Source organism: Silene latifolia, chromosome 2, assembly GCF_048544455.1.
Source record: "Silene latifolia isolate original U9 population chromosome 2, ASM4854445v1, whole genome shotgun sequence".
In the NCBI taxonomy this organism is placed as follows: domain Eukaryota; kingdom Viridiplantae; phylum Streptophyta; class Magnoliopsida; order Caryophyllales; family Caryophyllaceae; genus Silene; species Silene latifolia.
This window is the reverse complement of record NC_133527.1, coordinates 163,307,051-163,379,139: the sequence shown is the minus strand read 5'-3', so window position 1 is coordinate 163,379,139 and position 72,089 is coordinate 163,307,051. Positions and strand designations below refer to the sequence as shown.

The following is a 72,089-nucleotide window of genomic DNA, read 5'->3' as shown; positions in this document are numbered from 1 at the left end:
ATAATAAAAACTCACAACACTAATACAACATAATAATAAAGTGGGTAATGGAGGCCTTCATTCTTCCATTCTACCCTTGCCTTTTCCCTCGGGGTACATCTTCCCCTTGTTCTTCTTGTTGGCCCGCCTAGCTTGAGACTCTTCTTCGGAACGGATTCTCAACGGATCTACAACGGCAACGGCCTCCGGTCTCATGCAATACCCCATATTCGGCCCGAAATGAGCCCATACACGGCCCACTACATTTTTGGGACCCGAGCTTCTCCTCTTTGGTGGTCTCATCACATCCGGGCTAACCCCATCAACATAATCTTCAAAGAAGGCACGGTTGGCCTTGCCAAGCTCTCGATACTTCAAGTCGACAACCTCGTCCTTACGGTATTTGGACCTCTCTTCCAAGGATGAAGCTCTTGACCACTTGACATAAGCGGGAGTCACCCATGTCGTGGCAACGGGGTTTGGTACCTCCCATAGCGGCCGAGTGGCCCACCATCTTTCGAAGACCTCCACAAGCTCGGAGTTCCGGAAGATATTTTCTTGGACAAGGGTATCTTGAGCGGGCACCTTTTGTTGACGCCCCATTTGCCTCATGATCCTTTCGAGATAGATGAAGGAAGCAACTTTCAAACCTACCACCATCAAAGAACGAGGACTAGCACCCGAAGCGGGCAACCCCGTGAAGGACCTCAAGTGCCACCATGGCACCACCCAACGGATGTGAGGACCACCCTCCTCCGCCAATCTTGCGGCCCAATAAGCCTCGGTGGAAGCAAAGCTATCCGAGTACAACTTCTTCCTCATAGTAAGGTGACGGAAGGAATAAGAAGAAGAATCAACCGGAGGCTCTACATACCTTAGCCTCTCCAATAGCCACACTTGGAGGATCCTTAGGGACCCAAATGAAGGAACTTCTCCGCAAGGGCCTTCCTTGTCCAAAGCTTGGATGATCTCTCCAAGCACCAACCATGATGGATCTCTACCATGCTCCATTTGCTCAACCACATGTACAAGGGTCATGCTACCATAGCATTTTGGCCCCTCCTTCTTCAAAGCATCAACAAAGAGGTATACACGGACAAGGCAAAAGGCAAGAGCCCTTCTCCTAGCCACCTCTAAAACATTGGCATCTAATCGGTTTGAAAAAAATGTTGATAAAAGCCAACATATCCACACCATGTGGAGCAAGAAGGTAGTTGACTTGACTTGTCGACAAGCCCAACATTGAACGGAATTTCTCCTTGTAGCACAACCGAGTCGGAGGAAGCACCAGAACACAACCCGGCTACCCACCAATGGCTCCAACTTCTTCGGCTAGTGGACAAATTTCACCTTTCGGGAAAACGAAAACATGGTGTTTCGAATCCCAAAACCGAGAACATGCTTCGAGAAATGAGGATTGCACCTTGACTTGACGGAGCATCAACAATTGACCAACTCCCATGCAAATGAGTTGATACTTCTCGGGAGGCGACAAATCCCAGCACCATTGTCGCAACGCATTCTCAAAGGCATCCATGAAATATTTTTTGTGGAAGAAGAAGAGGTTTTGTAGAGATGTTTTTGTGTTTCGGATGATGAAACAATGAAGCGCAAACATCACTATTTATACAAAACAATCAGCGTATTTTTCAGAAAAAATGGAGAGCTGGCTTCTATCGACAAATAGCTCGCGCCTCTTTAGGCCTGTTCTCAGGATTCCCACCTTGAATTGTCCCTTTCAAGTTGTGTTTTCTCCTGACACCTCAAACCTCCCGCCGGAATGCTCGCGCCTCTTCGGGATGGTCCAGGACATTTTGTGTTTCCTCAAACTAACATTTCCTTGTTTTCGCGTTTCACGAAATCCGACACGGTTTCCATGACGCAGCTTTAAACATGGAGATTTTTCTTTCTTTTTTTAAAGGGGGAAGGGCTAGTCGCCCCGATCTGCGACGGATCGTTTCCATGTCAGTCGAAATTCCGAAAATTTTTCGCTTTTTCGCAATTTCCCAGCAAAAATAAAATCGAAAATTGATAACACGACATCAATTTTCCTGAAAAATTCAAGCACTCACAAATTCGAGTCTTGATCTCACAAAAAAAAATCAAATCAAATATACTCGTAAAAATCTTTTCTAAAAATTCATCCCTGACGGTTTGAGTTTGATTTTTCTTCGAGTCACAAATCAATTTCAATAATTCCGATGCAATTTGATTCAAGACACGAGTTAATTGCTCAATTTTCAAATCATTTCCTTTTGGAATCCAAACGTGACGACTTGTCGCGAATTTTTAAAAAATGTCATTTCAAATTTCAAATTTCAATTTTAACTTCGTGTCATCGCGGTTAAATTTTGTTTTCGATCAAATGCTTTTACGTGTTTACGTTTATGCATATGTGCTACCTGTTGCCTGTTTTTCTACACTAACGATGCAGGAACTAGTGCAAAGCAAAAAGGGGAATTAACAGCCGACATCACTTCTCCAAAACACAACACAAAAAAAAGCCCAAAATCACAAAATGAACCACAATCCAAAAACACATATATACAAACCGCCTCACGCAAAATACACCGACACACGTTTAATACAAACAACTGACCGTACAAACGGGATCCAGTACAAACATTTATCATACAGACGCTGGCCTAAGACAACAAACTGGGGGCTACCCGCCACCTACCGAACTAAGCACTCCATATCCTTCCAATCGGAAAAGAAAAGGAGCAACAAAGGAAACAAAGGAGTAACAGCGGAAGCAGAGGTGGTTACCATGACGGTAACACCGCGTTCCTACTTCATAACAAAAGGAAAAATGATGCCTGGCAGACTTCAGACGACACGACAACCGAGGATCGTAACTCAGCATACTACCCCGATGTTGACCCCCAATCACTAGAACTCGACAGCGATCAAAAGTGGCAACATGGGATAACACGCCTGTATTAAACCCCACTCATCGGACATCCGAACCTCTGCAGACAACGACCAACGATCGATACCCGATCATTGGCCAGGAAAAGGCCGCCAGGCAGAAACACAACCAAGCCTGTAACAAAAAACAGTCGTCTCTCCTCCTCCGGGATCTTCCTCCTCCTCCTCCAAGGCCTCCACAACAGACCCCATAGGTCCCAAATGATCCCCTGCAACCAAAGACAATCAAAGAACGTCAACCGAAATTTCGGCACTACGACGGCGTAAAATGGACAAATTCAAAAAACCTGCAAAGCAAAACAAGGGCAATCCCGCCCAAATCCAACCCAAATAAAACAATTTACAAAAAAAAAACGGACAAAAAAACGACTCGCCCTTCTTTTCAAGCAAAAGACGAGTCAAAACAACCACAACAAAGAAAACGGCACCTCAAGACCCTCACAAGGTCCGCCAACAAACCAAAATACATTCCCGATACAATGGGGTATTTTTCTACGACTCAAAAAGGCAATTTCTACGCCAATTGAGCACAAACCGGTCAAAATTTCAAAATACGATCACAAAAAGGCAACGTGATTTTATCACGCCTCAAAGCGACCTAAACTACCAATGGGGTCCATTTCAAGGCAAACTGACTCAATTCAAGCACAAGCAGGCGCTTATTCTGTCAGACATAAGACCGTCACAAAAGGCAAAAATTCCAATTTTGCCCACAATACCCAACAAAGGTCCACAATGGCAAATGCGGTCTTTCCCGACTACAATGCAACCTAGCGGAACCCACTACCCAAGCAAATAAACTTGACATTGTGAAATGAGACGGTTTCTTCGCCTCACTCACGTTTTTCAAGCATAGGGAGCGGGAACGGGGACCAAAATGCAACCTAAAAGCACCCCTATACTCTTAAACAAGTTTCTAACCTAATGCAATCATCAATTTCACTCAAAATGGGCTCAATCAAAAACGCCCAAATCGATTTTCAAGGGTAAACATTTCGTCCTAATTCAATCTATCAAAAAGACCAACCAATTCAAATAGATTCAAGAGGAAATACATACCTTGAGATGACATTGTTGATAATGGCGCGAATGGAAGCAAGCAAGAATCCAACAATGGCGGTTTTTGTTTGATATGTCGAGAGTTTGAAGAAGTTGATACGAGAATGGTATGCGAACCATTCTCGCGTCTTTTACAGAAAATAGGGAAGCTCCCTTATCTCGCCAGGTTGCTCGCGCCTCAATAGGGTGCTCCTTGCTCTTTCAGCGAAATTTTGGGCTTTGGCCTAATTTTCCATAACCAACTTCAAATTTTCAATGACATTAAGGACCGTCATTTTTCAAATAAAAAAACAAATAGGTGAAATCAAAATTCACTATTTTCCTTCAAAATTCCAAACAAACGGCGATTAAAACCGCCATTTTCACTTCAAAAATAATAGTGAAAATTCAAATTCACTATTTCTGCAAATTTTCAACGACGGTAATTAAAACCGCCATTTTCAAAAATAATAGTGAAAATTCAAATTCACTATTTCCTCAAATTTCAAACGACGGCAGTTAAAACCGTCATTTTAAAAAAATAATAGTGAAAATTCAAATTCACTATTTCTTCAAATTTCAAACGACAGCAATTAAAACCGTCATTTTCAAAATAATAGTTGAAAATCAAATTTCACTATTTTCACCACACATGTCAACGGCGGCAACATAAACCGTCACTTCAAAAATAATAGTGAGGATTCAAAATTCACTATTTCCTTCACATGTCAACGGCGACAACATAAACCGTCACCTCAAACGTAATAGCAAAAATTTAAAATTCGCTATTTCCTTCAAAATTCAGACAAACGGTTATTAAAACCGCCACTTCAAGTTCAAAAAACGGGTAGTGAAGATTCAAAATTCGCTATTCCTTCAAATGTCAACAGGGGGATCCCTCGCGGAACCCGTTTATTTCAAAAACAATAGTAGTGAAATTCAAAATTCACTATTTCAACGGCGGCATCCTGAGTCCGCTACTTTCAAAACAAGCCCGTCCGACGCGGCTATTCTCACGGTCAATTAACCGACCCCCACCATTGGCTGGCGAGCCTTACTACGCATCGCGGCTGGCGAGCCCTCCTCATATATGCACCATGGCTGGCGAGCTTTACTACGCATCGCGGCTGGCGAGCCCTCCTCAGGTACGCACCATGGCTGGCAAGCCTTACAACGCATCGCGGCTGGAGAGCCCTCCTCATATACGCACCATGGCTGGCGAGCCTTACTACGCATCGTGGCTGGCAAGCCCTCCTCAGGTGCGCACCATGGCTGGCGAGCCATACAACGCATCGCGGCTGGCGAGCCCTCCTCATATACGCACCATGGCTGGCGAGCCTTACTACGCATCGCGGATGGCGAGCCCTCCTCATATACGCACCATGACTGGCGAGCCTTACTACGCATCGCGGCTGGCGAGCCCTCCTCATATACGCACCATGGCTGGCGAGCCTTACTACGCATCGCGGCTGGCAAACCCTCTTCAGATACGCACCATGTTTGGCGAGCCTTACTACGCATCGCGGCAGGCAAGCCCTCCTCAGGTACGCACCACAGCTGGCGAGCCTTTGTCCGCAAACGCGCAAGGACATATCCGAAGATGCCTCTGGTATGACTCCTTCTTATGGCTGGCGAGCCTTAGTACGTAGTCTAACGGACTTTAAACGACCCGCAAGGGATAGTTGACAGACTCTAAACTGTTCCCGATGACAGGTACTTGGCTCGTACCCTCGAGTCGCCTTGGCGTCGCTCTTCCCGACGGCAGGTCCTTGGCCGAATCCTTTCGAGCCGCCTCGACGTCGCTTGGGTCTCCGGGTTATAATCTTCGAGTGACCTGGGGGCTCTACTTTGACTTTCGCCCTGTCCAAGCCTCAGTCAAAGTGGGGGCTCTGTAGATACTCGGTATCTGCTGAGACTCCAACAAACACCCGATAATTATCGGACTATAACGTGCTTTGGAATCGCGGCGTTTGATCGACAGTTCGTGTAGAACTTTACGTCGGAAAACTTAAAACGATTTCGAAAATAAAACATTTCAAAACTTTTCAAAAGTACCTGGAGTATTTAATGCACGACGACGGGGTCGCAATGACACTAACTAGAGACAAAACCGACACCGGACCAAAAACCGACTCAAAATTCAAATCCTGACTCCAACAACGAGTCAAACCGAGTCAACCACAAAAAACAAACCATTCAAAACCTTCTATACTAAATTTCCCGGATTCATGAATGGTCAAGTACCAAATATGTGACTACAAATCCTAGGATAGAATAAATCATGATTGCATTTGTGTGAAAGTGACAGGACAACTCGAAGACCCGCGACGTGGCTCGCGCCTCTTTGAGCAGCCCAGGTGGCCACGTCGCTCAAAACTCACACAACCACTCATTTTCCTATAAATACCCCTCAAATGCCCCCATTTGAGAACTTACGCAAGTGTCCGCCCCCTCTTTTCTCCCTTAAAATTCTAGACTCGACTTCCTAAGTCACAATCCGACACGTATTTACGACCTACCGATCGTAAATACAAGCCTTACACATTGTTTGGTACCGTTATCGTGCATTAAATCACTTGACCGACCACTTCGACCACTACACCATCACTAATATTAATAAAACACACTTTTTACTTACTAAAACGGTTTTAAACCGATTCTTTTCCGACCAAACGAGTTGTTACACTTACGTCGGTTTCTCGCCATAAACCAAGCATGTAAGTATGAGGGTGTAAAAATCCTTCTTTTATCATGTCTTTACTTATTTTGGGACCATAACATGCTAAATCATGCATAACACGATCCAAATATAGGTTAACAGAAGCCTCTTGTTATGCACAGAGGCTCGCGCCTCAATGGGGTGTCCAGGTCAGACTCAACCGTGTTTGTTCTCGTCTTTCCTCTTTAATCTATTTTCATATTTGTAATCGGTTTTTACCATTTCAAATATTTTCAAACCCTTTCATTTATTTTAACAAGTTTTAACCATAAAACATTTTTCACCCTTGGTTCCTAATACCATGACGGTTTAATCCGTGTTTCGGTGATAATATTTGGTTAATTACATTTAAAATGTATTTTCAAGCCTTTCATTTCATTTCTTTATATTTTTGGAGGTATTTTAAAGCCTTTCATCATTTCTTTACAAATTCAAAATAAATGTATTAGTCACCAACACAAAGTCATCCTTGGTTCTACATACCATGTAGGATTTTAACCCGAGTACGATGATGAGTATCGACTAATTATATTCAAATGAACTTAAAACAATTAGTTCATAATTATTTTCAAAACTATTCATGTCAAGTTTACAAAGTCGAACCCGACACCGAATATCATCAAAATAATGATGATTATTCGAGTCTCGTTCCTCAAATCAACAAACACAGTCTAAATGACCTTTTCAAACCAAAACGGGTTCAAATACCCATTTTCAATACGTTTTACAAACGTATTTTAATGGTCAGAACACGTCATATAACCGTTGACTGACCCGCGCCTAAATAGGCCACTTCTTTCCCTGTTTTCAAACCAGGGGAGACCCTCTTACACCGCAAACAGGCTCGCGCCTCATGTGGCTGCCTGGTGCAGGGTCTGTTCCTTTTCCAGCATTAGTCTAGGACGATCCCGACTCCGGTTAACCCGGATATAGGACGGGTCAGATGACTAATTTGCTCATTCAAAAATCATATTTGTAAAATGCCTTACTAAGACAAATGGATCACGTTATGCATCATAAACCTAATACGGTAAATGGATGTTTAATTTCCGTCTTGCATGAAAATCAACCATAAATCCAACTCGACATCTTATACTTGATACTTGGATTAAATCAACCGACTTAGAAAGCTCTCACATGTTAGGTTTAAATTATTGGATGTGCATTCATGCATTTAAACCGTTTTATCAACTTTTGCATTCAACCAACCAAGATCGATCAGTATAGGCCGCTACCGCGGGCGGGATTGGGTGTCTGATTAAAGGGTTTCCCAATACGTACCTTCACCTCTTACTCAGAAACTTTGGATAGTGGACGGCCTTATCCAGGGCGTACGAGAGTCATTCTAGAGATAGGATGCTAAAGAGGGACGATTCCTTATCTTTAGTACCTATGTCAAACACCGTTTTTTGCCTTGGTTGACCTAGGTATAAAGTGGATTCGAACGGGTTCCAAGCATCCCACAAATGCTTGGTGGCGACTCCGAACATCTCTAATCGTTTCGAAACCCTTACCGAGACGAAACCGACCGATCTAAAACGATCCGGTCGAAAGCATTTTTACGCCGCCGAGCGTGTCTTTCAAAAAACCGTTGTATGTCCACAGATCGACTGGGCTTGCAGGTCGGCCATGTCCACAGAAGCTAACAAGGTTGCTGACTTCATGGCTTATATTGGACATTCATGTCCAACTCCTTCGAGGTGGTTTGATAGCCGGTGGCTTCAACTTACCTCCCTCATTCGAAAGGATGAGATAGGTTGGTCCTACCATAAAGGATCAACCTAGTTTTCTTACCTAATAAAAAAAAGTTTGATTTTATAGTGAGGAGTAGACCTGTACTCGGACCGGGTTCTTCTAGTCAGACCCGGGCCAGGCCAGGGGGAGGGCCGGGCTGGCGGGGCTTACCAATTTATTTTATTATTATTACTAGTTTAGAACCCGTGCGAAATTGCACGGGAATATACAAATTTTATAAGTAGCTATCTTTGTAAATTTTATATTTATATCATACATAATTGTTTAATTGTACAAATCTTATCCATATACTTTCTCTGTTCAAATCAATTCGATACGTTTGCTTTTTGAGTACTATTCATAAATGGGAGTATCTTCAATACAACTTGAATATTACCCTGTAATATTTAGGAAATATTACCCTAAATGTTCAAATAAATAATATGTATCTTCGAAAGCATTGTCTGGATTGGGAGCAGGAGGGTAAGGGCGAGATGGGAGGTGGGAGTGGCAGAAGCTCAAGCCGCTATATTCGGGTTAGAAATGGCTTAGGCGAGGGGTGTGGCTGCCATTACGCTCGAATCTGATGCACTGTCGTTGGTCAATGCGGTGAATAATGGTGCGTCTACCCGAACTGCTGTGGGACTTTGTGTCGATGACATTAATCATCTTCGTCATCTTTTTCCTAGTAATAGTGTTTATCATGTTAAGAGGGGAAGGAAATACAGTAGCTCATTTGGTTGTGAGATTATGTGAGACGGTGGGTGATACTATTGTAATGGCCTCGGATTTTCCGCATGAGATTTCTGCTATTGCAGAACTTGACTTAATATAAACCCAGTTTTCTCTTCAAAAAAAAAAGCTATCTTGGGTATTGACAGTTCGAAAATACAACTATTAACCTTTATCCTGACCTTTCTTTTTCATAGATATTGGCCCCAAAAGATACATTTGATTGTTCTGTGTATGAAAATGTCTAATTGTTATTATCTCTGTCCTATTCAATTGTTTACATTTCCATTGTGCACAAATAAAAAAGTAAGAAGAGAGGTGATACGGAGGATATTTCTAAGTCAACTCTGCTCTCTTTTCTCATCAATCCCTACTTTTTATTTTGGTTATGCTTTTGTTAGACAGTTTGTATTTTCCCTTAATATGATCCACTTGTCATCAAAGAATTGGTGTTCTCCTTGCCTTCTAGATGACAGTTCGAAACTACTCCGGCCAAACGTCGTAAGGGAAAACAACTGAGTTGATGACATTTGTCTTGCCTTCTTGAAGACCCGAGCTTCTAGCCATTCGGTAATGCCCATAATTCGGGACTTGGCTCCTAAACGTGTCCCGTATACAATAAGCATTACGGGACCCAGTGTTGTCGTACCCACTCAGGACGACTGCGTGGTCATCACTAGTTTCCATGTTCTCTCGAATTGAGAGTATATTTTTGTTTGGTCCTGCAAAATAATAACATGAAATTGATTGTGGCGTTAATAATTTAATTAGAGTTGCATATAAATTATATAGTGTGGAGTAATACATGCATTAATGGAGCCAATTGGTCTTTATCTAATCCTTTATTTACTATAAGAATAGGTGATTCTTCGTTTTTTCCCGCTTAACTATATTAACCTCTAATTGGGCATTTAATTTTGCATCCTACTAAACACATTGTGGGCCAAATGAGCAAGCTCATAAAAAAAAATATAATGTAAAGTGGATCAAGCAATAATCATTGCTAAAATTAAGTTATCTCATTGATGAATATTAAATATTAATAAGGAATCCTTCCTCAATTAACTTTTGCGTAATAAACATGTAAATTTATAATATATAAACATTTATACCATATTAATAAGGATTCCTTCGTCGAAGAATTCAATTACTTATTATACATTATACCTTTTAAAAAAGTTGGTGATTGGTTATAACGAAAAAAAATACATAAGGCCCAATTATGAAAAGTTTCGATATTGATAAGATATTATGATGTATATTGATTATATATTATATATTGATTATATATTAAGCCCAATATAAGTTTAGAATATCCATCAAAAGTAGACCCAATTTTTAACTAAGAGTGTTTAGGCGGAAAAATTTTTAGTTTTCCTATTCTTTTAGTATATATAGAAGAATAGAAGATGGTCACATCAACGAATTGGTTTTTAGGATAAAAAAAATTTGATGCCAAACATTAAATTGGTAAAGAAAAAGAAATTTAAAAGTTTAACACTACAACTCTCTACACTATTTATCTACAGTTAATGTATTACATTTGTTTCGGTTCTGCGTCATATTCGTCGACGCCTGATAATCGAAGAACACGACAACCTGGAGTTCTTTCTTTCGGTTCTTGGACATATGCGTCGAAGCAACCAAACCCATAATCCTCTATTAAACTCAAGCCATTATCGACTACCCACTTAAAGGCATGCTCCGTATAAGCTGGATAGGCGTTCGTTTCTTCGACAAGATACTCCCGGATATTTCATACAAATTGTCCAGTAATTCTTGTTTTGACAATTTTATTTGCCTTCTATATTTAATCGCATAGTGTATATGTAAGCTATGCATATGGTCATGATACGCTCAAATTTTGCAACTTTATAGACACAAACTAGTTTAAATTTTTTTTTTGCAACTACAATTACTATATGTAACCAAAGAATAACTTTATATCTACATATGTACAATTAAACAATTATTAAATCTTGCAACTTTTTTTTTAAAAAAAAATGTATGTGTAAGCTATGCATATGGTCATGATACGCTCAAATTTATAGACACAAACTAGTTTAAAACCCGTGTAAAATTACATGGGCACATACAAATTTTATAAGTAGATATCTTTGTAAATTTTATATTTATATCATACATAATTGTTTAATTGTACAAATCTTATCCATATACTTTCTCTGTTAAATCAATTCTACTAGCTTATACAAAGTTGCACGGGTATATATAGATAAAATATAAAAATAAGTTTTTAAATTTGAGATACTTAAAACATTTTATATTAATGATTAATAATTACCATCGTATCGTGAATACATGCTCAAAATTTGGTCACATATCATGATATACTCATGTTTCATAATTTTAATTTGAGCTCCAAAAAACATAATCTTTATCCTATGTGTCATAGCATATTAATAATTTTAAATGCAAGTAAATTCTACTTATAAATAATACGTATTGAAATGTTTATACTTAATCAAAGATGAAAATAAGCAAATTTTACAAATCATAATCCTTACTTGCCTATGTGTCATACGTATTTAAATGTTGCATTCCAAAATGATAGCCATGATTATATTAAAAGGCAAATTCTCATTTTAGAAGGGTATATACCCACGTGGGAGGAATAAGACAAAAGGATAATACATTGAGAAAATAAAAGATTTGTCTTATATGACCATGTGGGACGATATTTGACCTGTTTTATTATTAAGACAGATATCTCCGTCATAGGGAAGGCTAGCTGCATTTCAAGGCAATGAGACGGGGCAAAAACCAAATAAATCTTTGTTTAGTAGCTTATCTTGTCAACGGGAAAAATAGATCTTAAGAGTAAGAATAAGAAGATAAATTAAATGGGTACACATATTTTGAGAGTCGCAGCATAAAGATGTCATCAAAACTCATTCATTTGATAATGTATTTACGAATAAAAATTTATTAATAGAGTTGATAATAAAATACCTTGAGCATATGAAATTAAAGAAGGAGAAAATTGAGAAGAAAATTATTTATTAATAGATATGGACTATGAAGCAATATAGGTAACAATGAAAAATATATACGCAATGTAATGCATTGTTGAGTCATATCTTTAAAATATATATTCCCTCCATTCAACTTGTTTGACTAAAATTGCAGTAACAATGAAAAAGGAAAAGAGATATCTGATTCGTAGTGACGTGGTATGAGAGCCACTGCCTTGAAAACTGTATTTCCGGTACGACCGTGGTGGCGATCAGCAAATGACCGGTAGTTCCCCAAGGATTTACACTACTTCACTCAGGCACGCCCACTCGAGACTGAGAGCATTGGAACGATTGAGATTGCTTTACCCAGAAATTATAGAGAAGAGAAGAGAAGGAGAAAGATATGTGAGATGTGTGTTTTGGAATGAGGATAGCTGGTCTATTTATACAAGAAATAGGTCAGCTGGGGAGCCAAAACTGTAATACTACGGTTTTATGAGTCTCTGGGTACTCTATCGAGTGGGACTTACTCTGTCGAGTAAGGGTGTTTTGATTTTTAGAAAAAGTATTCTGCCTGTAGGGCACTCGATTGAGTAGCATGGGTACTAGATCGAGTAAGTGGCACTCGATCGAGTACGTTAGTTACTCGATTGAGTAGGTCGGTTAACGGGTATTATGTTGACGGGTTTTGTTAATAACATGGATTAGTATATAATTCATATCGTCTTCTTCCCTAAACACTTTTACAAACCTAATAATCTTAAAAAGGAGATTGAAACTACGTTGTTCGCATCATCCGTGTTATTGGCAAATCCCGGAGCTTGAGAGGTCGGATTTCATCGTTCTTTGTGTCCTTGTGATCCTTGCGTCAAGGGTAAGATCTACATACCAATTTTATAGCATTTAATTAACTTTGTTTACACCCTAATTTGGGGGATTGGGGGGTTTTTATAGTTAGTTGTGCTAGTAGTAATTATGTGATCATGTGATAGGAGGAGGATTCGTAGAGGAGAGGTTTTGATACAGCTGCTGAGATCGTCTGCTTGTGTTTGCATTCCAGGTTGAGTTTCCCTACTCAATATTAGTCACATAATGTGGTTTGTTGTTGATTGTGATTGTTGTAAAGTATCATATTCATATTGTGACGGTTGTTGGATTTGGTTGTTGTTGATTGTTGTGATTGTATCTGTCTGTGTTCTTCGGGGTGCGTCCCTGGCTGAGTGGAGTCACTTGCGGGAGTGGCTTCACGCCCATTATTCGCCTTCTGTGGAACCCGCCACAAAAGGGATGTGCACAGTAATGGATTTGGGTTTATCGCTCGACGGAGATGAGCGGGGCTTAGGTGGGAACGGCTGCGGCCCCTCACTGGCGGCGAGGAGTATCCTGTTGCGATGGGTACTCTGGCAGGGCTACACACTTTAGTGTGTAGTCAGTTTTGAGGAGTTGGTGATGGAGTTCGGGTTGATGTGACGATTGAGCTGTGTTGGTTTATGTCTTATTGTGATTATATAATTATGTGATTAGTATTGACCCCGTATTTGTTTTGTAAAATTGTGGTGATCCATTCGGGGATGGTGAGCAGTTGTTAAGCAGGTATGATTAGAGGCATATGGGCTAGCTGGGATGTGTCACCATGAGCTGATTAGAGTCTTCCACTGTCGTACTTGAGTAGTTTTAGACATTTGGTTTTGAGGACATGTATTATACTTTTATCAGTTTGGATTTGGATTGTAATCGCTTTAAACTTACTACTATTTAAATTATGTTTCGTTATTGTCATTTGATTATCATTGCCTCGGAAAACCGAGATGGTGACATTTCTATACCTGAGTGGTCCTGGTAAGGTACTTGGAGTATGGGGGTGTCACAAAGTGGTATCAGAGCGACGATCTTGAAACCTGTAACTAATGAATCTAATGAACATAGGGAGTCAATTAAAAAGAACCCGGGGTAAAAGTTGTAAGAGCTAATGCAAAGGCTTGGGAGACGTCCTAAAGTCGCCGACTCGCCCTGCAATTTTGAACCGGTCACATGGAGGGTATGTGTCAGGGTCGTGTGCGTTGTGTTTTGGTTTGTATGTGTGCATAACGGCATGTGTTGTGAATTGTTGGAAGTTGGATGTGGAGAATTGAAGGTATGGTTAAAAAGTTGAAGGATGTGTTTCATATGTTGAATTGAGTGAAAGGTATGTTGGGTGTTTATAATGTGGCATTTTGATAACATGAATAAATTGTTTGTTGATTGCATAAAGAGTTACAAGAAATGCATGAGTATTTATTATATTTTTTTTGAAAGTATAGTAATGTATATAAGATGGGAGAGTGAGATAACATGCGGGTAGTGTATAAGAGTCAGCATGACTCGATCGAGTGGGGGGCACTCGATCGAGTAGGTGAGGTGCTCGATCGAGTGGGTCTGACTCGATCGAGTGGATAGATTGATGTTTTTATGGTCAGAACTGTGTTTTGAGTACTCGATCGAGTATATAGGGGCACTCGATCGAGTAGGGGTCACTCGATCGAGTGGCATGTCAGCTCGGTCGAGTATTTTTATGATCATGAGGTCTGATTAGGTTCTGGAGTCGAGGCACTCGATCGAGTATGTTGGGCACTCGATCGAGTGGCCTCAACTCGATCGAGTGGGTTCTGGCACTCGATTGAGTGGGGTCTGTGCAGGCTATATACGTGTTTTGGGTTATAGTATGTATGTTTATATCTACCTTTTCTTATATAGTTTCAAGATGCCGCCTAAGAGAAACGCCATGTACGCTAGAGGTGAGAGCATGACCACCGATGACATAGTTAAGATATTGGAGCAACAAGATGCTCTTACGGAAGCTTTAAAGAGAGTGGGGAAAGATAAGGAGGTTGGTCACTCAAAGATCAGTCTCTACATAGTGAGGTTTAACCCGAAAGAGTACAAGGGGACCGGGGAGCCAATTCTTCTAGATAATTGGCACAGGGAGATGGAGAACATCCTATATTTGGTACATTGTCCTGATGAGTTGAAGGTAGAACAAGCTGCGTTCTACTGGAGAGAAACGGCATGTGAGTGGTGGGACAAGGTAAAGGTGAATGTTAGGACATGTATGCGAAGCAGGGACTGTCTGCTATTCCTTGGGAAGAGTTTAGAAAGTCTATGAAGAGAGAGTTCGTACCGGAGCATGTGAGGTGTGGACAAGGCCCTCGGGAACTGCGTCCGCGGGATCCACACTAGGCATAATCGACTCGAGGTTCTTTCGAATCGAATTAAGACATATTAGAGTCGCCACCAAGTTTTTTGGGAACTTGGAACCGTTCAAGTCAACTTTACACCTTTCATCGAAAAGCATAAAGCCAATCGACTACGAGTGATTAAAGATAAAGACTTGTACCCTATATCACTCGATTTGAATGACTCTCGTAATCCAATGGTATTTAGACGGATCCACAAACCATAGATCTTGAGTAAGGGGTGAGGGTACGTGTTAGGAAGCCCATAAGGACACCTAACCCCGCCCGTCGATAACGGCCTCTACTAAGTCAAGTGTCTACTACGATATATGATATGCAAACATCGTTTTAAAACCCTAACATGTGACAACAATTTCTATGTCGTTTTAGATGCAACTAAACTAACTTTGTCAAAGTTGTAATTTAGCATGTGGGTTGATTGATCTAACAACATACAAAACAAAGCAAACAAGGCTTAAGGGGGAATGGGGGAGCCGTTGGGATCTACCTATTACAAACCAGGCATTTCATGCCGACACAACAATAAATTAAAGATACAACTCGATCTAAATACAACAACTATCGTAATTACTTTGACTCAGATTACATTACAAACTAACAAAATACAACTTAAACTATTAAGTCTTAATAAACGAAACAAATGTAAACAAAAAAAGCTAAAGCTAAGTAAGACTAATTAAAGATGTTAGCCGAATTATTAGTTAATAAACAAATTAGATTAGAATTAAACTAATTAAATTAAAATAAATAAGTACAAAGGCTTGAAATAAATTAGGTACAACTTATTAATTAAATTGAACCCAACTTATTAAAATTATTCACCAATCCATATTTATTAAAATAGGATTAGTAAACAATTAAAGAAACAAAAGAAGAAAAGAAACTAAAACTGCCAGACCCGTGCAGTACACGGATCAGAAGTCAGACAGACCCGTGCAAGGCACGGTTTTTGTAGAAAAGCAAAGTTAATTATGTTTTAATTACGAAATCAGTAAAATAAATTACGAAAAAATTCATTAAATTAAATTTACAGATTTTGAACCATAAAAGATAATTAAACGACTTTTAAAAAATTAGAAATAAATAAAACAAATTAAAGGTTAATTAATTACAAATTGAATTAAATAAATACGAACTAGGTTAGGTACAATTCTAAATCGTCAACGAGTGCAAATGGAAAGGTGTTAAGCACGCACTTCCATGCTAGCGAGAAAATTAGTGAAAGGGAAGATGAATTCAATTAAGTTACAGAATTGTTAATCGGTTTTTAAAGCTATGTCGATGTACCCTAATGTGTCTAATTAGGTTATCAAATCGATCTAATGTCATCGAAATAAGTCATATGTTAACAATCAGAGGTCATACTAACATGCAACGGGTCCTAAGGTGGGTCGAATTGGCCGAGACAACAAAGGGTCAAAAGCGAGGAACGGAAGTTAGAAATTCGTTTTATATATGCCCTACCTTGAACACGAGGATATGTAAATGAGACGGGGGTGTACGACCGACTGATGTAGCGGTTTCTTTTCCCATCTCAAGTCAACGCGGGTGTTCATGGTGGTACTTTAACTCATACTCGGACTAAACTAGTTTCATAGTTAATTTAAACGATAAATAAAAGCGATAAACAAACAAAAACAAACTATAAAAGAACAAACATAAAAACGAAATAAAAAAAGGAGAAAGAGGAAGATTTGATGCACCCTCAACCTACATGTATTGTTGACACCGTCTTGGGTCGTAATCGATGGTAGATTTTATCTCGAGAGGCCGTCGTCGACGAAGAAACAAAGCAAACACGCGTTTTTGGCAAATCTGGACAGCAACTTTCAAACAATGATTTCTCCCTCGTTTCACGATGAAAATTCGATTTAAAAGATGTTTTGAAAACTAGAAAGAGAGGAGAACAGATATCTTAAAGCAACCCCCGCTCGTTTTGAGTTATTGGGCACGAAAAACGAGCACAAACAGAATTGGACAGACAGAACAAACACAAAAACAGAGTGTATAACACTCTGTTTTTCGAGGGATTTCGTGTACTCTCAAGGGCAATTTGGCTCGTAAATCTTTGTCTAATGTGTAGATGCATGTTATGTGGTTAATTAGGAACAATAAAATCGAGTTTTGATGGAGGTTTGAGGGAGGAACAAATTGTTTTTCGAGGAGGACACACAAACAGTTTCAGTTTGTATGTCGGTTTTGTGGAGGGTTTTTGAGAGGCAATTAGGGTTTGTTTCTGAGGTTTAAAGCTTGTGAGTGATGGTAGGAAGTATATAGAACTTAGAGGAATGAATGTATGATGAAGGGGTGGTATTTATAAGGAGTTAAAGTAGGGTAAAAGAGAGGGAGAGGCAGTCGGGCCTGCTCACGAATAGCTGCTGTCCAGCAGCTTTTGTGAGGGTTTGAGAGGGGTTTTCTTGGTGATTAAGCTAGGGTAATATGGGTAGGATACTAGGGTATGGGTTAGGGTTAATGGGTACGGGTTTTGGTGGTATTTGGAGCGGGTTTTGGGCTCGGGATTTGAGCTGCAAAACAGGGGGGGCTGCTGTTTGTTGCGGGCTGTTTGTGGGGGATTTGGGACGAGAATTTGGGCCATGGTATGGGGTTCGAACTGGGGTTGTATGGGTAGTGGTCTAGGTTGGTTAGTGTACTCGATATTCGTGCCAACTCGCAAAGAAAACGGGCTCAAAAACCGAGCTAAAATCGCGCTCCAAAACGCGTGGTTGAAACGAGTTTTTCTCGATTTTTAAATCGATTTTTCAAATCAATTAACACATTAAAATAAATGATTTTTCAAATCAAATATACTCATAAAATGATTTTTCAAATCGAATATTTATTTTATTTTCAATAAAATAAACTTGAAAAAATAAATTCAAAATAAAATAAAATAAATTGAAATCACCTTAAAAAAGACTTTAATTTAAATATCATTTAAATTAAAATACTCCGTCGACAGCGCTCATTCTACATCGTAAAATGAACCCAAATAATGACAATGACAACTAAATAAATACATGTGTCCTATCATCATCGGGTGTTTGTCGGGTTCTCTATAAATTCCAATATCGACGGATACGGGTATCTACATGAGGAGTAAGCTGAGAGAGGAGTTTGATGGGTTTAAGATGACATCTGATATGACGGTAGCTGAGTACTGCCGACAGTTTAATGAGAAAGCTAAGTATGGTGAGGATATGAGATTGAGTGATGAGAACCTAGCTCTGAGGTTTGAGAAGGGGTTGACCCCCAAGATAATGAAGAAGCTACCCGTGGGAATCCTTACTGATGTTAAGGAAGCTTATGAGAGAGCTGGGAGAGCTGACAGGCTGGTAGAGATGACCCGAGAGAGAGGAGCTGAGAAAAGAAAGGCTGAGAGCGAGGGTGGTGGCCAATCCAATTACAAGAAGGGCAACCACACTCAGGCTAGAGCATATTCATTTGGTTCGGGGTTTAGTGTTGGGGCTTCCTATGGGCGTGGCAATGGGAATAGTAGCAGCAGCTGGGGAATGACCTGTTTTAACTATGGCGGTGTAGGCCACAAGAGACATGAGTGCACTAGTGCGGTGAGCGGGGGTTACCAGAGGCTGGGACAAGGAAGTTTTTCTCAGGGGCCGGCACAGAGTTATACGAGCAACAAACCGGCTGGGTCATGGAGCAACCGGGGAGGTTAGAGCAACAACGGTGGAGGTAACCGCAATGGCGGTAATTCTTATCAGAAGCCAGCTACGAACACCAACAACAATCAAGGGTCAGGTGTTAAGCCGACTACCTCTGTCAGTACTGTCTAGGGAGGTGGGCAGAAGACCAGTGGAAAGCTATTTATAATGGAGAAGAAAGCAGCTGAGGACGACACACATGTTATCACTGGTACTTTTCTTGTTAATGGTGTTCATACCTTTGTTTTATTTGATTCGGGGGCGTCACAGTCGTTTGTATCTTCGAGTCATGTTAAATAGTTGGGTCTGAGGGAATATGAGTCTATAAGTGAGAAAGTCTTTATACCTTCGGGTGAGTCTGTATCATGTGAGAGGTTGTAAAGGGATGTATCTATGATAGTTGGGCAAGTTGATCTACCTGTAGACTTGCTAGAGTTTCCTTTAGACGGTTTTGAGATGATAGTCGGGATGGATTGGTTAGGAAAGTACAAAGCTAAGATAGACTGTCATCAAAAGAAAGTGTCTCTAAGAGGTCCTAAGGGCATTAGTGTGTCTTATCGTGGGTTTGTTGTCAAACCCAAAGTTAAGTTGATTGCAGCTGTGACCTTGAAGTCCTATCTGAGGAAGGGGTGCCCGATGATCTTGTGCCATGTGAGAGATGACAGGATAGAGAGTCCGATAGTTGATCAGATACTAGTTGTGGGGGAGTTTCCAAATGTCTTTCCAGAGGAAATTCTGGGGTTGCCACCGAAGAGGGAGATAGATTTCAGTGTTGAGCTGAAACCGGGGACGGGGCCAATCTCTAAGGCACCGTACCGGATGGGTCCTAAGGAGTTGGAGGAGCTCAGGATGCAGCTAGATGATATGATATATAGGGGATACATTAGACCTAGTGTATCACCGTGGGGAGCACCAGTTCTTTTTGTGAAGAAGAAAGATGGGAGTCTGAGGTTGTGCATAGATTACAGAGAGCTGAACCGAGTGACGGTGAAGAACAAGTATCCTTTGCCAAGGATAGATGACCTGTTTGATCAGTTAAGTGGTGCATTAGTCTTTTCCAAGATTGATTTGAGGTCGGGGTACCATCAGGTGAAGATTAGAGAGGAGGACATACCAAAGACAGCTTTCATGTCGAGGTATGGCCATTATGAGTATGTGGTGATGCCTTTTGGGTCATCTAATGCGCCGGCTGTGTTTATGGATTTGATGAACAGAGTCTTCAGTCAGTTTTTGGACAAGTTTGTGGTAGTTTTCATTGATGACATCTTAGTCTATTCCAAGACTAAGGAGGAAATCTGAGGATTGTGTTGCAGACCTTGAGGGAGCATGAGTTGTATGCAAAGTTGTCCAAGTGTGAGTTCTGGTTGGAGAAAGTTGCTTTTCTGAGGAATGTGATTTCTAAGGATGGGGTAGCTATGGACCCGGCAAAGATTGAGGCAGTTACCAAGTGGGAAGCACCAAAGAATGTAGCTTTGATCAGAAGTTTCTTGGGTTTAGCTGGATATTACAGACGGTTCGTGAAAGATTTCTCCAAGATTGCTAGACCTATGACAGCTTTGATGAGGAAAAAGAACAAGTTTTGTTGGGATGAGAGTTGTGAGACGGCGTTCCAAACATTAAAAGAGCGTTTGACCACAGCTCCAATCTTAGCATTGCCTGAAGGGAGTGAGAACTTTGAGGTTTATACAGATGCCTCAAAGAATGGGTTGGGATGTGTGTTGATGCAGAATGGTAAAGTGATTGTCTATGCTTCTAGGCAATTAAAACCTTATGAGGAGAATTATCCAACACACGATCTGGAGTTGGGTGCAGTTGTGTTTGGTTTTAAGATTTGGAGACATTACCTTTATGGGGCGACCTTTAAGGTATTTTCAGATCACAAGAGTCTCAAGTACATCTTCACTCAAAAGGAGTTGAACATGAGACAGAGAAGGTGGATGGAGTTGATTGGCGATTATGATATGGATATTATCTACCATAAAGGGAAAGCCAATGTAGTTGCCGATGCTTTGAGCAGGAAGAGTGTACATTCTTTGTGCACAGCTATATCTTTGATAAGGTTGAGAGATGAGGTTGGGAAGTTTGGGATACATATGATGCAGAAAGGGGATGCCATGGGGGATTTGATAGTGCAGCCTGATCTATATGATGATATTCGAGGAAAACAGGTGTTGGATCCTAATATGGTGGAGTGGAGAGCTGGAGTAGAGAAAGGGACAGTGTCTAGATTCTCTATTCATACAGACGATAGTTTGAGGTTTGATGGGAGGTGGTGTGTCCCTAATGATGAGGAGCTGAAATAGACAATCATAACAAAAGCACATTGTACACCATATTCGGTACATCCAGGTGGTGACAAGCTGTACAAGGATTTAAAGAAGACTTTCTGGTGGCCTGGGATGAAGAAAGAAACAGCTGAGTTTGTGGCCCGTTGTTTGACATGTCAGAGAGTTAAAGGGGAACAGCGACGACCACAAGGTAAGATTCAGTCTTTAGAGGTACCTGAGTGGAAGTGGGAATCCATTTCTATGGATTTTATCGTGGGTTTGCCAAAGAGTCAGCAGGGTAACAACATGATATGGGTTATAGTGGATCGACTGACCAAGTCAGCTCATTTTGTGCCAATGAAAGATACATGGACTAAAGCACAATTAGCTATGGCTTATCGGAAGAATGTGCTAAGGTTACATGGGGTGCCTAAAGATATAATATCTGACAGAGATTCGAGGTTTATCTCAAGGTTTTGGAAAGAGTTGCAGGAGTCTTTGGGAATGACATTGAAGATGAGTACAACATTTCATCCTGCGATAGATGGTCAGACAGAGAGAACAATCAAGACTCTTGAGGATATGTTGCGAGCTTGTGTGATGGATTTTGGTGGTAGCTGGGAACATAGGTTAGATTTGATTGAGTTTTCCTACAACAACAGCTATCACACTAGTATTGGCATGGCGCCATTTGAGGCCTTATATAGGAGGAGATGTAGGAGTCTGATTTGTTGGGACGACAATGCTGAGGAAGTGGTTTTAGGACCAGAGATGGTACATGAGATGGTTGAGCAGATTAAGATGATCAGGGAAAGGATGAGAGCGGCTCAGGATAGGAAAAAGAGTTATGCAGATCTACATCGCCGGGATATAGAGTTTCAGGTTGGGGACAAGGTTCTTCTGAAAGTGTCTCCTATGCGTGGGGTCATGATATTTGGGAAGAAAGGCAAGCTAAGTCAGAAGTTCATAGGCCCGTATGAGATCTTAGATCGGGTTGGAGAGGTTGCTTATCGTTTGGCCTTACCGTCTGCTTTGGAGAGAGTGCACAATGTGTTTCATGTATCTCAGCTGCAGAAGTATGTGAGTGATCCGTCACATGTGTTAGAGGCAGAGAACATAGAGCTAGATGAGTCCTTGTCTTACCTTGAGGTGCCTAAGAAGATCCTTGACCGGAAGGTTAGGAAGACTAGAAATGCTGAGACAGTCTTGCTTAAGATTCTTTGGTCTAATCATGAGGTTGAGGAAGCTACATGGGAGGCAGAGGAGTCCATGAGAGAGCGCTACCCGTTCCTTTTTAATCAGGTATGTATGGTTACGGGGACGTAACCTTGTTTCTTTTAGGGGGTAGGAGATGATCGCGAAGAGTTTTTGCATCTTTTTATGTTGTTTTTGGTATAGTTAGTAGTGGTTTGATTCGGGTTGAGTTTGGTTGGTAGTATGTGTCGGAGTTTTGTGTCGATTTTTGTGTTGTTTGTTGTGTCGGGAGTGTGGTAGTATGTTTTTATTTTGTTGTGGTTTGAACTTCGGGGACGAAGTCCTTTTTAAGGAGGGAAGACTGTAATACTACGGTTTTATGAGTCTCTGGGTACTCTATCGAGTGTGCGTTACTCTGTCGAGTAAGGGTGTTTTGATTTTTAGAAAAAGTATTCTGCCTGTAGGGCACTCGATCGAGTAGCGTGGGTACTCGATCGAGTAAGTGGCACTCGATCGAGTACGTTAGTTACTAGATCGAGTAGGTCGGTTAACGGGTATTATTTTGACGGGTTTTGTTAATAACACGGATTAGTATATAATTCATATCGTCTTCTTCCCTAAACACTTTTACAAACCTATTTTTTTTTTTGATAAAATGTAAGCTTTCATTAAATCAAAAGAGAACGGAACCATATCCCGATCGAACGAGAAATCAATCTCATTCGTCGAACAAATTCAGAAACCAGCCCAAGCCCAAGAGCAATACAAGACGGACCTCAAAACCAAATTACAACACAATGACGGACAACAAAACCAAATTTCAACAAAACCTTATCTAGAAGAAAACCAAAAAAATCAATCAGAGAATCCCCAAATCCATCGTCTTCCTCCTCCTTCATTGTGGATGTCTACCGTGCCTTCATCATCTCCTACACAATAACCTCATCCAATCATCCTCTTTTTCTTCGATCTCTCCTGATTATTAACAATCCAAACTTTGAGTTCCTTGATTAAGTTATCAGCGACTTTTTGAGGTCTAAGTAGCTGCATCTCAAACTTGCATATGTTCCTTTGCCTCCAAATGGAATAGATGAGAGCATTAAGGACGCCATTGACGACATCTCCCTTAGACCTGGATCCATGAAAATGGATTCTCCAATCAAGCAGATTTTGTCGAGGTAATTTAATGCCCAACCAATTCTCAACAATACTAATTATATTGTTACTGTAGATGCAGGAAAAGAAGAGATGATCCAGCTGTTCCGCTCCTAATCCACGCATGTAACAGGTATCGTCTGAGGTAATACCTATATCTTTAAGCTTAGCATTAGTATTTAGAGCTTTATGGTGATAAAGCCAAGCTACCCTGCTATGCTTGGCTATCGTCAATTGATTCCAAACCATCCTTAAAAAGGAGATTGAAACTACGTTGTTCGCATCATCCGTGTTATTGGCAAATCCCGGAGCTTGAGAGGTCGGATTTCATCGTTCTTTGTGTCCTTGTGATCCTTGCGTCAAGGGTAAGATCTACATACCAATTTTATAGCATTTAATTAACTTTTTTTAAACCCTAATTTGGGGGATTGGTGGTTTTTATGGTTAGTTGTGCTAGTAGTAATTATGTGATCATGTTGATACGTGCCTAATGTATAGTCTTTTTAGCCTATTTCAGCACGTATTTCTATGCACTTCTATACTATTTTTATGGTATTTTGCCCCGAATTGGCTACTTTGGTGCATTTTGTCCTTTTTGTAGGAATGATCGCGAAAGTGGTGGAACCATACTTCTTTTCGCTCTTTTTGCATGCATTTAGAGGAGACGGAGTTGTCCCAGAGTAGGGTGCTGCACTTGGAAGCGTCATGGCACGCATTACGAGACACCTGGGTGAAGACGTGAGCTGGAATAAAGACGAATTCACTCAATCGAGTTGTTTGCTGGTCGATCGAGTGGTTTCTAGACCCCCTGATGCTCGATCGAGCTGTCCCTCAGTCGATCGAGTAAGCTGCACAAGACCAAGTCCTCGATCGAGTAACCTGTTGGTCGATCGAGTAACTTCTGCTGAGATGTTGGTCGATCGAGTGGTTTAATCTACTCGATCGAGAGGTTTTCACGGGCATGGGCTTTTAATTAGTCCGTGTGTTGTTTATTTCCGTAAACCTTAGTTCCTTTTCTATTTAAACCTAAGTTAATTAGGTTATTAGCATCTCTCTTTTTACTATCTTTGATACTAGAAAACTACTGTACCTTGCTACGTTACTTGGTCTTCTCCACTGTTACTTTTATTTTCGGATCATTATTGCTCGGATTCAGTGTTCTTTACGCCGGATTTGCTCAGATTGTAATCCTTCCTTTCTCTTTATCAATAAAAATCATTAGTTGCTTTAAATTTCTTGTTGTGTTATCATTCTCCTTTGCCCTAATTTCCTTTATTGCATTTTATTATTATTTCATTATGTCTTCTGCTGGGAATTTAATTGCTGTTAGTTTAATTACGAACATGAGTAGCTAAACCCCTTCGTGTTGGGATTAGGGAATCTGCGGTAGGAAAATGACGATGTAGTGAATGAATTAGATGAACTGATTAAGAGACTCTGTCACTATAGCAATTTAACTGTAATTCCCGACCTAGTTGAGTGCACGCTTCTATGTCACCCATTAAACTGGCTAAAATTAATCCTGGATCGAAAGATTGGACTAAATAGGCCTGCTATAAACAGTAGACTACCCTAATGAGGACGAAAGTTAAGTTAGTGGTATTTTAGGATAGAAAGTGGACCGAAAGGACCTTTTAACATCCGTCTCACATTAGTTCGTCTGAGTCATTTGCTGCTGAGTTATTGGACTACCGTAGTGAACCGAAATCCCGACATGTCCCTCTCTTCTTGATAGTTTAATTATACTTTATTGCTTTATTTACTTTTTACTTTATTTCTCTTTCCTTCAGACTTCGTAGTTTAGAACCACTTTCAAACAAACCCCCAATTGTTACCATAGGATTAGAAATAGACAGCTATATTTGCGTTACCTCCCTGTGGATTCGATACTCGACTGCCTCTGCTACATTTTAGTTGAGACCGTTAGGTTTTATCTTTGATAGGGTTGCGATAGCCGTGTCACATGTGATAGGAGGAGGATTTGTAGAGGAGAGGTTTTGATACAGCTGTTGAGATCGTCTTCTTGTGTTTGCATTCCAGGTAGGGTTTTCCTACTCAGTATTAGTCACATAATGTGGTTTGTTGTTGATTGTGATTGTTGTAAAGTATCATATTCATATTGTGACGGTTGTGGGATTTGGTTGTTGTTAATTGTTGTGATTGTATCTGTCTGTATTCTTCGGGGTGCGTCCCTGGCTGAGTGGAGTCACTTGCGGGAGTGGCTTCACGCCCATTATTTGCCTTCTGTGGAACCTGCCACAGAAGGGATGTGCACATTAATGGATTTGGGTTTATCGCTCGACGGAGATGAGCGGGGCTTAGGTGGGAACGGTTGCGGTCCCCCACTGGCGGCGAGGAGTAACCTGTTGCGATGGGTACTCTGGCAGGGCTAAACACTTTAGTATGTAGTCAGTTTTGAGGAGTTGGTGATGGAATTCGGGTTGATGTGACGATTGAGCTGTGTTGGTTTCTGTCTTATTGTGATTATATAATTTTGTGATTAGTACTGACCCCGTCTTTGTTTTGTAAAACTGTGGTGATCCATTCGGGGATGGTGAACAGTTGTTGAGCAGGTATAATTAGAGGCATATGGGCTAGCTGGGATGTGTCACCACGAGCTGATTAGAGTCTTCTGCTGTCGTACTTGAGTAGTTTTAGACATTTGGTTTTGAGGACATGTATTATACTTTTATCCGTTTGGATTTGGATTGTAATCGCTTTAAACTTACTACTATTTAAATTATGTTTCGTTATTGTCATTTGATTATCATTGCCTCGGAAAACCGAGATGGTGACATTTCTATACCTAAGTGGTCCTGGTAAGGCACTTGGAGTATGGGGGTGTCACAAAAACGGTTCCAGAAATGCAGCAGTCAAAGATCGCAATTAAGGGAGAATTAATCAGCGCATTAATCACCCTTTAATTGCATTTGACTATGAACCAGGACATTTCGCACCTGGACACTCCAAAACACGCAGCTCTGGCCCAAAAAGATAGACACAGTCCACCGCAGGCGATTGCCAAATCCCGAATCCAGATTCGGGCCGGGCTTTGGCTCGGGCACAGGCACGGGGCACGCGCGCGCTTGTGCGAGCTGAATTAAGCACCTCGCAAGACTTCCACAAAAGCCTCCCTTGACCCACTAGTGATATGGTAAAGTGTAGTTTGTTATATAAACACCAAAATGCAACTACATTCTACCAATGTGGGATAAATTGGAAAAACAACACAAGGCAAAACTAAGCCCCTATTTCCAACAATCCCCCACTAGAAGCGACAGAGTCAGAGAAAGAAATTCCTAGGTAAAGGAAGGATTGGATACTTAGGTATCAATATCTTTCGATTTTATTGACACTTTAGTGAGATGAGGAAACAACTTACTTACAGCAAGAGAATATCTTGCGATTTGAATTCCTAACTGAGCTTCGGTTGATACCCCCCACAACACATATCATACCTTCAGAATTGTAATCGTTCCGCGATTTCAAAGTGCAACACGCTCTTTTAGAGCATTGCGTTTACCTTGGTACTAATAGATGTGTTCAAAAGACTTCTCATAGTCTTTATGATCAACACACCTACGTAGGTGGCTTAAGTGCTTCTCAATAGCACTTTTTGCATGAGTCATTAAGGACATAAGTCCAACCTTATGTATGATTCATCAAGTGCGTCTCAAAAGCACCACCATTTAAGGCTATGAATCATATAACGCCATAGGAATAAAAACTTAAGGCCTAGTCACTCTTGACTTAAGGACTTAAGTCCCATTCCTCTCGACGTTTCAATGACTAGTCTCCTAGTCAATCCCTTAGTAAAGGGATCAGCCAGATTGCTTTCGGACTTCACATAGTCCAAAGCGATTACTCCATTATCAAGGAGTTGTCTAACTGCAGCGTACCTGATTCGAATGTGTCGTTTCTTCGCATTATAGACACTATTCTTAGCAACACCAATAGCTGCTTGTGAGTCACAATGTAAGGAGACCGGTGTTTGCCGACCTCCCCCACACTGGTACATCTGCCAACAGATTTTTCAGTCAATCAGCCTCTTGTCCTGCCAACTCAAGAGCTATGAACTCTGACTCTATGGTAGAGCGTGCAATACAAGTCTGTTTAGTACACTTCCACGATATAGCACCTCCACCCATGGTGAAGACATAACCACTAATAGAACATATCTCATCGTTACCTGAAACCCAATTTGCATCACAATATCCTTCTAACACAACAGGAAAATTACTATAGTGCAAACATAGATCGGATGTTCATTTTAGGTACTTTAGTAAACGACAAAGAGCAATCCAATGTTCATGACTAGGGTTATGAGTATAACGACTCAGTCTACTAACTGCATAAGCTATATTTGGTCGAGTACAGTTCATATGGTTGATCCTCTCGACACCACTTAATCCAACTTCGTTCCCTTTATACCTCTTCTTCGAATGACCTTAAAAAAAGGGGGGCTTACGTTTTTCAGCTCCATCGCACTGCCGCATAAACAATGGATTGACTGACGAAATGAAATCTGTTCCTAGCGTACGGCTAACAAGGTAGCAGGTCGTAGTATAGATGCTCCATAAACAAGTCCTTACGTTACGGAGCAGCCTGTCTGTCTCCAATCGAATAGAAGAAGCGTCTGACTCCTTCATGCATGCTCCACTTGGCTCGGGGGGATATAGCTCAGTTGGTAGAGCTCCGGCGGTTGCCCTGGATTGGCCTAATTGATCCTAAAAGCGAGCTTTATGGATCGGCCGAATCCTGGGGAGAGGAAGTTTACCGGCTGTCCCTGCCCCGTTTCGTCCTTCCTTGGGTCGAGGATTGAGACAGACGGAAGGACAGGTTGGTCAAGCGGCTGGAAAGAGGTCTATGTCAAACCTCATACGTGACGTGGCAAGCTCCCTAAGAGCTTCATATCTTTCGTTCGTTCGTAAGCTTCTATGTGTTTGGCATGTGTTGGGAGTTGGGCTCACGCCTAGTTATAAGCAAGTTTCAACAATACGATTGTAACTGCTACAGCAAGCAAGATTTCCCCCTTCCTTTGTTATGGGTCACGCCTTGCCTTACCGTAGGCACTGAATGAAATGACTGGAGATCTTCCAAGGGCAAGGAAAGTCTAGGTAAGGGCAACTTCAACTCAATCGCAGGTAGTTAATATTTTCCAGGAAAGGGGCGCGAAAGCTGCGGCACGCAAGTGCTGTTTCGATTGCCCAATTTGTTAGACGAATGCCTTTCCTGCAACCTCAGGGAAATCGTCGGTGCTGTGGGATCACCTCCTTTTAGGGGAGAGCTCATGCCTTAATTGCTTTGAGCTATAAGTCTTTTAACTTTTGTTTGGGCCATGGCGGCCAGGAACAATCGAAACAGAAACAATAGGATAGGGGATAGGGAGGCGAAGTGCCGAAATTCTTTAATTAGTTTTTCCCAGAATAAAAATGTAATTTTTATTTTATTAATGGACCAATAAAAATGTTATTCGGATTTTCTTGAAGAGTTGGGTTTGAGCCAAGAAAAAGCCGTTTTCAAGGGGCTAAAATGATGTTTTCTGTGTGCCCTGCTCATGTAGAGACCTTAGGGAAACATCACACTACCTAAGATTTTAGCATACTCTTCTTGGGATACACTCTTACCCAAGTTCTTACATAAGTGTACACTACCATCGTAGGGTGTCCTAGCAGGCACATCATCAAAGCAGTTAAACTTTTTCAACACTTTTCCACATAATGAGATTGACTCAAAGAAATTCCTTTAGAGTTTCGAATAACCTTAACTCCTAGGATTACATCAGCTTCTCCTAAGTCCTTCATCTCAAATTGTGATGACAAAAATTCTTTGGTTTTAATTATTACCTCCAAATTATTACCAAGTATTAACATGTCATCAACATAAAGGCATATAAGCACACAATCAGATTCTATTACCTTTGAATAAACACATGAATCAGAATTGTTTACCATATAGCCATTACTTACCAAAGTGTTGTTAAATTTCTCATACCACTGTTTAGGTCCTTGTTTTAGACCATATAATGATTTTTTCAGTTTACACACCTTATTCTCTTGACCCTCTACCACAAACCCTTCAGGTTGTGACATATAAATCTCTTCCCTTAGCTCACCATTCAAAAAAGCAGTTTTGACATCCATCTGATGTATAAAAAAGGTTATAAATAGCAGCTAAGACGACAAGAGTTCTAATAGTCAAGATTTTGGTCACAGGTGAATAAGTATCAAAATAATCAATATCTTTCTTTTGTGTAAAAACTCTAACCACAAGTCTAGCTTTGAACCTTTCTATTGTACCGTCAGGTCTCATTTTCTTTTTGAAAATCCATTTACTCGTAATGGGTTTATTACCTTTAGGTAAATCAGTCAACTCCCAAGTCTGATTAGACACAATAGAATCAAGTTCACTTTTAATAGCATCTTTCCAAAAGTTAGCATCAATGGATTTCATAGCTTCATTATACATTTTTGGATCATCCTTTATTAAAAATGCTGAGACAAACTCATCACTAGCACAAACAGTGTAACCATGTTCAGACAACAAAGTTGAAACAAAATCAGGTCCAAAGTTTTTAGGACATATAGGTCTCTTAGTCCTTCTAGGTTCAGCAACATGATCAATAGAAGTGTTACTACTAGTATGTGAAGAGATATCAATAGATGTAACAGGTAAACTAGGAGATGAATCAATATTCTTCTGTAATGGAAAAACATGCTCAAAAAACACAGCATCTCTAGCTTCAGATATAGAACGATCACTCAATGACATGAATCTATATGCAGGACTATTTTGAGCATAACCAATAAAAACACAATCATAGGTTTTCGGTCCAACGGTAGGTCTCCTAAAGTCAGGTAAACCCACTTTAGCCAAACACCCCCATACCCTAAGGAAGCTCAGGTTAGGAGGATAGCCCTTCCAAATCTCGTAGGGTGTCTTGTCTATTTTCTTATGAGGTACACGGTTAAGTATATGACAAGCCGATAGAATTGCTTCCCCCCCCCCCCACATATCGTCAGATAGGCCAGAACTTAAAAGCATAGCATTCATCATTTCTTTTAAAGTTCTATTTTTTCGTTCAGCTACTCCATTGGATTGAGGTAAGTAAGGTGGACTAGTCTCATGTATTAGACCGTTTTTCTCACAAAACACAGCTAAATAGTTTGATTTATACTCGCCTCCTCTGTCACACCTTACCCTTTTGATTTTTCTGTCAAGTTGGTTTTTGACTTCATTCTTAAAACTCAATACTAACATAGCATATAGACCTTCCAATAGCATAAGCATCAAGACAAGCCAAACATGTCAAAGAAAGAGTCAAACTTTCGTTCAAACTATTCTACAAACACTTAATATGCATGAGAACAAGACCGATCGATCTACTAATCATAACATAAAGACCATTCAATAGCTTAAGCATTTCATCGAGCACTTCATAAGAATTTCATCGAGCACTTCATAAGCATTTCATCGAGCACTTCATAAAGATTCAAACTTTCGTTTAAGCATTTCATCGAGCACTTCATATGCATGAAAGTAATTACCAAGTAATCACCCAATTCCAAATGTTAATAACCCATTTTTACACCTATTAATGACCCAAGATCCCCCTAAACTCTAGATGAGACTACTCACTCATGTTCATGGATGAGAAATCACCAACAATTTCCAACAATACACAAGTAAACATTGTAAAATTGATAAAGATGGAAACTTTGGATGAATAAAAATTAACCAACATAAGAAATGTAAACTAATGAAAGTAATGTAAACAAAAATGAGAATTGTACCAACAAAGAGGAAAGTAGCAAGCTTGGATAATAATGGAAGAATGAATTTCTTCAAATCTTCAAATATAACCCAAATGACTAATTGTATACTAATGAGAGATGAAGAACTTGGATAAACTAAGGAAGAATTAAACTAAAATTAAAGAAAGATTACAACTTTTTATTGAATGAAAATGAGATAGTAAATATTAGGGTTCTACAATATTGAGAGAGAATGATGGACTAACTAGTCTAATTTCTATCTAATGTAAGGTAGTGTATGTCTAGGTTTTTTGTAGTGTAAGTGTGTCTAATGTAGAGTAGTCTTTGTTTATATATATGGAGGGATGTTCTAATAATAATAATAATAATAATAATAATAATAATAATAATAATAATAATAATAATAATAATAATAATAATAATAATAATAATAATAATAATAATAATAATAATAATAATAATAATAATAATAATAATAATAATAATAATAATAATAATAATAATAATAATAATAATAATAATAATAATAATAATAATAATAATAATAATAATAATAATAATAATAATAATAATAATAATAATAATAATAATAATAATAATAATAATAATAATAATAATAATAATAATAATAATAATAATAATAATAATAATAATAATAATAATAATAATAATAATAATAATAATAATAATAATAATAATAATAATAATAATAATAATAATAATAATAATAATAATAATAATAATAATAATAATAATAATAATAATAATAATAATAATAATAATAATAATAATAATAATAATCATCATCTAAACACTACAACCCAATTCCACGGCTCAAAAGCCAAAATCCAATAAAAGCAAAGAAAAAAGGGGGAAAAAGGGGACGACGGATTGACAAAACGCAGCAGGGGGGTTCTGCCGGTCAGCCGGCGGCCGGGTTTTATGCCGGTAGCGAGGGCAATGTAGCAAGGGACAGAAATTGAAGTGATGTGCGTTATACCGGCCTGTCGGCAGCCGGGGCACCGGTAGAGGGAACAAAATTGATGCAAGATTGTGAGGGGGTTGCGTGTGCCGGTCTGTCGGCTGCCGGTGTCTATGCCGGCAGCGAGATCTTCAACAAAAGGAGGAAAACTTTATGTTATTTGTGCCGGTGGGGGTAGTCGGCTGCCGGTTGACCGGCATAGGACTCAAAGCTCCAAATAAACTCGGTTTTGATTCGAGTCTTCAGGAATTTAAGCGGGTCATCTTGAACTCGATTGCTCTGATCTTCTCTTCTTCATTCCTTTTGATTGGGGATTCGATGGAGTCAAACTTGAGATCGGTTTTGATACCGAAATTGAAGAGCAGGTGGGTCATGGTTGGTGGAGACGAGTTTGGTGATGATGATGGTGAGTGATGGTGTTGAAGATGATGAGATGATGGCGGGTTATGATAATGGTGGTGAAGAATGCTGCTGCTCGTTGTTGCTACTGTTTGGGCGCTGCAATTGTCGTTTGTTGTTGATGCAGGTGAGCGAAACAAAGAGTTGAATGGAGGTGAATGAGGGATGGTGATAATGGAGTTGTAAATTGTTGCTGGTAAGAGTTGTTGGCGGTGTCGGGTGATGAGGGCTGTCATAGTTGTGGGTCTGATGGTGGGAGATGGTGAATAATGGGTCGTTAATGGTGAATGACGAAGGAGGTAAATGAAGGTTGAGCAGAGCTGCTGCTTGTTGTCGATGAGCAGGGTGGCTGTTGTTGTATGGTGAAGGAGGTTATTAATGGAGTTGATTTGATGATGCAGGGGAAGACGGGTTGAAAGTTGTGGTATGTCGGTCGCTGAAATGGCGGTGTTGTGCTGCGTTGGTTGTTGCAGCTTGATGATGGAGGTGAGCTGATGATGGTGATGAAGATGAAGGCAGGTGTCGGGTCTGATTGAATTGAAGAGGAAACGGAGGTGATGGTGGTATAATGGAATTGATGATTAAAGGTTGATGCTGGCTGAATTGCAGTGAAGGTGAAGAAGACGAAAGGGGAGGGGTAAAGTCCAACGTTGACATTTGTTTTGACTTTCATTTGATTCCCGCTTTGCTCTTTGACCCGTCTCAATTCCGTTTCAACTCAACTTGGCTCGTCTTGGTTCTCAAATCCCGCCTTGCTTTCCGTTTCACCTATATAATATTAATAATGTAATTATAATACTAATATTATATAAAAATACATTAATTATTAATTATAATTAAAACGACTAATTATTATAAATTAGTTATTAAATGAGCTATTTAAACATTTAAACACACAAAATCGAGTCGGAATAAGGTATAAATGTGGGGTAAAATACGACTAAAATGCTACTTATCAGTCCCCCAGAAAGATAACCCTTGCCCACAAATTCCCCATTACGCGACATTACCACCTTGTCAGCCTCAAAAACAAGTTTCAACCCAGCTTTGTTTAATAAGGCACCAGACACAAGGTTTCGACGTAACGAGGGTACATACAAAACATTATTTAGAGTAAGTGTTTTCCCCGAGGTGAGTTTGAGAAAGATCTTGCCTTTGCCTTTAATCGATGCGGATGAAGAGTTACCCATGAAAACGCATTCCCCATCAGCTACCTCCTCGAACTCAGTAAATAACCCCTTGTCAGCACAGAGATGTCTAGAAGCGCCAGTGTCCAAGACCCATTCAGCAACATTACCCACCAAATTAGCTTCCACAACCACAGCAGCAATGATGTCATCAGTCACAGCATTAGCTTCAGCATATTTTTTTTCGGAGCATTGGTAGGCTTTGTGACTAGCTTTTCCACAGACATAGCAAACAATTGGCCCTTTGGTTTCTGAATCTTAGCAACCAAAATGCTTCCCTGGACCATTCTTCTTAGCAGGACCCTGGTTCTTACCCTTGAATTTCTCAAAATTGGACGGACCACCGGACTCAACCAGATTAGCTTTGAGAGAAGCATTAGAAGCATTTACAGACACACTAATGTTTTTGTCTTTGAGACGGTTTGCCTCCACGGTCCTCATGTGACTCACTAATTCTTGGAGGGAAAGGCCTTTTTTCTTATGCTTAAGATGATTTCTATAGTCAGACCAGGAATGAGGGAATTTTTCGAGTAACACATTTGCTAGAAAAATCTCATCTAGTTTCATCCCTTCATTAACGACATCAGCACAGAAATTCTCATAGACATGAACTTATTCCATAATTGGTTTGTCATCTACCATCTGAAACCCAAGCCACTTCCCAACGACATATTTCTTTTTACCCGCATCATCAGCCCTATATTTTTTCTCTAGTAATTCCCATATGGTTTTAGCAGATTTATGAATCATAAACAAGTCAAAAAGGGCATTACTCATAAGATTAAGGAGGTGAAACCTAACTGTTTTATTATCCTTATCATGTTTTTTAATAGCCTCTTCATTTGACATGACTACATAAATTGCAGGAGGTGTGGTCTCAACAGATGATGCAGCAATTTTGGTTACAGCAGCAGGCGGGTAAGAAAATAAAACGTAATCAATTTCAAACTGCTCAAAAAACATCAGTAACTTTTGAGACCAACGCTTATAGTTCTGACCATCTAAGGGTTCGACTTTTGACAAATCACAAACATTTTTGGACATGATCGACATTGTTACAACAACAATAATATAGTTTTCAAATTGTTTGACTAAAATTGCAGTAACAATGAAAAAGGAAAAGAGATAACTGATTCGTAGTGACGTGGTATGAGAGTCACTACCTTGAAAACTATATTTCCGGTACGACCGTGGTGGCGATCATCAAATGACCTGTAGTTCCCCAAGGATTTACACTACTGCACTCAGGCACGCCCACTCGAGACTAAGAGCATTGGAACGATTGAGATTGCTTTACCCAGAAATTATAGAGAAGAGAAGAGAAGGAGAAAGATATGTGAGATGTGTGTTTTGGAATGAGGATAGCTGGTCTATTTATACAAGAAATAGGTCAGCTGATGAGCCAAAACGGTTCCAGAAATGCAGCAGTCAAAGATCGCAATTAAGGGAGAATTAATCAGCGCATTAATCACCCTTTAATTGCATTTGACTATGAACCTGGACATTTCGCACCTGGACACTCCAAAACACGCAGCTCTGGCCCAAAAAGTTAGGCACAGCCCACCGCAGGCGATTGCCAAATCCCGAATCCCGATCAGGGTCGGGCTCGGGCACGGCGCGCGCGCGCGTGTGCGAGCTGAATTAAGCACCTCGCAAGGCTTCCACAAAAGCCTCCCTTGCTATATTAAAACTATAAAAGAATAACCGCTGACATCATCCTATGACACATGTCACTCTCACATTGAAAATTTTCCCACCAACTTAAACCCTAATTTGATACTAATCCCCTATTTACTAAATGAATAGGCGAAGCTTCAAATTTTCCCGCCTAAACATATTTCCTAAAATAAAGTTTAGATATTTTTAGCATATTCTATAAGTATGGTGCACTATAATACGCATAATCTTTCAGATTTATATATTTATGTCATTTAGTATTTTACATTCTATACAAAATTATCTCCAATCTTTTTATAATATAAAAAGGATTTTTTTTTGTTTAAAGAATCATACGAAAAAATTCATTGATTATGAGAAAGTTGCGGCTAAAAATATATTATCAGTAAAAATTTATAAAATAACACCATTAATCTCTAGGTAATAGGAAAAACTTTCATTGAAATACTCATTTCATGATTAATACTTCGTACGATTTAGACTCTGATTTTTCAAATCAAAATATAACGATAAGAAACGTACAAAAAAAAAGATTAGCTAATTTATATTTCATAAGTATAATATACTAAAAAAAAGTAAAACTCTATATATACCGTGCATACATTGCACGGGAGCTAAACTAGTACTTTAATAACTTTTCCATCATTGCCTTTTATACAACCTCTTTCTTTCCAAACTATGTATGGAATCTCTTCCATTTTCTTTCTAACATATTTCTTTATATATTTTCTCATATAAAATCTCATTTAATTGGGATCATAACATTATTTTTAGATCATTCATTATATTTTCCATTTTCTCAGTTTTAATTTTACCATTTTTCTTCATAAATAATTAGAGTTTTTACTTTTTAGCATGTATAGATCCCGCGCAATAAATCCGCAATATTTATAAAAAATTTACTTATTAGTGTGTATTATTTATTCATTCCAAATTTATACCATAATTTTCATATTTCAACTCAGTATTTTGATATGAGAAAAAAAAATAAACTACAAAACTAATAAAAAAAATGTTGAGTATATCCTGAAATATGTATTTTAATGAATTTTTTTTTATCATAAATTGTTAGTATTTGTACTCCGTATTTTATAATTTCGTACTACTTTTATTTTATTTTGATTAAAACATTATAATTTGGATTTTAATGAAGAAATTATTACTTTAAAGAAAAGATAATAGTTTAATGGAAAAAATCTCATTTATTTCTTTATATAAGTAGATGGAGTTTGTAAATAAAACTTTTGAAAAGTTTTATTCTCTTAGATAGGAGATTGTTTCAACTTTGAATTATATACTCCATCAATTCAACTTTTACACCCACTTCTTCAATATATATGAGGAGTATTATATTGAAGTGGGGTGATAAAAGTTGTGTTGAAAATAGGGGCTTAGTTTTGCCTTGTGTTGTTTTTCCAATTTATCCCACATTGGTAGAATGTAGTTGTTTTTTCCAATTTATCCTCATATATATTGAAGAAGTGGGTGTAAAAGTTGAATTGATGGAGTATAATTCAAAGTTGAAACAATCTCCTATCTAAGAGAATAAAACTTTTCAAAAGTTTTATTTACAAACTCCATCTACTTATATAAGGAAATAAATGAGATTTTTTCCATTAAACTATTATCTTTTCTTTAAAGTAATAATTTCTTCATTAAAATCCAAATTATAATGTTTTAATCAAAATAAAATAAAACTAGTACGAAATTATAAAATACGGAGTACAAATACTAACACTTTATGATAAAAAAAATTCATTAAAATACATATTTCAGGATATACTCAACCTTTTTTTATTAGTTTTGTAGTTTATTTTCTTTTTCTCATAATCAAAATACTGAGTTGAAATATGAAAATTACGGTATAAATTTGGAATGAATAAATAATACACACTAATAAGTAAAAATTTTATAAATATTGCATTGCGCGGGATCTATACATGCTAAAAAGGAAAAACTCTAATTATTTATGAAGAAAAATGGTAAAATTAAAACTGAGAAAATGGAAAATATAATGAATGATCTAAAAATAATGTTATGATCCCAATTAAATGAGATTTTATATGAAAAAATATATAAAGAAATATGTTAGAAAGAAAATGGAAGAGATTCCATACATAGTTTGGAAAGAAAGAGGTCGTATAAAAGGCAATGATGGAAAAGTTATTAAAGTATTAGTATCAATTTAGGGTTTAAGTTGGCGGGGAAATTTTCAATGTGAGAGTGACATGTGTCATAGGATGATGTCAGCGGTTATTCTTTTATAGTTTTAATATAGATATAGATATAGATAGATAGATGATTATTATTATTATTATTATTATTATTATTATTATTATTATTATTATTATTATTATTATTATTATTATTATTATTATTATTATTATTATTATTACTAGTTTTAAACCCGTGCAGAATTGCACGGGTATGTATTTGGGCCGGTATTAATGTTTTTGGATGTATTTTTTTTTTTTTTTGCATTTCTATTGTAATTATCTAGTTGGTCTAAATCAGCGGATCTACATAATTAATGTTTACACTTGTTTCAAATACGTGTTCACATGCAATGGTTTAAGAGGAAATAACGTAATATACTATTGTAAATAAAATTTGCATATATAAAAAACTTTACATCCCGAAAAAAGAAATATAATTTAATAATCAACTTTAACATAGGCAAATTATTCTAAAAATTGAAAATTTTCATAATAGTGGTTCTCGGGGATTTGACATTGATTGTTACGTATTTTCCGTAATCACCAAGTTTCTTGGAGATATGAACACCTATATTCGTCAAGCATAAAGGCAAAGACGAATTATTTCATTAATTTCTGTAAAATATTCACATTATTTGTTATTCAATCCCGTAAGTAAATGTAATTTATTCACGTAATTATGTAATTTTATTAGTAACTATGTAATTCAGTCCGATTATATGTAATTACTTTCATTTATTCTGATTTATAATTCATTCCGTTTATATGCAATTTCTTTTACTTCTGCCGATTATCTATTATTTCATTAACTATGTAATTCAATCCGATTGTATGTAATTATTTTCATTTATTTCGATTTTTAATTCATTCCGTTTATATGCAATTACTTTTACTTCTGCCGATTATCTATTTATTTCATAAAATATTTTCTATGACATAATTTGTCGCATGTTTGTCAGAGACGATTTAAAGAAATAAACTCTTTCCACGTAAACGGGACCTACCATTACCTGAATTTCCTAAAAAAAAAAGAAAAAAAAATTGGGTGAATGACGTGGCGCATCGTGTGTTGAGCATTGTCTTTTGCATTAATATAGATAAGATTATTGCTAAAATGACAGGTCGGGGTGGAATTTTAGGACCCGGACCAGGCCAGCCGGCCAGAGCAAGTGACGGGTCAAGGCCGGGCCGGGCTAGGTCAACCCGGGTTGCATAAAATAACGGACTAATGCAGGTCGGGTCCGGGCCGGGTCAGCCCATGTTGATAGCGAGCTCTAGTGAGGAGTGACTGGAGACTGGTATTTAGGAGTTTTTTAACGTTTACTGTGATTCGCAACTTGGTTGTAATCCCCAATTTAAGGTGAACAATTAGCAAAGACTGCGGAATACGAATTGTAAAGGTCACTTTCTAATACGAATAACACGCAGAAATGGTGATGAAAACCCCTTGAGACTAAAACACGGAATTCTCGCTCTCAAGTCCCCCTAATTGTTTTTGATGCGTGTTTTATCACCTCTTTAAATAAAACCAAAAAACAAAACTTTCAACATTAACATATTCTTCATGTTTTTTAAAGGAGTAAAGAAGACGTGTTTAATGACCACTTGTGTTAAAACTTGTGACACACTTTAGGATACACACAGACTTGGATAACCTCTATTTGACCACTACTCACCTTAAGCAACCAATTTCAGCACGAATATGTGCTCCTTGTTTTCTTGCTTTCCAGATATTATTAGGTGTAATAGTACCTTATATTCACGTTATGGTACACCCTATCAATGAAAATGTTATACTTAAGTCACTTTTCCTGAATAATTAAGAAGAGATTGCCTACACTAAAAAAAGAAATATTTAATTTGGTAAGATAACTATACTCTGCATAGGTTTCCTTGGAGATGTCTCTCGATAAAATTATTGAGAGACCAATTATAATTTGAAGTAAACATGGTACCAAAGTCATTAAACGGGTACATATAACATAAAATAGTAGTACTAATATACATGGTTATTATCTACGTTAAAATAAGTACGTTTTTTTTTATATATATCACCTATACCAAATGAAAGATTTTTAAGTCACCATTAATAATAAAAGGGATACGGAAGATACTCGAAAGGGGTATGGAGCAACTTACTTATTGAGATACCGTCTCTTCCAAGACTTTGTGTTCGGTATTATCGTATGTCATGTATACTAAAGGATATGGTAAGATATACTCGTACAATATTAAGTCAAATTCCATTTGGCCAGATCTACGACGTACGGAAAGGAAAGATATACTAAACGAAATTAAATTAGAAATTTATGACAAATTCACGCGCGGATTAAAGTCATTAATATTTGATCGAAGTTTTTATTTCCTCTTTTACAACCTTAAATACAGTCGATAGAGCTGTATATATCATTTTTCACATTATTTTCATTTTTGGGTAAGTTGAATTTCTAGTTACTTTCCTCAATCCTTTTCAATGTGCGCCAAAATATTTGTTTACTACCCACTTGCTTCCTTTCTTCATCCTTTATAAAGACCATAACTTTCTTCTTTCTTATTCAAAAGTTCAAACTCTCATAAATAAATAAATAAATAAATCAAATCTTTATACATTTCTTCTTGTTATTTTGATATAAAAATTAATGGTGGTTTTGATCAGCAAACTACCCATTTTCCTTCACAAATCAAAGAAATCCAAACTGGATCAATCTGAATCAATTGCTTTCCAATCTTTTCAATCAACTTTATCTGAGAATTTGCATAAATTGTTCTCAGATCATAAAAATGGATTGAATTATGCATCGCTTTCGCTTTCGTGGTACATCCCTAGTTTCAAATTCATACAAGGAATGAACAAAGCTTTCGCGAAACTGGTGAAAGATTTGGATTACCCTGTTACCAAATGGCAAGGAAAATTGGGTGAAAATTATTTTTCATATACTTTGAACATGTTAGATGTTCTAAATTCAATTTCTTCTTCAATTTCCAATTTGGGTAGTTCAAGATTAAGTATTTCTCATGCAATAACTTTGATTGCAAGCAATCCTTCTTCAGCAATTCATCATTTGAAACCAATAATTCCCAAAAAGATTAAAGATTTTAACAGCAAGGATATGTCGAATGTCGAAAGCTTCAATTGCGGTAAAGAAAGGGTTATTCATGAAGCGATGATGAAAATGAGGAGCGTTGATTTGTTAATATTGAAGGTTTTGTTTCGTGGGTTATCTGGTGAAAGAATTGAAGAAAATGGGTGGTTTAATTCGGGTGAATTCGACGGTTTTAATTTGGGATTTGGTGAAGAATTTGTGGTAATCAAGGAAATTAAGGAAGTTAATGAAGTAGTGAAGAAAATTGAGGGAAGTTTGGTTGGTGGAAAGAAGAGCAACAAGTATGTAGAAACAGAGGAATTGAAGAGAAAGTTGAATGAATTTGAAAGTTTAATAGAAATGGTGGAAAAAGAGGTTAATTGCTTGTTTTCTGAAGTTTTAGCAAGAAGAAATGAGTTGATTAATTGCTTTAGGTTGCCTAAGTGTGCTTAGATAGATCAATAGGTCTTCCTTAAGACGGATATATCTGTCTTAAGAAAAGATAGAGGCTAATTCCTCTTTTTGTATATAGTTTTGGTTATTTGAACAGAATTAGTGTCTAATTGTAATGTTTATGTTAATTTCCAATGTTAAAATCCATTTCAGATGTGACTCTCTCCATCGGGTTCAATTTTTCTGAGTCGGCATTTCTGATCTTGACTCGCGATCTTTCATTTTTCTTTATCAGAAGAAAAAGACACAACTCACAAATGCTTTTTGAAACGGTCTTAAACAAGAAATTGTGTTTAAACAAACTCAACAATCGATTTATGAAATTACAGCCCACATATGAAGTAATGCAGCTGTAGAAAAGCAGACTATGCTACCTGAGCTTTATGATCAAAGTTTCAAAAGCTAGCATAGCATTGTCTGTCTATCAGACGAAAGCTATTTGCGCCATTGAAAATTGTCCGATGATCGGTCAAGTTTGGAGAGCCTATTGGATTATATAACAATGCTATGATCATCTTTATTTGATGATTCATGGATTAGGAAGCATACAAATGGGGGAAAATGGAGTTTACCATCTGCTTACACTTCAGGTTGCAAGTTTCTAATGTATCACACTTGCTTACCATCCTATGGCTATACTTAACAACTGTTAATCACAAATAGGATGGAATGAACGAAAACGTGTGAGACTAATCAACTAACCATGGAATTTGAGTTGGTCTCACAATTTAAGTCGTCTCGTCCTACACTTGTAGGAAGCAAGTTATATGCCTGTTGCCACAAACTTTAAAATTGTTTCACATTTGAGTTGTGACAAATTTGCTCAACTTCATAAACAAATTCCAAGAGATATGTTATCATAACATTGCTGTGGAGGAAAAACGCAATTCAGCGACGGCATCACTACAATTCTCCATAAAACAGTGATCTCAATGTTTAGCCAGCTAACATATCACTAGAATACTTGGCATAAGTTTTACTGATTTTTCTAATGTCTGGATCAAACATGATCAAAACCAGCGACCATCATTGACACGGAGAAAAACATCAGGGACTAACTGTTGGACTTCCAGACTCGCTCTCAGATGCCTTCCTCTTCCGAGTTTCACTACATGGTGGCCTGAGTGGAGGAATCAATTGAATTGGAATCAGTGAAACATGTATTCTCTTTCAAACAAATAAAAATCTATTGCCGTGGCAAGAAGAGGATAGAATAGTACCCTAGGTGTAACGTAACATCCGAATCTTCTTTGTCGAACTCACTGCTAGCTAAAGCAGCAATTTTGTCAGGAGAAACCTTTCTCTCTATGGGATAGTATTCTAGATACATCTGTTCCGATTTCTCAGTTGGTGTTGCAACGCCTTGAAGTTTTGCCACCTGCAATAACCAAAAATTTCTGAATACTTGGATTTTTTCCCCCAAACCACGCTAAAATTTGTGTGCAAGATGAGATAAGAAATGAAGTTTAATCACCTGTCTGCGTAGGCTCTCATTCTCCAGCAAGGCCTTTTGCTCCTAGATAAAGCACAATAATCATGAAACAGTGACGTTTAGTAAACTGAATATAATGACTAGTTTTTTAATGTACATGTACTGAATTTGGACCCTTCAACACATAACCAACCAGTTAACCTAGTTGAATTTCAAGCAATCATGTGGTATAATACCAAACACAAGGGGATGCGTAGCTATGGTGAACTTAGATTTGGTTCCAACTTCCAAGTGAACAACTATATTTTCTCCCTTTCGAACCATTACATAAACAAATTTTAGCTTTCAGTCTTTCAGTTGCCTGTATGTTCTTCAAGAACATTGAGTGAGATCATACACGTGAGAAGCACTCGTGAGAAACACTCTCGAGTATATGACATACCTGTAAGCGTGAGAGCTCCAGCTGTTCCATTAATAACTGGTCCTGCACCAGTAAAAATCAACATTAATGTCGGTATATCTCAACTCAAAAAGACAACAACTTAAAATGGGCGAAATTCACAAGCACCTTCTTTGCCTTCACAGCTAATAATCCTTCATTTAATTGTTTTTCTAGCTGTTGCAGATCTTTTAAGCTCAAGCCTGACAATTCCTTACCCTGTAGCCTCCTGTGAATAATTCAGAATTTCTGAGTTGAGACAAAAAGTGGTATTCTTTCATAGTTCATTATAAAGATACAGGTTAAGTACAATGTATACATTTGTCCCATCTGGAGCTTTGTTATCTCATCCTTCAGAAAATCGATCTCCTTCGCTTCCTCAGCCTGCTAATCACAGCAAATCATTTCTCAGGTTAAAGCTGCACTTTTAAACTATTAACCCATCCCTATTAGAGTTTCATGGAAAATCAAAGTTCAGTATAGCACCTCATCCAAACGCTGATTTGCAGTTACAGTGTCAGCTGATTCCCGTGCATTCTGGTACCTCGTCAACGTTCTTTTCATGCTGCATACAACAAAGCACCGCATATGAAGTATGGAATTGAAGCATCAGCATACAGTGAGCATGAAATATTGGAGAAAGGTATCGAACAATGCATTAAAAATTGAAAATGACTACCAATTCAAAGTACATTGATCTCCTAAAGCACGTGCTATCAGGCCTAGGATCAACTCCATGAAACAAAACCACAAACAAACAAGGTTCTGTAACGTCTCCCCTATCTTGATCATGTGCTCATTGAGTTTCGCATACGACGCCTCTCTTTCTTCTAGAATAAATTAGAGCGTATAGTCTTTTGGACAGTTAAATTGCTAACACATAAGTAGCCAGGCCTATGGCTCTTCTCAATCTGTGATTTTAGTAATTGCTAACACTAGGTATAGCGCGTTAATGAAGAACAATATATAGAAACTTGAAATCAAACACAATATTAACGATAAACTCAGGTCTCAAGTCACATCATTCAGATGATTCTTTTCGAGTCTGAGTGTTCATGAAATAGATAGTCCGACTCATGGATATACACGCCCTAGTTAGACGCTTTCAGTTGATTCCAAGTATCTTATTCCTATGTTTTCTGTCTAAGAACATCATTTCAAGATCATTCGTCGGTCTTCCCCGACAAGTTACATATAAATAGCTCTACAATTACAGTAGACCAAAATAAACAAACTTCATACCAGGGGAGTATTACTTTAAATCAGTAGCGGAGCCATGGTTTGTAGTTAAGGGGGGGCGAACAAGTAATACAATTAGGTAAACTAGAAAAAGTTCCGAAATTTTAACTGATTTTTTTTTTTTCTGTCCACAGGGACGAGGGTGAGCGCACCTGCTAATACCAAAATGAAGACACTCTTCTCAAAATTTTGACACGTACACACCAATGCAGCTGTCAAAACTGACCATTGAATAACTGTGAACACAGTACACGAAACATCTTCGAAATTCAAGGGTAAAAATTAAACGCAACAATTGAATTGATTAAAACCTAAAACCAAAAGGTTGGGTGAAAAATAAACGCAACAATTTGAACATTCCTGCAGAAAATTACTACTACTACACAAGAAACAGAGCAGTTGCAGTTGACAGAGTCAAAGAACAAAACATCACATGCAACAACATAAAGTATTCAAAATTCTCACCATCGGCCAACAGCCCAACACCATATGACAAATTAATTAATAATTATAATCAGGGACGAAGCTAAGCACAGGCCAACTAGGCCATGGACCGGACCAGTCGAGTTTTTTGGGAAAAAATATATGCACACAATAACTTTTCTACAAAAATTAACAATGATTAAAAATATAGAACATTGATGTTTTGGCCCTAGTTAGAATTTGAGTCTAGCTCCGCTCCTGAGTCCTGATTATAATTAAAATCCTGTTTATAAACTTAATTAAACCCAGAAAATGGAACATGCAAGATGTGACATACTTGATAAATCATAAACAAGTGAAAATAAAGTAATAAAAATAAATAAAAAAAAGGTAAACAAATGATTGAGACGGAGGGATTCTCCGTACCTTGAACTAGAGAATTCAAAGAGTCGACCAGTACTAGAAAAAACAATAACAGCAACTTCAGCATCACAAAGAACAGCAAGTTCATGAGCTTTCTTCAACAACCCAGAACGTCGTTTCGAAAATGTCACTTGCCTACTATTTGCATTCTCGATCTTCTTTATTTCTATTTTCCCACGACCCATTTCACTTTACCAAATTCCTCAATCAATGTATAAAAAAAACCTTCTAAAAATCAAACAAAAACCTAAAAAAAAAACACCTTTTTTTTTACTTTCAACTTTTTTTAATAATCTAAACTCGACCCTTTTCAGTAAATCAAAAACCCAGAAAAACCCAGAAACAGATTTTGTTAAAACCCTCTAAAAACCAATTTTTTTATTTTTTTTAAATAAAAAAAAAGAAGAAAAAAACCCTGTTTTTTTTGGGTTTGGTTTTCTGTAATGATGCAAATATACTGAATAAATATAGAAATTGGGGAAGAGAAAGAGGCGTGGGAAGAGAACGTTGAAAACGCAAAACGCTAATTGGAGAAAGAAAGAAAGAGAAAGAGAAAAATTGTGCCTAGAAACGGCAAGTCTGCATGGCAAAGTCTACACTATTGCATGACTCTTTTTGCCACATTTAGAGTCTTTTCTGTATTTTTGTGCCTCTTTGTGGGCCACACCCTTCTTTTATTTCCTTTAATATTTGATTTTTTACCTTAAATGTGAAAGTATATTGTTTTTAATTTTATACCAATTTAGAAGGATTTATTGGGTCATATATTGATACGACATGCCAAAATTAGGGACAAATCTTGATGACTACGTTTATTTATATATTGGGAGTTATTTAATGTCCTTTTGGGTTGCTTGTTTTAGGTAAGGAAGATAAAGGGAGTGGGAGGACTTGTCATTTATAGACATTTCTTTCTTGAGATTAGATGAGTAGGGTTCTTTGTTGGAATTTCTGTTTTTTGAGAAATGTTATTTGTGTGACTTTATTAGTTGTCATATTTTTCCAATGCTCATTGTGGTTATCCTAGTTAAGACACTTTCCAACCCTAAATATAATTACAAATTTTACAATAAGACGGTCTCATAATACCATGAGACGGTATTTATTTTTATAAAACTTTATTCATTTAGTGCTAATAAATGAGTTGTATTTTTATATAATGGGCATAAGAATTATTGATACATAATTATCTAATTATCTATTTAGATATCAATTTGAGAATCATTGACGAAAACAAATACCTAAAAAAGTAATGTTCTTTTGACTATTTGATATTATCTTCTGAACAATTTTATCTTATACAATATTTTAAGAGTATAAAGAATGTGCAAGAGTTTAAATGGATGAAAAACTGCATGTGAACACTTTGATGATGTATAAATTACCCGATAGAATAACCAAAAAAAAAGTACACAAAAAATAGTTCATGCAATATCTCTCAAAATATAAGAAAATAAGTAAATAAACAATTTTTGTACCGAATTTTAATTATTTTCTATACAAATTTGTGCTAAACAATTAGCGAGTGTACATCGTGTGAAGATCATAATTCAAAAACAAAAAATCTTTTCACATTGTAATAAATTTTATATAAGTATTGAGTTAAACTAATCGTTTAACAATAAAAACCAATAGAGTACACCGTCTAGGCTACAAAAAGAAAGGGTAAAAAAAACTGTTGGCCTACTTGGCTACTTTCTCTCTCCATTACGCACGGTCTAGATATTATTCTGAAATGATCTCACGGTTCTAACTAGAGGTGGCAATCGGGTCACTCGGGTCGGTTACGGGTCGGGTCAAAGCGGGTCGGGTCATATCGGGTTCGGGTTATGTCGGGTCAGTGACGGGTTCGGGTCGGTTCGGTTCATGTCGGGTCGTCTTCGGGTCGGGTCATCAACGGGTGGCAAGTCGGGTCGGGTCACTAGCGGGTCAGTGTCGGGTCAGGTTATCAGCATATATTTTATCTTATATATTTCGTTTTAGATGGTAATTTTATGTTTAAATAATAGGTAGGTGTATTAATTGTAGTTTTAAGTGAAAATAATTAAGATGAATGTCAATTTGGTGTTATTTAAACCATTATTAAGCTAGTTCATTATCGGGTCATCTATCGGGTTGAGAAAATATCGGGTCACGGGTCGGGTCGGTTCAGGTCGGGTTCGGGTTGGAGAAAATAAGGCTGTTATCGGTTATCGGGTCGGTTCGGTTCGGGTCAGTTCGGTTTCGGTTCGCCTAATTTTAGGGTTGTATCGGGTCGGGTTTCGGGCGGGTCAGGTCGGGTTCCTCGGATCGGGTCAGCTTTTGCCAGCTCTAGTTCTAACCTTACATAATGGATGGTGATAAATAAGAGAAATAATATATAAAAATAAATTTATTAGAATTAATATATATCATTCGTTATCTCTTTGCAAAAAAAAAAAAAAAAAAATATATCATTCGTTATCTTCGAAGTAATGAAGACGATCATAACTCGTAAAAAAAAAGGAAGATGAGTAATAGAGAAGGAATCAAATTATTTATGGATTGGATGTGGCGACAAAGCAAAGAAGGTCTACAAGTCCAATATGTGTAAGATGGACAGGAGTAGGAAAAAGAAAGCAACGGCAGTAGTAGTAGCCCACCCCCTACTTGTTCTACTTTTAGAAAAAAGCAATTAAAAACGCGCATAAACCATATAAAGAATACTCAGACTTGTTTCAAAATTATAAAAAAATGACAAAAGGTTTACATTTACATACATACCATATTAAGAACAACTTGCTTTTAACCCAAACTTTCTACTTCCATTATTAATTTATTATTTCTTTTTTTGTATCTTTCTTTACTATCTCAAGAATATTTACTTACTATGTTTGGAAACTCCACTTGAATCACTTTCTTGCCTAATCAATTAGTGGGATTAATTTGTGGTATACTACTTATATATGAAAAGCATTTACTTTGTGTTTTATGGGAGACAACTCATTACAATAACTTTCTTTCTAGGTTTAAATCTTTCTAGGTTTAAATAGGTATTTTGAAATTTCAATTTGTCGACTATTGTATTCATGGCAAATACTATTAATAGACCATTTTCAAGCTGAGGCATATTCGTTCGTTTCAATGTTTATATGTGGTGAAGAGCTACAAAAGCACTTTTAATGTTGATTGAACTCGAACAAGGATTATAGGAGCCTCGAGAGCAGTTTTAACTTGTTTTAAAACAAGTCTTTGATGTTTGTACTTATGAGCCGTATGACTCGTTTTATAACAAAACTCCAAACATTACAACAATGAAGAAACTAAATAAGTTCACATCAGGCAAAAAATAAAAATAAAAATAAATAAATAAGTATGAAGCTTGTGGTTGAGTATTGGCCCTTGAGAAAGCATGAATGTCAGGCTTCCTTTTGTCGCAGCAGTATGCCTTTGAGGAGAGGACTAATCGACTGTACGCATTTCATCATCTTCTTCCACTCCATCTCCGATAATTATGCACATCTAACAAAGACAAAGATCGATACAACCACAGAATGATACAACCACCAAAGCGATGGCTAAAACAAAATTGTACAACAATAAGCTAAAAACATATCCGGAGCTTGAAAAGGTTGAGCGCGCGCCAAGTTTTGGAGTTTTTGTTATAGCAGATCCTCAGCTAAGGAGTACCGGGGTATGCTACCCAGAACCTCATCCATCTTTTTGCAGACATATATGAAGTGGCAATCAGGATCATCCAAGACAAAATCAGCGGGAAGCAGACCCTTCTCTGACAGAGGAATGGGCTCTGGGCATGATTTTAGGGATGACGCAGTTGGGCCTTCAAATCCAGGTCTTGCTGTATATATACAAATCCAAAATTGTAACTAATTTCTTCTAGTTAAGACATATTATGTTAGTTAAATAATGATGGGTGGGCAAGGATAAACTATACCCAAGTAGTTATCAGCTATGTTACTCGACCTTGAGGAAAGATAACATATGTCCAAGTAATACTCGTACTACATACGGGATGTTTCAGAAATAAAACTTCATTATATATCACACTAAATGCTTAATAGTTCATACTCAATCTCTTTCTCTACTTTGGCCATGTAGGCCTCCTTTTTGCTCTTCTAAAGATTGTAAGAGTGTTGAGGGACACAAGGGTCAGATAAGGGTTCCAGACTCACATCATTGGGAGTCAGGTTGAACAGGTGTACGACTCGGAAAGTGAGGAGTCCAAGTAACATAGGTCATTACCCAAAGTGGAAAAGCTAAAACCCTATAGTAACAAACATAATCATCAACGGGCAGGTATTGTTGTAAAACGACATCGGACAAAAACTAACAACTCTCAAGTCAAGTCTTAACCATTTCACGGAATTTCACCAGTTAAGTGGCAGAACCCTTGAGTGGACTAGTAAGCATGGTTTAAATATCGATAGAGACACCGATTCACAAACAATTTACTGTCACCACACATTGAGGTCGTACTGGCTGCATTTATAGTGCGCTCTAAGATCATGTCTCAAAACGAGATTTAAAATCATGGTTATCAGACACAGGCACCTGAGATTATCACTTCTTTTTTAATGTTAAGAAAATTCAGAGAGGTTACTAGAGGAAAGATGATTCTAAAGCAAGAGGAGAAACTTAAAGTCTTAAACCCATGAAAGCTTCACACATAATAAAAATGAATATGGGCAAATCCAGAGTGTAACAGAGATGCCCAAACAAGTATCACCATGACTTAAGGCTGTAGGTAATCTAGGAGCACGGAACACTTTATTTGTGTTTATCAAAGAACTGACAAGCATATATTCTTCCTCGCCAAACCAAACAACAAATTAGCAATGTTCCATTTTCACTTTAGGGTTTTATATTCTCCACTAATAGGCTTCATATCAACCAGTTACAAATCAGAGGCATCTCAGGTACCCTAGGGAATTCAGCTGTCTTTTTCAATTATAAGCCACTTGTTTGGAATTTAGTCGGTAACTCGCTCATAAATATTCCATATACAAACAACAATGTTCAGACCTCTTTTTGGCAATGACAGGGAAGGACAACATACCGTCCAATATGTTCATTATTATTTTTTAATGACGGCGGGGACTCCTAGCAAAAAGAAGAAAAGGGCAAAGGGAGACTATCCCTAGCATGGAAAGAGAACCAAACCTAAAATTTTTACCCAAGGGATTGAAATGAGAGACATTGTTCTCCTCCTGGGTGTACCAAGGTTAAATTTTGTCAGTTAACTAGCTATTGTCTTACTTCAGGGTGCTTATGTATATTGACAAATATACCGACTCATTCACCAGGATGCTAGTATAAGATGGTTTTTTATGTCGAGCATTTAATGAATAACCAAGTGAGCTGTCTCAAAAACAATGGAAATGGGAAAGTACTTCAAATTTTCAAAATACTAAATGACTACAGAGCAACTCATCCTCTTGATAAAACTTTAGTTGAAAGATATTTCCTACCACAGATTGACTGCATTTTGCAGAAGAAAAAAATTAAAATACATATCAGCAAAACAAAGATATACAGTACCAGTGAAACTTACGTATGACATAAAGTTCGATTTTCCAATTGTACACCGGTCGGTTCAGATGAGGCATCCTCACATTTGGGTCACCATAGGTTATCTGACAAGAGAAATTAAAAAAGACTAATTTACATGTCTTATTTTACAGACCAGATTCCAAATTAGTAAACGTGAAATATCCGGAAACAAAGATCAGTGGGCATATAGTTACCAACATATACACTCCCCCGGGCCTCAGTAACCTACAAGAAGAAATAGCCCTTTTATCAGGGAGAATATGAAAAACACAATACAATGTCTATAAGAATTTAAAATTAAAAAGATACCAAAAGATCACGGAAGTTGAGACCTGCTGACTTCACCCAACATCCGAGAAGTACTAATTGGCGCATCAGTACCACACTTCAACAGCGACACGGCATACAAAAGTAAAACAAAACTATAAATTTGTGAACATTAGGTACTAATGTACTATATTATCAATGAAACGCACTTCCAATAATGTATAAAAAGAATCCTTACCATCAAAGAATCAAGAGTTCCTAAACCGCAGATGACAGTGGAACAGGATGGAGGGTGAAAAAAACGCCGTTAACACTTACACTACAGAACCTCACAAAAAAAAGCTGCAAGTTCCAACATTCAGATATGAGTAAAATTACCTTTATCAATCACACTGTCAAATGAATCGTCCAGGAAAACACTCATATCTCTAGCATCCATCTGCATATCTACAGGGTACGATAAGGAAAATACACTTTGCAAATTGCAATCACAATAGAGAAGTTAAATACAGGCAGATAACATCTGAGGACTTCGTAGAATCCATTACAGAAGCAACAACTAAATTTCATATGTTCAAAAAAATACAGAACATTCATCTGTCATGGTTCCATGAAAGGATACATTTCAGCTGAGGTATGTGCTCATACTTCCTTCTCATCATTTCAATTGCAACTGAAGAAATATCAATGTTTATAATCTCTGTGTATCCATCCTTCACCATGTCCTCTGACATGACTGCAAAATGTAAAACGAGCACAAGCCATTGCATAGTTTTAGTCAGACAACCTCATCAAATCCTGGGAGCCAACCTCAAAAAACTCCTAGTGTGCATGCACCTGTCATGGAAAGATATTCGGCTACGCTAAGCTGCTAATACAGTAATAGCACCAACACTCCCCAGCTAAGAGTGTAAGACTGTAAAATTAATAAGCCCAAACCTTCCTATAGATAAATCCCTCTCTAACTAAGATGGCTCGTTTTGCCACCTCAAACCAGAACATTCATAACATACAAAACCAGCCGCTAACAAAGTTGGGCACCCATGTTTAGTTTAGAGGGAGCTAAAAGGGTCGTATTTATAGACGCGTGTTAAATTTCACAATGGACTTAGGCAGTTCCCACAGGGAGGAAAGAGATCCAATTCATAGGCCAAGGAGATTGTATCAAAAAACCAATTGACAATGATGTAGTAACTCCTTGGTTCATATAGTAGACAACTTTCTCCCCTTTTACCAACGCGGGTTCTCACATGTGATACGTATCAAGGGTTGAGTTTTTTCTTTACAACTCAAGTACCACTCTACCAAACCCGAGTTATCAGTTGAGCTAGTAGACATCCGCGTGTAAGCTAGGATCGTTAATAACTACTGCAAAGTCACCTAGATTTTACTAACAGGAATGAATGACCCCAACACTTTCACCAAAAAGATAAAAAACTTTACAGATTATCAATTGAGTTTACACTAATCGCAACATGCATATGCATTCCAACAGCGGAAAAACACATGTTCCATCCGTCCCCATCATTTGTTTACTTTTTTATTCTTTGTAAGGGTTATTCAATCTAATGTAAACAAATAATTAATAAAAAAAAACAGCACAAACCCTAATTACCAAAAGTAACAAAAATCAAATAAATGATGAAATAAAAAAGAAAGGGAGTAATATAAAATGAATGAATTACCAGCGTTACCGCAACCAACCATGAGGATGGTAGAAGAAGTGGGGATATACTTGCGAACAAAAGGGCGTAAGGAAGAATAACGCTGGTACCAGTCAAAGGAACCGCCTTCCTGTATGTAACGAGCATCCCAGTAGTTTGCGTCGCCATAGTTGTACGAGTTGCAGCTTGATACGTCTCTGGCCATGGCGGTCGACAGGGGTTGTTGGTTGAATAAGTTAGTAGAGTGTGCGATCGTGTGTGTGAAATGGGGTCGACCAATGTGTGGCTGCCTTATACAGGGTTACTTTTCTCTACAGATGGACGATGGCCCTTTTTCCGGCTCACCAACAATTCTACACGACTACACGGAATGAATCCTACGTTTCTATTTTTTAGCCGGTAAGACCAACTCATCTCATCTCATCCTTTTAGATAAATGATCAAACTAAAAGTCAACGACTTTTAACCTAAGAGGAGGACATGAATGTTCAATATTGGTCATAAAACCAGCTACTTTATTGGGCTCATGAAAACATTGACTTCCAAACCGCTTCGAAACATAAGGACATGAATGCCTGCCCCAAATGGATCATAAAATCAGCTACTTTATTGGTCTCACGAAAACAATGAGAACGCTTCACTTTTGTAGCTATACAAAACAATACTTACACAAAACCTGCAAAACAATTCATTGCACACTTCATGCCTCTAGATTTTCGTGTATGGGTGGGCATGTGCCCTGCATAAGTAATCGTTGATATTGTAGCTACCGACCTTGTGTCAGATTTGATTGATGAATAAATAAAACTTTTTCCTAAAAAATTGCAAAAGGTCACCACTAAATTATTGAAAGACATTTTTTTATTCTTTTATACACTTGTGTACCCATTTATTATTTTATTTTTTGTCAGAATGAAAAAGATTGTTAGCTTAGACTGTAGACATAGCTATAGCATGAGCAATCCTAATAATATTACATTGAACAGTGACTAAGAGGAAAGCAAACCATAAATCTAATAAAACTAACACTGTCTCAAGACAAAAGAGACGACTGGTGACAAGCTGGTAAGATGAGGTAGAAGGGCAACGAGCAACTACGTCCAAATCATCAGCAATACAAACAACTTCCATGAGCCAACGAGACGAGCCAGTTGCACTTACGCCACAAGTGTAATACTACAGTTTTCTATGTCTATGTGTACTCTATCGAGTGGGACTTACTCTGTCGAGTAAGTAGCTTTTTACGCAAAACAGTAGTCTGCCTGATGGGTACTCGATCGAGTAAATGTGGCACTCGATCGAGTAAGTGTGTATTACGAGTTGTTTAGTCGGGCTTTGTTAATAACGCGAGATTAATATAAAAGCTTCCGTCATTGTTTCCTAAACACTTTTACCATTCTAAAACCTTTCAAGAGAAGATTAAAAGTTACGTTGTTCGCATCTCTCGCATTATTAGCAAATCCCAAGGCTAGGATCGCCGGATTGTCTCGTTTGTTATACCGGTTTGATCGTTGCGTCAAGGGTAAGCTTCTTGTATACTTTTTATAATATTTCGTTGAGTTTGGTTAAAAACCCTAATTGGGTAGACTTGGGGGATTTGGGAGTGTTTTGATGTGTTGGTAGTAATTATATGTATACATGTTATAGGAGGAAGATTCATAGAGGAGCAGTTCTGATTAGCTACTAGACGGTCTCGTGTGATTGCTATTCCAGGTAGGGTTTCCCTACTATTGATTACATGGTTGTGTTGGTGATTAAATATTGTTGTTGTATACCGTATTGGCATTGAATTCTGAATTGGTGATTGTTGGTAGTGTAATGTGATTATCGTATAACTGTCTGTGGTTTGCGAGGTGCGTCCTCGGCTGAGTGGAGTCACTTGCGGGAGTGGCTTCACGCCCTTGATTCGCCTTCTGTGGAACCCGCCACAGAAGGGATGTGCACATTAAGTAACATGGGTTTATCGCTTGGATGAGATGAGCTGGGCTTAGGTGGGAACGGCTGCAGTCCCCCACTGGCGGTGTAGAATACTTACTGCGATGAGTATTCTGGCAAGACTACACACTTTAGTGTGTAGTCAGGTGTGTGGTGATGTGACGGAGTTGGTGGATGGGATTGGGGTTTGTGATGTTGTTTTATTGCAGCTGTTTGTTTTGTGTAATCAGTACTGACCTCGTTTAATTGTTTTAAAAACTGTGGTGATCCATTCGGGGATGGTGAGCAGTTGTTGAGCAGGTATGAGTTGATGCGCATGGGATAGCTGGGTTGAGTCATCATGAGCTGTTTTAGAAGTCTTCCGCTGTGTCGAACATTCTTTCATTTTGTTTAGTTGGTTTAACATTTTGAGAACAGTTGTATGTTACATTATCCGTTTTGGTTGAACTTGTATCACGTTAAACTATTTATTAAATTACGTTTCTTTATGGTCTATTTGATATTCATTGCCTCGGGTAACCGAGATGGTAGCATTCTCATACCTTAAGTGGTCCTGGTAAGGTACTTGGAATATGAAGGTGTTACAACAAGAGCGTAGAAAGAAAGGAGGAAGAACGAGTTGAACAAGCTTGTCTTCAATGGAGAAGAATCTCATACACCGTGGTGATCGGTTCCAACAGTCCAAAGATCAACAACCCAAGGAAGCCGGTAAGGTGATAAGAAAGGCAGAAAAGCACCCCCCCTGACCAAACTTCCACCAATTACTACCATTGACGCCTTTGAAAGGTCGTTATTCCATATAACCCAACTAGTCGTATCGGAGAGTCTCCCATAAAGGGAGATTATTTGTAAGAACATGACAAAAATAAAATTAAACGACGACATTGAAATTGGAGGAGAACCACCGCATCCAACCCTCCCAACACCACAAACTAACCCTGAACAACACAGCCGAAACCAACACAACTACACAGATTAACACAAAGCAACCAAAAGAGTCCCAGACAAAGCAAAGGAAAAGAACAACCCACCGATCCCAAGACAGACTTATTAGTTATCACAAAAAAGCCATCCGACTTCACCCAACAAAACCCAAAGATGATACAAAGACCTAACGCATGGAAATGCTACCATCTCGGTTACCCGAGGCAATGCATATCAAATATACCATTAAGAAACATACTTAAATAAGTAAATGAGTTTAAGTGATTACAATTCCAAAACCAAAAATGTAAAGTAAACACAAATGTTCCAAAATCAAGCCAACTGAAAAGAAAACTAAGTTCATGACACAGCGGAAGACTCTAGTGACTCATGGTGACTCCATCTCAGCTATCCCTCGTGCAAGTCATCTCATACCTGCTCAATAACTTATCACCATACCCGAATGGATCACCACAGTTTTCAAAACATTTAAACGGGATCAGTTAGCGATTACACAAAACACAATACATAAGATACAACACACAAATTACCCAAACTCCGTCACAACTCCACACACCTGACTAAACACTAAAGTGTGTAGTCATGCTAGAATACCAATCATAATAGATATTCCACGCCGCCAGTGGGGGACCGCGGCCGTACCCACCAAATCCCCGCTCATATATTCCGAGCGATAACCTATGTTCCTTAATGTGCACATCCCCTCTTGTGGCGAGTTCACAGAGGGCAAATCAAAGGCGTGAAGCCACTCTCGCAAGCGACTCCACTCAGCCGAGGACGCGCCTCGCGAACCACAGACAAACACAACCAACCAAATTATACAACAACAACAATTACCAATTATACTACCAATACGTTAAAAATCAACAATAATCGCAACTATCACCAAAAAACTATGTAACCAATAACCGAGTAGGGAAACCCTACCTAGAATAAGCAAATCACCAGATCGTCACAAAGCAGCTACTCAAAATTGCTCCTCTACGAAACCACCTCCTATAATTACATAACCATACAATCACTATCTAACATACATCATACTCCCAAAATACCCCAAAATACCCAATTAAGGTTTTGAACAAAATCAACGAAAAGGTATAAAAACTATACAAGGATCATACCCACGACACGATGAACTCAACGGCGTAAAGAACGCGACAATCCGACAACCCTAGCCTTTGGAATTTGATAGCAATGCGAAGAAAGAAAGTAACGTAACTTGTTTTCTTTTGAGAGGTTTTAGAAAAGATAAAAGTGACAAAAGAACTTATGGAATACTTTAAATATCAATCTCGCGTTGCTAACAAAACCCAGCTAAAATAACCCGCAAAACCAACTTACTCGATCGAGTAAGTCACTTACTCGATCGAGTGACCCTTACTCGATCGAGTGACCCTTACTCGATCGAGTACCCATCAGTAGAACACTGTTTTGAAAACCAAACTCACTTACTCGACAGAGTAAGCCCCACTCGATAGAGTACTCAAAAGCATAGAAAACCGTAGTATTACAGTCTTCCCTCCTTTAAAGGAACTTCGTCCCCGAAGTTAAACCCATGCTCAAAACAAAACATACAAACTCAACCACGACACAACAACGCAACCAAAACTCAAAAACAAAACTCCCAACCCCAACCTCAAACTGACTTAAAACAACTACTAAATTTGCAAAAACTAACATAAAACCACACCAAAAACCTTATGCGATCATCTCCTACCCCCCTAAAAGAAACATGGTTACGTCCCCGTAATCACACATACCTAATAAAAAAGAGACGGATACCGTTCCCTCATAGCCTCTTCCGCCTCCCAAGTAGCTTCCTCCACGTCATGATTAGACCATAAGACCTTAAGCAACACTGTTTCCCCGGACCTAGTTTTCCGAACCTTGCGATCAAGAATCTGTTTTGGCACCTCAAGATAAGATAAGGACTCATCAAACTCTATGTTCTCTACCTCTAGCACATGGGAAGGGTCGCTCACATGCTTCCGTAACTGAGACACATGAAACACGTTATGCACCTGATCCAAAGCTACTGGTAACGCTAACCGTTAAGCAACCTCTCCCACACGATCCAAAATCTCATATGGTCCGATGAACTTCTGGCTCAGCTTCCCTTTCTTATCAAACCTCACAACCCCACGCATAGGAGATACTTTCAGAAGAACCTTATCCTTAACCTAAAACTCTATGTCACGGCGATGTAGATCTGCATAACTCTTTTGTCGATCCTGGGTTGCTTTCATCTTTTGCCTAATCACCTTAACATGTTCTATCATCTCCTGAACCATCGGTGGTCCTAAAACCACTGCCTCAGCTCTATCATCCCATCAAATCGGACTCCTATACCTCCTCCCATACAAAGCCTCAAACGGTGCCATCTCAATACTCGTGTGATAGCTGTTGTTATAAGAAAACTCAATCAGATCCAACCTATCCTCCCAGCTACCACCAAACTCCATCACACAAGCTCGTAACATATCCTCTAAGGTCTTGATAGTTCTCTCTGTATGCCCATCTATTGCAGGATGAAAAGCAGTACTCATTTTCAAGGTAGTTCCCATCATCCCTGCAGCTCTTGCCAAAATCGAGAAATAAACCTCGCATCTCGATCTGGCACAATGTCCTTAGGGACTCCATGCAACCTCACCATATGTTTCCTATACCCATTAGCCAGCTGAACCTTACTCCATGTATCTTTCATAGGAATAAAGTGAGCTGACTTAGTCAAACGGTCAACTATCACCCATATCATGTTGTTACCCTGCTAGCTTCTCGGTAAACCCACTATAAAGTCCATAGATATAGATTCCCATTTCCACTCAGGTACCTCAAGAGACTGAATCTTACCTTGTGATCGTCGTTGCTCTCCTTTAACCCTCTGACATGTCAAACATCGAGCCACAAACTCAACTGAATCCCTCTTCATCCCAGGCCACTAGAAAGTCTTCTTCAAATCTTTGTATAACTTGTCACTGCCTGGATGTACTGGATACGGTGTGCAATGAGCTTTTGTCATGATTACCTTTTTCAACTCCTCATCACTAGAAACACACTATCTTCCGTCAAATCGAACACTCCCATCTTTATGAATAGAGAACCGGGACATTGTCCCTTTCTCTACTCCAGCTCTTCACTCCTCAATCTTAGGATCCAGAGCCTGCTTCCTGCGAATGTCACCATAATGATCTGGCTCCACTGTCAAGTCTCCTCTAGCATCCCCTTTTTGTATCACATGTATCCCCCATCTTCCTCACCTCATCTCTCAACCTCATCAAAGACATAGCTATGCATAGAGAATGCACACTCTTCCTGCTCAACGTATCAGCAACCACGTTCGCTTTTCCTTCATGGTATATGATATCCATGTCATAGTCCCCTATCAGCTCTATCCATCTCCTCTGTCTCATGTTCAGCTCCTTTTGAGTGAAAATATACTTGAGACTCTTGTGATCTGAAAACACTTTAAAGGTCGCTCCATAAAGATAGTGCCTCCAAATCTTGAGAGCAAACACAACTGCACCCAACTCTAAATCATGTGTCGGATAGTTCACCTCATAAGGCTTCAATTGCCTAGAAGCATAGGCAATTACTTTCCCATTCTGCATCAACACACATCCTAACCCATTCTTTGAAGCATCTGTATATACCTCAAAGTTCTCACACCCTTCGAGTAATGCTAAGACTGGAGCTGTGGTCAAACGCTCCTTTAATGTTTGGAACGCCGTCTCACAACTTTCATCCCAACAAAATCTGTTCTCTTTCCTCATCAACGCTGTCATAGGTCTGCCGATCTTTGAAAAGTCTTTCCTGAACCGACGATAATACCCTACCAAACCCAAAAAACTCCTGATCTCTGCCACATTCTTCGGTGATTCCCACTTAGACATTGCCTATATCTTTGTTGTTGGATCCACGGCTACACCATCCTTGGAAATCACATGCCTAGAAAGGCAAATTTGTGGACATGGGCCCACGGGGGCGCTTGGGAACAAGCGTTTGCATTTGTGGAGTCGCCACCAATTTATTATGGAAAATTGGAAACCGTTCAAATACCTCGTGCCATGTCAAGACACAAAGTAGTGACATGAACACTAAGAACTCATTACCCTTAGCATTCTATGTCTAGAATGACTCTCGTGGATGCCAATGAACACGGATGTTCACAGAGATCTAGAGTAAGGGGTGAGGGTACGTATTATGAAGCTCTTTTGATCGAACACCTAATCCCGCCCGCCTCGATAGCGGCCTCTACTAATGATTAGGGAAAATTGTCCATACTCGATATATTGTCGATTTATATGCATGCAATGCAACATTCATTAGATTAATCCTAACATGTGAAGAATTAGACTAAGTCGGTGAACAAGTAATTAGCACATAAATTGGGGTCGAAGTGAATGTTAGATTAATTACATGTGAATGCCAAGTAAATAAATCATACATAATAAATACGAATACGAAATAAAGAAATAAATTACAATTGATAAACTTGAATTTACATCATAAACATGCTCAAAGAGTTTTAGAAATAAAATAAAAGAATAAATAAAAATTAGAAAATTGAAAATAATAAGGAAATTGGAAATTGATTTAAATTAGGAAAATTGGAAAATAAGGAAATTTGAAGAAAAGGAAAATAAGGAAAATATGAAGAAAAGGAAAATTTGGAAAATAAGAAAAATATGGAAAATATGGTGAATAAGGAAAATATGGAAAATATGGAAATTTGGAAAATATGTCGAATTATGGTGATAATAAGAATAATGGTTAATTAAAATCCTAATTAGAAACCCTATGATGCGTGTCATTTATATGATGTTTTACACCCTATTTTACACGCATTTCAGAGCTCAATTATGTAGTTTAAAGCTACTATTTGCCCCATTTCGTCTACTTTCGTATTTTTATGTAATATTGCAGATTTATGCGGAAATGAGTAGATATTGAGCTAAATCCGTCCCTGAGTATCTTGCATTGCATTTGACGTGAAATATTTACTTAAGGAACGAGCTTGGTGCGCATTTCGAGGCCTGAAAGATAATTTTATGAAGAATTGGAAGCGGACTATCAGCTAAAACAGTCGATCGACTGGCCTCCATGGTCGATCGACCAACCCACGAGTTCCAAAGTAGCTCTTTCGTTTCAAGAGCAAAAAGCGATCGATCGCTTTTGCATGGTCGATCGACCAAGCCGCTAATTCTGACGTGAATTAATAGAACGAGAATTAAGAAGCCCATAAGTAGTTAGGTTTTCAGGAATAAGTGTGACGTATATTCCTATATAACGTAGCTTAGGTTTTCAGAATAAGGAGGAAGTTTTGAATTGAGTTTCATTATCAAGTTCTACATATACATTAGTTTAGATTATTTCCGTTAATAAAGTCTTGTTTCGCATTCGGTTTTGATCTTTCTTCTACAATTCCTCAACACGGTATTCATCTGTTTTGATATTCAGTTTGTTTGCTTTCATTCGTAGTACAGAATTGCTAGGTTAGATCTCCTGAAGCCAAATTATTGTTTTATGTTAATTGTTCATTTAAATAATTTAATCATGAATTCATCTGTTTTATTAGTCAATTTTATTGCTGTCATTATTTCTAGTATGAGTAGCTAAATACCTTGTGCTAGGATGTAGGGAATCTGTAGTGTAGGCGGCATTAGCATAGCACGACCTAAATCGCGCCATGGCCGATCGACTGGGTTCCCTGGTCGATCGACTGGTCACGTGAGCTTTACTTCGTTTTAATAAATTTATTGCTATGTTTGACGAATCGAGTGCACGCGACTAGTTGAATGTCTAGGATTTGACCGACCCAATAAAGATCGAAAGATAGGGAAGGGAAATAGCCTACCTAATTAAGACGACTAAATTAATAAGATCGAGAGATGAGTTAATTTAGCCTTTTTAGTCACTTTTCAGGACGAAAGTTAGTATTAGTGATATTAGGGACCTGTAGCGAGATCGAAAGATGCTACCTGTAAGAATGGACCGAGAGGACTTCTTATTTTCCCGTCTCACGTGTTTGTTTTAGACCTATCTAGTTTACTGCCGCCGAAACTATAGTGAACCGACCATCTTAGCACCCCTTTAATATTTGTTTTATCCGTTTATTTAGTTTATTGTCTTTTATTGCCTTTAGCTATAGACCAAATCAAATCAAACCCCCGAGATTGAGAAGACTTTACGTGAGTTGAGACGATCATCTAGAGTATTGCCGACAGAGGAAGAGCTGAGTACTCTGTCTAGTTACTACGAGAACGAGCTATTTGAGGAGGATCCACATTCATCTCCTGTTTCCACTTCTTCACCGAGACCGTCACATCTCCAGTTTTCCAGTCATGGTGAAGAAGCAAGTATAGCCAGATCACTCGGAGCGACAATGCGAAACCTTTATAAGGGATTCGCATTACCAGGGGAGGACAGAAAATTCGAGCCGAAGCCTTCTTATATTAACTTGGTTGAGAGGAACCAATTCGGGGGAGCTGCAAATGAAGATGCAGCTAAGCACATGGAGACATTCATCGACTATTGTTGTTCCATACCCCCACCAACCGGTGTGACCCAGGATCAGGTGAAGGAAACTATGTTTATATTCTCTCTTCGTGATGCTGCAAGGGAGTGGTATAGAGACCTGGATCGAGCTGCTAATGAGATCACTGACTGGAATTCTTTGGCCCTAGCATTCTACAAGAAATATTTCTCTGCCTCAAAGACTAATGCCATTAGAGCTCAAATCACGAGCTTTAAACAGGGTCCTGATGAGAACTTTCATGAGGCGTGGGTCCGTTTCAAGAAGTTGGTGCGAACCATTCCGCATCATGGGTTCGGAAAATGGAGTCTATGCAATCAATTTTATAATGGGCTCTATGACGATCAGAGAGCTATCCTGGATGCGGCAGCTAGTGGCAGATTCCAGGAGAATGTTGGAGAGACTAAGGGGTGGAAAATTATTGATGATTTGGCCACCCATAAAGCTGAGTATGGGAATTCCAGGGGAAATCAAAGGAGAAGTGCTGAATCCCCTTCTGTAGCTGCACTAGAGGCTCTTACGGCGAGGTTTGATAAGTACGAGTTAGGAGGAGTTTCAAAAGGAGGGATCTATCATGTGAATGCCGTTTCAGACGGTCCTTTCATCTGCAAGAGATGTGGAGAAGAAGGACATGTTTCAGACAACTGTCCTAATCCCTATGAGTCTTGTGCTGCCTTTCAACATTATAGGCAGATAAATACTTATTTTGAGCCGAATACCCATCCTAACTTGAGGTGGAGTAGCCAAAATGTCCTGAATCCAACTCCACCTCCACAGCAGCAGCAACAACAGAATTATGTGCCCCCTCACAAGCAACAACAGTTCCAAAAGCCTCCGTATGTTCCTCAGCAGCAGCAGCAGTCCCAAGGCTCCGAATGTGCCGAATTGAAAAACTTGTTGCTGAAAGAGTCTCAAGCTAGAGAGGCCGGGATGAAGATGTTAGAGAGCCAAATTGCTCAATTGGCAAGCAAGAATACAACTCGAGCTCCGGGACATTTACCGATGCAGACGGATCAAAAGGAGACCCTTAATGCCATTACTTTGAGGAGTGGGTCTACCTTTGATGGACCCGCTATGGTTGAGGATGTCGCTGAAAAAAGATGAGGCGGAACCGAGTAAGAAGAAAGCTGGAACGAACAGTGGAAAGAAAAAGACGATTACCATATATATCGGTCGATCGACTGATATACCCAGTCGATCGACCAGTTCGCGAGATACAGTAGCTTTTGGTCCTGTAGATGTCAGTCGATCGACTGACCTACATGGTCGATCGACTGACAACGCTGCTGATGGTGAGTCTTTTCGTCCTCCAATGCCAGAGAACTTGAGGGACCACTTGTTTCAGGGTACGACGACTCCGAAAATTTTGAGGCAAGACCCAAATGCTGATGGGTCAGTCCCGCTTCCGAAATATGACCCGATGACGATTAATGGATCATTTTTGAGACGGTCTGAAGAAGGTTCCAGCTACAACAAAGAGAAGGTAGTGGATTTTCAGCCTAAATCCACCGATGTCGGCATGAGAGACCTAGAGGAGAGGGCTAAGTTACTTCTTTCAGCCTCCTATCCGGAGATATTGGTGCCGACAAAGGAACAAGTATCATTTAATAAGTTTGAAAATAGCATTCGTAGCTTAAATGTACAAGTTCCTTTCCTTGAATTGGTTAATCAAGTGCCTGCTTACATGAAATTTATGAAGCAACTTTTGTCTAAGAAGAAGTCACTTGAAACTGTGCATACTGTCGCACTAACTGAGGAGTGATGCTCTTATTTGACCCACACTGCACCCCATAAGCTAGAAGACCCAGGTAGCTTTTCCGTTCCATGTAGTATTGGCACCTTTTCTATTGATAAGGCCTTGTGTGACCTAGGAGCCAGTATTAGTGTAATGCATGCCCTTGAGTCTTGCTAGGAAGTTGAAATTGACTAGGTTTGCAGTCACCAACATGACAGTACAGATGGTTGATCGATCTGCGGTCCAGCCTATAGGAGTCTTAGAGGACATTCCTGTGCAAATAGGAAAGTTATTTTTCCCTGTTGACTTCGTTGTACTAGATATGCCCGAGGATGGCCACATTCCTATCATTTTGGGTAGACCATTTCTGCACACTGCTGGTGCAGTTATTGATGTTGGCTCAGGGACTTTGACCTTCAAAGTAGGGAAACACTCCATTGTCTTTGCCCAGACGGCTAAAAAGAAAGACCCTATGTGGCCAGTCACTTGTAATACGGTTTCTGAAAAGAAATCTTACTTTATACTTCCTAACATGCCTATCTTTGTTCCTATTCCTTTTGTGACACCTCCGCCCCATATTGGGAGCAAATTGGAGGAAGATTCTTCTGTTTTGGATATTGCAGGAGCTGGTTTGGGGAAGGAAGAGCCGCATGTTGCTCCAGCTGTGAAGGAGCCAATCGTTCAAAGAGGCGGTCTAGGATGTCTTAGCTATGGCACAGATGAGGAGCCAGATGAGGAGCCAGTCAAAGTGACGGAGTCCGATTTGGATTCTGACGAGTCAGAAGAGGTCATTGATTGGGGAGATGCTGAAGCCGTTGATCCATGGAGTTTAGCGGATGTTGGAGTTGAGAAGAGTGCAGCTGAGGAGATGAGCGCTGTAGAGGCTACCTCTTGTAGCTAGAAGCCGAGCAAGTAGGCCATTCCGTGGCCGTTCTTGATCAACTATTAGTTGATCAAAGACTTTACTAACATTTTATTGCTTTCGTTAAACTCTTTTTATTGCTTTTGTGTGCGCGAGACTTCGCATTTTAATACGTTTGCTTAGGATTTTATACACTTTAGACTATTGCTTTGGGTTTTGCGCAATTTTGGGCGCGTTATTGTGTGTATTTGCAGGTTCATAGACCTTGATAGCTTAATTTATTGAGCTAATTCGAAGAAATCATAACTTACAGCAGGTTTTGCAGTCGATCGACTGCCCTGTGTGGTCGATCGACTGAGCTGCGATTTCCAGGAGCTTCTGTTCCTGTTCACTCTGGTCGATCGACTGGGTGATGTGATCGATCGACCACCCCGCGCTGCTGTACTTGTTTTCGATCATTCCCCTGCTGTGTTTGATCGATTTACGGAGTTGAGGGAGTCTTTTCTCCACTTTTTTTTTCTCCAACTCATTTCTGTTTTCTTCCGTTTCTTTATTTTCCACATAATTTTGCGTTTCATAAAATTGCTTTCTTGGAACTACACGTGGTATTATTTGTCTTTTCAGGTACTTATTGGTAGCACTACTGGCTACTGAAACCTCCTAGCTCACGCTGGTTTGGGGAGGTTTCCTTTTGCTGCGCTTAAAGTCTTGTGAGTTTCCGAGCTCTTACTTCATGTCTTATGTAATTAATTTCACGCAAATTCCCGTTTTCCTTTATTTCATTACATGATTTTGCACAATGGGGACATTATGTGATTTGGTTTGGGGAAGGGTTTTATGTTGCATTTCGTTCGCTTGCATTCACGTTTACATTTTGTCTTGCATTGTTGTTCATTTTCTCTTATATATATAGAAAATTCAAAAAAAAAAATTGAAAAATTTCAACAAAATTCAAAAAAATTGCACGTTTATTTTAGCATGTAGGTTGAGTCGGAACGGTAGTATTTCAATGATGACATTGCATTTTCAGCCGTTTATGCCTAAGCCTTGCTAATTGACATGCTATTAGTAGAATCAATATGAATAGTCTACGAGTTTTCGTTAAATTTCTTGCTGAACTTAAGACTTGACTTAGATTTTTGGCAACCTACTTATATTTCTGAGGTTTAGAGCCTATAACTGGTGACATTCATGACCAGTTTATCTAGGATTGTGAGTAGTTACTCCTTATGAGACATGTTACACAAATTTGCATAAATATGAACTTGATCTGCTTAATACCTATGTGAATTCGGTTTATGGTTAGTTGACACATGTGGAAGAGGTTCCCTTTATTCATTTTTCCCATAAGCTCCACACTGCCAGAAATAGCCTTTTTGTCCCGTTAACTACATCCTACATTTAGCCTGTCCTTGTCAAACTAGTAGTTTATGTTCTTGGGATTGTTACTTCATTTTTTGTGGTGAATGCTCTTTTGAGATGATGTTGGGAAAAATAAAGAAGGAAGGAAAGAAAAGAAAAAAAAGAGAGGAAAAATGATTCGAAAAAGAGAAAAGAGATGGATGCTGTACTGTAAAGGGCGGTCGATCGACTGCCCTTCTTGGTCGATCGATTGCAGCCCGAAAAGAGAAAAGAAAATCAATTCGCGTAATTCAAAGTCTTCATTTTATGGCGATTTTTGCTCCCATGTTGCATTTGTATCTTATGGGGAGTTGATTGATTTTTATGGAGAATGCGAGATTTGTGCTTGATAATTAGCACCTGTTTTATTGTTAATTTTGAGCAAGAAGTTGGATGTTGTCATATGGTTCTGTTTAGGTACTAGCTTGATCACTTATGCCTCTACATTTCCATAAATGTTTTGCCTCTTCTTACCCATTACCTCACATATCCAAATTTACCTCGGCATGTGTCATGGTCATTTGTTTGGTTGGAATGCATATGTATGGTTGTAAAGATTACTTTCATATTAGATTGCAGGCATATTCTTATAGATCGTAGTTAGGTGTGAGTCTTTACAATATTACTTCTTTCTATCCTTTACATATACTCACCTGTATTTATTGAGTGTTATGAGCGACCCGTGAGAGTCCGAATTGATAAGTCTCTATAGTTGACGGTTCAGCAGTTTTTAACGACTACATAACTCGTTTGCATGATTCACATTGTTAATTGATTGTTGGTTGTTGCATTAAATTGGTTTAGGCTTTACAGTTTGCATTTCGCTCTGAGATTGAACTCGTTCCATTAGGTTTTAGGATCGAGTCTAGTTCTTGCTTGAGGACAAGCAAGGGTTTGGTTTGGGGAAGTTTGATGCGTGTCATTTATATGATGTTTTACACCCTATTTTACACGCATTTCAGAGCTCAATTATGTAGTTTAAAGCTACTATTTGCCCCATTTCGTCTACCTTCGTATTTTTATGTAATATTGCAGATTTATGCGGAAATGAGTAGATATTGAGATAAATCCGTTCCCGAGTATCTTGCATTGCATTTGACGTGAAGTATTTACTTAAGGAACGAGCTTGGTGCGCATTTCGAGGCCTGAAAGATAATTTTATGAAGAATTGGAAGCGGACTATCAGCTAAAGCAGTCGATCGACTGGCCTCCATGGTCGATCGACCAACCCACGAGTTCCAGTAGCTACTGTTCAGCGAAGAGCAGTCGATTGACTGCCTTGCATGATCGATCGACCAAGCCGCTAATTCTGACGTGAATTAATAGAACGAGAATTAAGAAGCCCATAAGTAGTTAGGTTTTCAGGAATAAGTGTGACGTATATTCCTATATAACGTAGCTTAGGTTTTCAGAATAAGGAGGAAGTTTTGAATTGAGTTTCATTATCAAGTTCTACATATACATTAGTTTAGATTATTTCCGTTAATAAAGTCTTGTTTCGCATTCGGTTTTGATCTTTCTTCTGCAATTCCTCAACACGGTATTCATCTGTTTTGATATTCAGTTTGTTTGCTTTCATTCGTAGTACAGAATTGCTAGGTTAGATCTCCTGAAGCCAAATTATTGTTTTATGTTAATTGTTCATTTAATTAATTTAATCATGAATTCATCTGTTTTATTAGTCAATTTTATTGCTGTCATTATTTCTAGTATGAGTAGCTAAATACCTTGTGCTAGGATGTAGGGAATCTGTAGTGTAGGCGGCATTAGAATAGCACAACCTAAATCGCGCCATGGCCGATCGACTGGGTTCCCTGGTCGATCGACTGGTCACGTGAGCTTTACTTCGTTTTAATTAATTTAATTGCTATGTTTGACGAATCGAGTGCACGCGACTAGTTGAATGTCTAGGATTTGACCGACCCAATAAAGATCGAAAGATAGGGAAGGGAAATAGCCTACCTAATTAAGACGACTAAATTAATAAGATCGAGAGATGAGTTAATTTAGCCTTTTTAGTCACTTTTCAAGATAAAAGTTAGTATTAGTGATATTAGGGACCTGTAGCGAGATCAAAAGATGCTACCTGTAAGAATGGACCGAGAGGACTTCTTATTTTCCCGTCTCACGTGTTTGTTTTAGACCTATCTAGTTTACTGCCGCCGAAACTATAGTGAACCGACCATCTTAGCACCCCTTTAATATTTGTTTTATCCGTTTATTTAGTTTATTGTCTTTTATTGCCTTTAGCTATAGACCAAATCAAATCAAACCCCCACCTTTGTTACCTTGGACTTAAAATTAAACAACTAATAATTGCATCGCCTCCCTGTGGTTCGACCCTGTTACCACTAGCTTCTGTTAGTTTTAATAGGTATTATAAATTTTATCTTTGGTGCACACAACGACGGGCATCACCCTACGTCAAAACGAGAAGAGTTCAGAGGCAGAAACACCTCAGAACAGGCGCAACATCTGTTGCGTCCTCTGGAAGAGGCGCAACACTTCCTGCGTCTGTTCTTGAATTGGGTTCTGACTGTGAAAGTCAGACTCGCGGTTTTTTAATGTTCGTTGGTTAATTTACATTGATTTATTGATTGGTAACTCGAGTAGAAGTGATTAATTGATTTACATGCATCTGGGATCGTCATGAAGTGAAAGAAAACAATTTAAAACGAATTATTATAAGTTAGATATTATTTACGATGTTGGAATTGATTTATTTACAAACTTGAAGTTAATGGTGGAAACAAAGGATTACGAATTGATGAAGAAAACAGATTTAAAACATGTATCAAAGACGAATCAAGGGACTTGATATGAACGAATCGAGTCTCTAAAATCCGAGTTTGAATTTGTGACGAAAACCCACAAATATTAATTATAAGGGATTTAAGTCGAAAATTATTGAAAAGGATTCATAAAAACTAATTTTAAAATTACTAGGTGAATAAGGGAAAGAACGAAGAAAGAAAAATAAAAGACGAAAGGAACAAAAACCCGAGGAAGAAGAAGAAGTGCATCAACTGAAAGCAGCCCCTGGAAGAGGCGCAGCAGCTGCTGCGCCCTTTCCAGAAGGCTCATCAGTTGATGCGATTCTTTTCCACGTGATATCTGTGTTACTTCCGTTAAAAGGGTTTTAAAAAGGTGATTTTAAAATACGGTTTTGAGCATGCTTATGACATAAATTCTTACATTAATTATTATACAAAAAATAAATACATTAAATAAATTACGTTAAATAAAATTGGGATTTTACACCCTCAGACTTACATGTTAGCGTCGCGAGATTTAACTAAATCGGTTTTTAGTGGTAACTCGACTCGATCTATAATGCAAAGATGAAAGTGCCCTTGAAAAAGGATTTAAAAGCAAATTGAATTGATTAATTGGTTATGGTGTAGTGGAGTTGGTCAAATTGGTCGGTCATGCAAAACGAGGCTGGTACTCGGAAAGATCCGAGCTTACGTGGTCGAAAGTTCAAGCACGTAGGCGCCAAAATGCAAGAGCGTGGTCTTAGAATGCAAAGGGAGAAGAGAAGGGCGGACACTCGCGTGAGAAATATGAGGAACGAAGGTCCCTATTTATACTAGTCACACGGAGGGAATTAGGAAAGGAGAGAAAGATCCGGAAATAACCGACTTAGGTTAAACACGGAAACTTGGACAAAAAGAAAACCTTGAGGAAAAGGCGCAGCAAGTGCTGCGTCCCTTGGAAGAGGCGCAGCACTTGCTGCGTCCTTTCCTCAGCGGGTTCCTTCTGCGCAAGAAAGCGCGTTTGACAGCCTGTCGTATTTTAGGCATAACTTTCTCTACAAGATTCGAAATAAGGTTATTTCGGTGGCGTTGGAAAGCTAAGAAAGAGATCTAGAATGTTCTGTGAAATAGGCCTAACCCAAAAAAGTTTTTATATCCTCGTAAAACGGGCCTAAAGGTCTGGTTGTCATTTTAGCTAAATGAAATGCACATTTTGTGATGTAAACTTTAAGTTTAGCCCAAAGAAGTGACATGGGACACAAAATGAGATATAATCTCAACATTTTATGACATCCTAACCTTAGGTAGACAAGCACATTGCTTTTGACTCGGGATTTGACGGTTTTAGGAAATGAAGACGGTTTTTGACCCGGACTCCAAATGTACTCTAATTACTGCCAAAACGACCGTAATGACACCTAGATGACAACCAAGGGGTAGACACAAGTGTTTGAGTTACCTTTTATTAACCGATTTACGAAACGTCATAAAATCGCGACATATGCTAAACATGCGGCCCAATCATCACTGGGTGTTTGGCGGGAGGTACAGAAATGAGGTATCTACAAACTTCCTCGAGCCAGAACTCACACTTAATTAGACAACTTTGCATACAACTGATTGTCACGCAAAGTCTATAACACCAACCTCAAGTGCTCCTCATGCTCCTTCTTAGTGTTGGAGTAGACTAAGATATCATCTATGAACACCACCACAAACGGATCCAAAAACTAACTGAAGACCCGGTTAATCAAATCCATAAACACCGCGGGTGCATTAGACAACCCAAACGACATCACCACGTACTCATAGTGACCATACCTTGATGTAAAAGTTGTCTTCAGTATGTCCTCATCCCGAATCCTCACCTGATGGTAACCTGATCTCAAATTAATCTTGGAAAAGACTCTTGCCCCACTCAACTGGTCAAACAGGTCATCTATCCTTGATAAATGATACTTGTTCTTCACTGTAACCCTATTCAGCTCTCTATAGTCGATGCACAACCTCAAACTCCCATCTTTATTCTTCACAAACAGAACTGGTGCTCCCCACGGCGATACATTAGGTCTAATGTATCCCTTATCTATCAAATCATCCAGCTGTTTCTTCAGCTCCTCCAACTCCTTAGGACCCATGCGGTTTGGGGCCTTTGAGATTGGTCCCGTCCTAGTTTCAGCTCCACACTGAAATCTATATTCCTCTTTGGTGGCACACCTGGTATTTCCTCCGGGAAAACATCTGGAAACTCCCCTACCACTGGTATCTGATCAGCTGTCGAACTGACCTTACTATGGTCTTTCACATGGCATAGAATCAAAGGACATACCTTCCTTAGATAAGACTTCAATTTCACCGCTGCAATCACTTTGAATTTGGGTTTGACCCACGATAAGACACATTAACTCCCTTAGGACCTCTCAAAGAAACTCTCTTTTGGTGACAATCTATTCTAGCCCTGTACTTACCCAGCCAATCCATACCAACTATCATGTCAAACCCATCCATAGGAAATTCTAACAAATCCACTGGAACGTCAACCTGCCCAACTATCATAGATACACCCTTATACAACCTCCCACAAGACACAGACTCACCCGACGGTATAAATACCTCATCTTTTACAGACTCAAACTCTCTCAAACCCAAAAGCTTAGCATGACTCGACGATAGAAAAGAGTGTGACGCCCCCAAATCAAACAAAACAAAGGTAAAAACATCATTAACAAGAAAAGTACCCGTGATCACGTAAGCATAATCCTCAACAGCTTTCTTGTCCATCATGAATAACTTGCCACTGGTCTTCTGTCCACCTCCCTGGACAATACTAGCAGAAGTAGACGGCTTGGCAGCCGACCCCTGGTTATTGTTAGCTGCCGGTTTCTGATAAGAGTTACCGCCATTGCAGTTAGATCCACCGTTGTTGTTACTCTGACCACCCTGATTGTTCCATAACTCAGCCGACTTGTTGCTAGCATTACTTTGAGACGGGCCTTTAGAGAAACTCCCCTGTGATGGCCTCTAAAAACCCCTTCCCACAGCACTATTACACTCATGTCTCGTGTGGCCCATACCGCCACAATTGTAGCAAGATATACCCCAGCTGCTACTACCACCAC

General features: G+C 38.7%; 4 protein-coding genes and 1 non-coding gene across 7 annotated transcripts; 1 reads left to right on the top strand and 4 right to left on the bottom strand.

The window, feature by feature from the left end:
• Positions 1-33,490: 33,490 nt before the first annotated feature.
• Positions 33,491-35,012, bottom strand: LOC141641552 (uncharacterized). Its single transcript, XM_074450208.1, has 4 exons — positions 34,643-35,012; positions 34,274-34,528; positions 33,926-34,171; positions 33,491-33,540 (listed from the first exon to the last, which is right to left on the bottom strand). The coding sequence occupies exons 1-4, from the start codon at positions 35,010-35,012 to the stop codon at positions 33,491-33,493; spliced, it is 921 nt and encodes a 306-aa protein (XP_074306309.1).
• A 5,479-nt stretch (positions 35,013-40,491) lies between these two features.
• On the top strand, positions 40,492-41,388 carry LOC141641550 (protein BPS1, chloroplastic-like). The gene has a single exon (XM_074450207.1). It carries the CDS (start codon positions 40,492-40,494, stop codon positions 41,386-41,388), a length of 897 nt encoding a protein of 298 aa, XP_074306308.1.
• Positions 41,389-42,156: 768 nt separating this feature from the next.
• LOC141643236 (agamous-like MADS-box protein AGL15) lies at positions 42,157-45,949 on the bottom strand. Of its 2 annotated transcripts, none has more exons than XM_074452300.1 (8): positions 45,348-45,949; positions 43,746-43,824; positions 43,579-43,643; positions 43,389-43,488; positions 43,263-43,304; positions 42,863-42,904; positions 42,609-42,766; positions 42,157-42,508 (listed from the first exon to the last, which is right to left on the bottom strand). In XM_074452300.1, exons 1-8 carry the CDS (start codon positions 45,527-45,529, stop codon positions 42,436-42,438), a joined length of 741 nt encoding a protein of 246 aa, XP_074308401.1. In that variant the 5' UTR covers positions 45,530-45,949; the 3' UTR covers positions 42,157-42,435. The 2 variants fall into 2 exon arrangements, with proteins under 2 accessions (XP_074308401.1, XP_074308400.1); XM_074452299.1 differs by having other exon boundaries at positions 43,579-43,646; positions 45,348-45,919.
• Positions 45,950-48,560: 2,611 nt separating this feature from the next.
• Positions 48,561-53,205, bottom strand: LOC141643234 (uncharacterized). Of its 2 annotated transcripts, none has more exons than XM_074452297.1 (8): positions 52,826-53,205; positions 51,763-51,876; positions 51,519-51,587; positions 51,379-51,398; positions 51,206-51,258; positions 51,068-51,098; positions 50,875-50,956; positions 48,561-49,161 (listed from the first exon to the last, which is right to left on the bottom strand). In XM_074452297.1, the coding sequence occupies exons 1-8, from the start codon at positions 53,007-53,009 to the stop codon at positions 48,965-48,967; spliced, it is 750 nt and encodes a 249-aa protein (XP_074308398.1). In that variant the 5' UTR covers positions 53,010-53,205; the 3' UTR covers positions 48,561-48,964. The 2 variants fall into 2 exon arrangements, with proteins under 2 accessions (XP_074308398.1, XP_074308399.1); XM_074452298.1 differs by having other exon boundaries at positions 51,763-51,977; positions 52,826-53,064.
• Positions 53,206-62,405: 9,200 nt separating this feature from the next.
• Positions 62,406-62,512, bottom strand: LOC141645128 (small nucleolar RNA R71). The gene has a single exon (XR_012544715.1). It is a non-coding gene; the product is annotated as a small nucleolar RNA R71 (small nucleolar RNA).
• Positions 62,513-72,089: the final 9,577 nt, after the last annotated feature.

Excerpts from the sequence above, each read along its gene's own strand:
- LOC141643234 (XM_074452297.1), bottom strand. The coding sequence starts at position 53,009 with ATGGCCAGAGACGTATCAAGCTGCAACTCGTACAACTATGGCGACGCA. Across the intron at positions 51,877-52,825 it reads GGTTGGTTGCGGTAACGCTG|TCATGTCAGAGGACATGGTG; the intron begins GTAATTCATTCA and ends TACATTTTGCAG. Across the intron at positions 51,399-51,518 it reads TGACAGTGTGATTGATAAAG|GAACTCTTGATTCTTTGATG; the intron begins GTAATTTTACTC and ends TCTGCGGTTTAG.
- LOC141643236 (XM_074452299.1), bottom strand. The coding sequence starts at position 45,529 with ATGGGTCGTGGGAAAATAGAAATAAAGAAGATCGAGAATGCAAATAGT. Across the intron at positions 43,647-43,745 it reads CAAATCAGCGTTTGGATGAG|CAGGCTGAGGAAGCGAAGGA; the intron begins GTGCTATACTGA and ends TGCTGTGATTAG. Across the intron at positions 42,767-42,862 it reads ATGAGAGCCTACGCAGACAG|GTGGCAAAACTTCAAGGCGT; the intron begins GTGATTAAACTT and ends TGGTTATTGCAG.
- LOC141641550 (XM_074450207.1), top strand. The coding sequence starts at position 40,492 with ATGGTGGTTTTGATCAGCAAACTACCCATTTTCCTTCACAAATCAAAG.
- LOC141641552 (XM_074450208.1), bottom strand. The coding sequence starts at position 35,012 with ATGTCGATCATGTCCAAAAATGTTTGTGATTTGTCAAAAGTCGAACCC. Across the intron at positions 34,172-34,273 it reads CAATTTTGAGAAATTCAAGG|CTAGTCACAAAGCCTACCAA; the intron begins GTAAGAACCAGG and ends TCTGTGGAAAAG. Across the intron at positions 33,541-33,925 it reads CGCATCGATTAAAGGCAAAG|GTGAAACGGAAAGCAAGGCG; the intron begins GCAAGATCTTTC and ends AATATTATATAG.